Raw genomic sequence first — 67,955 nt, forward strand, 5'->3', positions numbered from 1 at the left:
AACCCTAACCCTCTTCCTACACTAAAACCCTAACACTTACTCTTACACTTTCTCTTCTTTACTCCTACTTTCTTTCTTCCTTCTTCTAACCCTTACTCTTACACCCTCTCCTACTTCTAAACCCTCCCTCTTCCTTACCTTTACTTACACTTACTACTCCTTTTACACTCATCTCTACTCTTTCTCTTTTACCTCTACTCTTCTCTTCTTTCTCTTCTTTTCTCTTACCCTACCCTCTTTCCATACACTAAAACCCTAAACCTTACTCTTACTTACACTCTCTTCTACTTTCACCTTAACCTCTTTTTTTCTTACTCTTTCTTAACTCCTTCTTCTTAACTCTTTTTCTCTATCTTTTTCTTATCTCTTTTCTTTTTTACTCTTAACACTTACCTTCTCCTACCTACCTCTTTTTAACTCCTTACTCTCTTCTTCACCTTACACTTACCTTCTTTTTCCTTCTTTACAACTCTAAAACCTCCTTCCTTCTTTTTTCTTTTCCTACTCTTTCCACTTACTTCTCTCTACTAACCTCTTTTCTAACACTAAAACCCTAACACTCTTCTTACTCTAAAACCCTAACCCTTTTCTCTACTACTACTACTTCTACCTCTACTCCCTTTTTCCCTTTTCTTTTCTTTTCCTCTACTCTTTCTATTCTTTCTTCTACTTTTCCTTCTATCCTTACTTCTCTTTCTACTACTACTTTTACTCTTACTTTCTTTTTCTTACTTTCTTCACACTCTACTTTACTTTTCTTCCCTCTCTTCTATTTTCACCTCCTTCTCTTCTACCCTTTTTTTCCCCAACCCTTAAACTCCTCTAACTCTTCTTTCTAACTTAACCCTACCCCTTACCCTTACACTCTTCTTCTTTAACTCTCTTACTCTCTTTCTCCCTCACCCCTACATTTTCTCCCTCTTTTTCACCTTCACTTCTACTCTCTTCTTCTTAATTCTTCTTCTTAACTCTCCTTCTCTTTCTACTTTTTTACTCCTAACACTTACTTCCTTCTACTTACTTTTTTTTCACCTCTTACTTTCTTCTTTAACCTACACTCACCTTCTCCTTCTTTTTCTAAAACTTTACTACAAAACTCTCTTTCTTCTTTTTTCCTTTTCTCACCTTTCTTTTCCTCAACCTTTACCTACTCTTCCTACACCAAAACCCTAACACTTTTCCTACACTAAAACCCTAACCCTTTTACAATCTAAACTCCTTCTCTACTACTACCTCTTCTACTACTTCTACTACTTCTTTTCTCTTTTACTTATTACCTCTACTTTCTTCTCCTTTTTCCTACTTTCTTAACTCTTAAACACTACTTTTTCTTTAACTTATTCTACTTCTTCCTTCTCTTTCTTCTACTCTTTTCTACCACTTACTACATCTTTCTCTTTTCTTCTACTTTTACTTAAAACCCCAACCCTCTTCCTACACTAAAACCCTTATACTTACTCTTACACTCTTCTTTATTCTTACATTAAAACCTTTACACTTTCTCTTCCTTATCCCTACTTTCTTCCTTCTTCTAATCTTTACTCTCTACTTCTCTCCTTAACTCTTCCTCTTACACTCTACCCTCTCTTACTCTTAAATTCTTCTTTCCTCCTACTTTCTCTCCCTCACCCTTACCTTTACTTCTACTTATTTCTACTTTCACCCTCTTCTCTACTCTCTCTTTCCTACCTCTACTCTTCTCTTACACTTAAACCTTACTCCTTACTTTTACTTACACTCTTACCTCTACCTCTTCTCTTTCCACACTCTCTCCTACTTTAACCCTAACCTCTCTTCTTACACTAAAACCCTAACCCTCTTTTTACTCTAAAACCCTAACCCTTACACTTATTCTCTCCTTCTTCCTTACTCTACTCTCTTCCTTACTTTACTCTTCTCTTTATTCTACTCTCTCCTACTTCTTCTTCTCTTATCTTTTTCTTCCCTCTACTCTTCTACTCACAATACCTATTCTCTAATCCTTACTACTTTTCTCTATCCTTTCTACTTTTCTTATCCTTTCTACTTCCCTTATCCTTTCCTTTCCTTACTCTACTACTCCTAATCTTCTCTACTTTTTAATAATCTTTCTTTAAACTACTACTCTTTCTTTTCCTATTCTCCTTCTTCTCTCTTTTTTAAAACTTTAAATTTTACTCTTCTAACTTTTCTCCAAACCCTATCTCTCTTCTCACACTAAAACCTAACTATTACTATTACTTTCTTCTCTACTTTCTCTCACTCTATTCCTTACCTTCTTCCTAACACATACACTTACTTTCTCACTTACCCTCTCTCTATCTTACTTATTCTCTTTCTACCTTTCTCTTCTCTCTCTAATTTTTTACTCCTAATACTTACTCTCTTCTTCTTATCTTTTCTACTCATCTTTTCCACTTACTTTTCTCTACTACTCTCTTTTCTAACACCTTAACTTTCTTCCTTCTCTCTTTACACCTATATTTACTCTTTACTCTATCTTTTACTCTACTAACTTAATTTTTTTTTACTTTTCTCTCTAAAATTACACTTTCTTCCTATACTAATATTCCCACCTTTATCCTTACACCTTCTTTCTCTTACTCTTACTTCTTCTCCTACACTTAACCCTACTCTTCTCTTTTATTCTTACTCTCTTTCTTACAACTTACTTTCTTTATTTTTTAAAACCTTCTACTTTTATCTCTCTTTTTAACCTTCTTCTCTCTTCTTTTCTTTTATTTACACTACTTTTACTTCTTACCCTACTAACTTTTCTTTTCTAAACTTATACTCTCTTTCTATACTAACACCTACCTATTATTCTTACTCTCTTCTTAACCTACTTTACTCTCTTATCTTTCTTTCTTAAACATTATTTTCTTCTTAACTAACCTCTTTTAACTTCTTTTCCTTTTCTTCTACTTCTTTCTTCTATCCTTACCTCTTACTTTCTTTACTCTATTCTTATTCTTTCTACTTTTCTAAATTTTCTTCTCAATCTCTCTCTTCTTTCTATCTCTTATCTCTTTCCCTAAACTCTTTATAAACTCTTTAAACATATACTCTCTACTTTTTACTTCTTTTTATACCTTTTCTCTTCTTTTCTCCTTATTTACTTCTTCCTCAACCTTTTTAAATTTCTAACAAACTACAACTTTCCTTTTTACTTTACTTTTTCCTTTCCTTCCTCTTTCTACACTTTTTCTCTTCAACCTTCTTTCTTTTCTCAACTTTTACTCTTTCTAATCTTTCTTTTCTTTTCACCTTCTATTTAACTACTCTTTTATTTCATACATCTTTTAATAAACTAACTTCTTCTTCTACTTTCTTCTCTTCTTTTTAATTCTTTCTTTTCATCTTTCTCTATTTTCTACTCTTTTTTCTTCATTTACTATCTTTACATCTTAATCACTTTAAATATCTTTTCTAATACTTTTACACTCTCTCTTTATTAAATACTACATTTAACTATCTTTTCTATCCTACTAACACTCTTTTAACAATTTTTTACCTTTTTCTACTTCTCTTCTTACTTTATCCTCTCTACTATTCTCTTCTCTTAACAATTCTTTCATTTCTCTTTTCTTTCCTTTTCTTCTTTTATACATCTCTTAACCCTATCTCTGCTACTTGCGCGCTGTTATACTGCTGCATGAACAACGCTACTCTAATTGCTACTACCATTGCGTTGCTGAAAAAAATTCGCCTTAAAACCGCTCTCTGTACCGCTTATCTATCTCTACAACTGCCTCTTCACTCTTGTGTAACACTTGACGGGCCTACCGCCCACCCACTTTCTCTTCTTCACCCTGCTTACCTGCTACTCTTCTCTATCCCGCTTCACGGTCTTAAACACCTCCCCTCCTTCACTCTTAACCGCATCGCTCCGGGGGCACATCCACGGGCCCCCCCGCCCAACCCTCTACCCCCCTCTCCCGTGATACCTTATCACGGGCCCACCGCCCACCCTTATTCTACTCTCTTCTCTCCTTCATCCTTTGCTCGTGATGCCTTATCACGGCCCCACCCACCTCCCCTCTTTCTCCTTTACCCTCTACCGCCCTGCCCAACTGCTTTGTGACACCTGACGGGCCCTCCGCCCGCCCCTCTCTCACGCACTACGGCATCTACGGGTTCAGGAATGCCTTTCTGGGCTGCGGCACCACAATCGGATTTGCTAAACTTCCCCTAACTACTGTTCTATCTTGTGACAATACTATGTAAACGCCCAAAACACCTTGCTCTACGTCATTTTTATCCCGTTCCATCTTTCTAATCTACCTAATACCCTGTTTAAATGCCCTTTCCCTCTACCATTTATTCTTATACCCGATTTACAAAGCAACCAACCCTGCCTAATCCAAATTCGCGCGATCAACGCGATTGACGCCCTCTTGCACGAACAACTTCTTGTACCTCTCCTATCCACCATCCTGCTGGCTCTTCTACCTATTGCGCATGTCTTTCTTAACTACTCTACTATCTATCTAAATTTACTTTGTCCTGACTCTCACTTTCTTCAATACGCACGGCTGCTTTCGGATAGGGACTCACTTGGTTTGGTCTGCTCTCTCCGGATTGTGGGCTCTTCCTGGATCGGGGCTCTTCTTAAATAATGGCTCTTACTACTTGGGGGCACTGATGTGGACTCCCTTGGCTTGCAGGGACCACTTTCGGGCCACTTTGGGGGACTACTTTCGGACCACTTAGGGTGGCGCACTACTTGGCGCGCTACTTAGGGAACCACGTAGGGAACTACTTGGAACCACTTGGATTGGGGACCTACTCGGGTTGGACGTGCCACTAGGTGGGCAACCACTTGGGTTGACGCACTACTTGTGGAACTACTCAGGGAACCACGCGGGTTTGTGCTGACTACGCGGCTTGATGCTGACCATGTGACTATGTGGATTGATGCTTACTGCGCGGGTTAATGCTTACTACGCAGGTTAATGCTGACTATGCGGGTTGGTGCTAACTACGTGGATTGGGGGATCCGCATGGGTTGGGGGCTCTACTTGGGTCGGGGGCTCTACTTGGGTTGGGGGCTCTACTTGGGTCGGGGGCTCTACTTAGGTTGGGGGATCCGCATGGGTTGGGGGCTCTACTTGGGTTGGGGGTTCTACTTGAGTTGGGGGATCCGCATGGGTTGGGGGCTCTACTTGGGTTGGGGGGCTCTACTTGGGTTGGCGGGTATTACTCGGGTTGGCGGGTATCACTCGGGTTGTGGGGACTACTTTGGTCGGTGGCCCTTCTCTGGGCGTTTCTTTCTACGTCTCTGAAGTGTCTGTGTTGCTATTTGGCTGTTTTGCACTTTCTGACTTGTGATCACCATGCAGTCGCAAGTCAGCCTACAGCACGTTTCTCCTGACTTCTCCTGACCTAAGGTTTCAGGTTACGGTTATATCAAACACATTCTTTCTAGTCTGCTAAATACGACTGCACATGCCCCTCCTCCCAAGCATATAGGAAACGACACATCTGGCTCGCGTCTCTCTGGCCCATCTTGATCTTTAATCCGAGCCACTTGTAAAGCCGGAGCTCATCGCTACCGTGCACAATCGCGGCGTCTTACATCTGCTGCTCCAGCCATGGCGTGCACATCAGTGGCTGGCAGGCAAGCAGCGCAGCTACTGCTCTCTGGAGCACTCCATCGTACTGGCAAGGCACATGCATCCCTTATGTCTTAAACGCACCCTGTATGCTTGTTTCCTCCCACTTGTTGCAGATGGCTTAGGGCGCCCAGCAGTAAAAACACCGCGCATACTTCTCCCACTTCACTTAGTGCATAGATTTCACCTTAGACTCCATTAATGTCATCTGCGCTCCGCTGGCCTTTGAACAGTCCTTCCAGTCGTGGCGCGCCGGGTCAGCCTGAGTGGCCATGCAGATGGCGCACGCATTGCTCCAGCGCTGGAAGTGCTGCTCTAGCCGCTCCAGGTCATATACTTTTTGTTCCGTCCTTCGCCATTGCCGGATCTTAACCCTCCGCTCTTTAACGACTATAGCTCGCTCTATACATCTGCGCTGCTCCTCTGCTGCCACCGCCGCGGTGTCGGCCTGCGTCTCCTCTGGCTCTTCCTGCTCTTCTTCGACGGCTTGTCGCTTGGTACCACCGGGGTGTCGCTCGCATAGATCACACTTCGACTCTCCCATCTCGCATTGCTGCCTGTTCTGTCTGCCGTCCATGTGCTTGTCTATCGCAATTCGCTGACAGGATTCGACTGTCATAAACTCCTTTGCAGGTCGCTCCAGCTTGTAGCCGAGCGCCTTCTCTACCCTCCCCTCTTTTGTTACATAGCACGCTCTTATAACAATAGACTCGCTGTTGAGCCCCGTTCGTCCCGCCCGGCCGCTCTCTTGCACATATTGGAGCAGCAGGGGACACATGGCAACGTGGATCACCACCCGGACGCCTGCAGCGTCGAGCCTAAGACCCAGCATGTTCGTGGCTGTACAAAGCTTCTCTATGCCCAGGGTGAAGCTTCGCACCATGCGTGCCTTTTCCTCGTCTGAGCCCATCTGACGGTAGTATGCAGAGCACTGCAGAAGCTTCGCAAGCCGTTTCGTCTCGTCCACAGTTGGACAATAGACGATGATCTGCGCCTTGGGTCCGTACCTACTCCTCTTCGCAGCCACAAGCTCAATAAGTACTTTTTCTAGCGTGCCATGTGTGTACTCTAGCACCTGGTACGCAATGTTCGTTTGCGTGGTGCGTTCATCGCGGCATATGGTTACGGTCTGGGCATCGAGCCCTGCGGTGTGCAAGAAGGCGGGCTGCAGCGTGGGCGGCAAGGTTGCAGTCAGGTAGACAACCTGTGTGCCCTTCTCCGTCATCTCCACCATCTTGAGGAGGTCTGGCCGCCAGTCCTGTGTCAACTCCAGCAGCACGTGGCACTCGTCTATCACGATACGATCTAGCTGATGGAGCATGCGCTTTTCGTCAATAAACCTGCCGAACGCCTTCGTGACTGCGCTCTTAGGCGTCACCAGCACAATACGAGCCCAGTACGGCGGTCTTCTTCCATCCCACTTCGCGCAGGGGATGCCGAGCTGGTCGCAGCGATCTTGCAGATCGTCTCGCAAGGCATTCAACGGAGCCACGACCACGGAGACGCCGCCTGGCGAGACGGACGCGGGCAGCATAAACAGCATACTCTTGCCAGTGCCGGTAGCCATAACAACTAGCACGCGCAGCCGTCGCTGCATCACAGCCTCGAGGCTTTCTTCTTGCTTGCCACGATACTCGGCGTCCGGCCGTCCAGCGAGTCGCCTGAACTCTGCCTTGAGGTCCACCATCGCGAGCGACGACCAGCGCTGGAGCGCCTGCTTCTCTTGCTGCGCTACCATCTCCGCGCGAACACTGGGGTGCATACGGCCGTCCTCCCAGGCAGATGCAAACTCCAGCACGCGATGCCAGTCCATGCTCACCCGCCAGAACTCCTCCCGCTCGGCCATGGTCTGAAAGGGAGACTCCATCATGGAGCGGCCGTAGTTGCCCTCCTCTGTTTTAAGGCTGTGGCCGGACTGCAACGCTTGCGCGTTGCTCTTCGCCGGCGCTTTGTTCCAGTAGAGCACTTCCAACCAGTCGCGTGCTTGTCCATCTCTTGCCAGCTCTCGGTGGATGGCTGGGTAGGCATGCCGCCAGGCGCGGGTGCTGAGAGCGGTGTTCATGTACTGAAAGGTCTGCTTGCGCAGGACACGGCGTATGCGATCGGTGCCCTAGTACCCGTCTAGGTTAGCGGATCGTGCCTTCTCACGGTCGGCTTCGCCGTACTCGTCTCCGTCGTCGCTCTCTTCGCTATCGCTCTCGTCGCCCCACTGCTCCTCCGGCTCTGGCTCCCAGATGAAAGCGGTAGGGCGGGCAACGCCATTGTGCAGCATCTGGAGATCATCTATGAACGGTCGACCGAGCCCAAGGAAGTACACCACCAGCTCACCCACCTCCCGGGGAACATAGCGGTGGATCGTCTTGACACGCTTGCTAAAGCTATACCCCTTGTGGTACGTAGTAGTGAAGGATACCAGGCCACCCTCTACAAACACCCCCCGATACCCCACCCCGTCTGCACTGTTCTCGCACTGTATCGAGGTAATCTCTGTCCCGCAACCAGGCCCGCCGCCAGACATGTGAACAAGCGTGAAGAGGCCTTCTTTAAACCAACGCACTCCTTTCATGTACCTAGCTACAGCGTCATCGCGCCATAGCGTCCGTTCCAGCCGTTGTGTGCTATCTATCCCACGAATGAATCTCTCCCTTAGCGGAGCCTCGTCCAACACCCGGTCTAGAAGCCAGTCTTGCCATCTATCTAGCTGGTTGTCAGGGTGCTTCAGAAAGCTCCAGCCCGTAGCCAGCTCGGCTGGCTGATCGACGAGTTTGTCCACAGACACCTCTGGAAGCGGGGTGGTCCTAGGTCGCACGCAACCCCTTTCGTCTAGATCCAAGAGTAGGACGTCCTTGAATAGCTGCAACCGCACCGTCTCGCAGAGTCCCTTCACCATCGACCGGAGATCGGCTAGCGAAAAGCTCTGCTTGTCAATGAGAAGCCGATCTCCATCCCACGACACGATACCGGGAGTATTACGTCGCTTTGCCTGTGTTCTAGCTAGCGTACGCAAGCGGAGCATTCGATTCATAGGACTGGGTGTGCCTTTGAAGTCGGACAGCGTCATAAACCGTTCAGACATGTCTTTAACTAGCTTATACGCAGTAGGTGCTGTACAAGGGTCTTTCTGAAGCGCTTTATCTCGCTGGCAGCGGGCATAATGCACTACGAGCGCTTTCGAGGTAGTGATCAAAGCAGACAGCGTTGGCGAGAACTCGTGCGCCGGAACCCACCCACCGCCATGGTGATCAGGCTTGAGGCCGAGGACAGCCACTCCGCTCAGCAGTGCGCTCTCGTGCTCGTCGCCAGTCAGGCTGTGGTTGAGCAAGGCGATCCAAAAGCGCAGGCATCGCTCTTCCAGTTTCTCTTTCTTCGCAGCGTCGTCTGAGCGGGCTATTTGCTGGAGTGACACCAAGAGGGCGTCTTGCGTGCTGGTAAGTTTGTATAGCGGCCGCTCGACCTGGTCATATGTGCGCCACAGGTAGCAGAGGATGCTCACCAGCTTCTGGCTGTACTTCTTGATCGTACCGACTCAATGCCTAGCGTAGAAGGGCCGCTCGTTCGATTCTGCGCCCGCCTCACGTCGCTCAATAATCTCCAGTGCGAGTCTGCCGACAACCTCAGCTCGGCTGCTATCGAACGCTTTTCGTATCAGCCGCTCTATAGCTTTGCAAACATCGCGTAAGCCCGTGTCGTCAAACGCCACTTCTTCCTTCCCACGCGCGTCTACCTCCCCACCAGCTAGCTGTTTAGCGCGCAGAAGTGCCGCCCTTGGGATACCTTGTAGGTGCGGGACCCATTCTGTGAGCTCTAGCCACGGATCAGCCTGCGAACGGATGCCCTCTTTAATCTTATCCTGCGCTGCTGCTGCCTCACGCTCTTCTCGCTGATGCTGGCGATCTGCCTTCACTCTCTGGGAGATGTCTGCTAGAGTCGCAGCTCCAACGCTCGTCTCGACTGCAACATACGCCGGCCAGCCAACAGCTCTGAACAAGCGCTGGCAGGATTGGCTGTCTCGCCATACTTGGTTGCGCGAGTGCTTGCTCTTTTGCCTCATATCTCCCCCTCGCTTTTGTTCGTTCACCCAGCCATGCTCATCCTTGCAATGTTTCTGCATGCCCTGCAGCGAGATGCAGGTATACCAACAACGCTCCGACAAGCATACCAGCCCGTCTTCTCGGCTTTTCAGACCAAAGACGGGCTCCTTAGCCGGCCTTGGTACACGCACGTCTCCTGGACTCCACGCAAGGTTTGGTAGCGCGCGTACAGCTGCCGCCAGGCTCTTGCGCGTAGCGACTGTGACCTTGGGATGGCGCTCTTTGAGGTGCGTAACGATCTGCGCTGGTGGAATAGCGGTGGCACATAGTTTACAAACTACGACTCGAAGTTCAGGCCAGTGTTCAAACAGCTGCGCAAATAGTTCCATGGTGTAAGGAGCAGAAGGGACACAAGTGGGCGCTATGCAACACGTCCGTTAGCCTAGTGTTTGCTATCCCCTAGCATATTAATCGACAGACTGTGTATCAATCTTGCTTTTGGTTTAATTGCGCTCCCAGCTCCGCTAACGCTGGTTGGTGAGGGCGTCGTGGTACATCCGTGCGCGGCCTGACTTTCAGTGCCGCGGTGTGACCGCGTCAGAACCTCAACAACACCCAACCCCCTTTCCGCACAACCTTCGTCCGAACTTCCGCTCGCAACCTTATTCGCAGTACACAAGTCGATAATGCACTGGTTGGCAGCATTAGACAGCGCCGCAGAGCGGTTTGATAGCGGTCGTCGGAGCTTTCCTCTGGCCAGCGAAGCTGACTTCGTTCGCAACTACGCGTACGAGCCGCCGAATGAGGACTACGAGAAGCTCTTCTTCTGCCGAGCGACCATCTCACGCTCGCAGCGTGATCCAGGTGCTCGTCCGCACAGCGCAGGATGGCTGATCCCCACCCGTGACGATGCCAGCGTCTGCAAGCCCGTCTTCATTGCCCACTCCGTCTTGTCAGCGATCTGGCTTCTGCGCGAGACGCTCGCCGACGACGTCCTGCCTGACAATATCTGGGATCGTCTGGTCTGCGCGGCCGAGTCGCTTGCGGAGGACGGGATGGAAGAGCCGCCGTCTGCGCAGAAGCCCTTTGCTTCCCCTTCACAACAGGCCTCCGCTCCACCCCCGCAACAAAAGAAGCGGCCACACCTATCTGCGCCGGCCCCTACACCAAAGCGCGCTCGAACAACCACCGATAAGACACATCCAGCCAGCCCTCAGCTGTCACAGCCTAGCGAACCAGATAAGCAGCTGAAAGACTCCCCTCTGCACATCACTACCATCTCCAACAACAACCGCCGTGCGGAGCAAAAACGCAGCAGGACACTCGCCACTTCGCGTGCGAAGAAGCGGCTTGCCCTTGGTCTGGTAGCACCTGGCGACAAGGCTCCTCTTCCAGAGCAGGCTGCCTACACCTCTATTGTGCAAAAGGACAAGTCTGTCGTCGCCTGGATCATCAAGCAGCCAGTCTCTGATGACACGGACTTCTACAGCTCCACCCAAACTCCCTACCTCACGGCCTGCACCCTTCTAGAGAAAGCGCGCGTGCTTGGAAACCAGTCCTCTCGGTACCACGCTGCCCAGTTCCTGCAGGCTTGGCGAGAACGTGGCTCACCCTTCAGAGGTGGCGGCGAGCTCGCTGGCAGCCAGAGCAGGACCGGTGCGGGAGCTAAGCGCTTGCAGCTGCTAAGTGTGCGCAACAATGCTGACAGGGATTTCTGCTTTGCCTGGAACATGTGCACACGTTACGAAGCAGAGCTAGCAGCTGTCCATATCAAGTCTCAATAGGCGTCAGCTCTCCTAGGTCAAGCATACTCCAACAAGATAGCGCAGATCTGGCATAACGACTTTGTATCTAGCAACGACAGGACGCGAAATCGATACAGAAAGGGACAGATCCGCACAGAGGCAGTTGCAGCGCTAGTAGAGTTAGTTAGTCCCAACGCCACTAAGAAGGACAAGCAGGTGTTTAGACGACGGTTAGGCCAAGCCATGCGCTGGTACTCCATTAGTCAGGAGCTAGGCTGGGGCATTCTGACCCTGATACCACACGACGAGATTGCGAATCGCTGGATAGAACGCACCCTCCGTGTAGGCCAGCTGCATGTCTAGATTGAGCTACTTAAGAAGGAGTGTCTAGACATTTGTGCAGCTAGCAAGGCACTTAAGAACTGGTTAGGGCCAGAGGGAATTGCTGGCGGGCCCATCAACGAGAAGAAAACGCTGAGCATTGAGGCGGAGGCGCCAGCAACCATCTACGAGGTGGAAGAGATTCAAGACAGCGAAGACAACGAAACTGACAACAGCGTTGACGACAGCACCAGAGAGCAAAGTCATGCTTCGCCAAAGAGTCCTACGCCAGCTCCGCGGTTGCGTCAGCTAACTTTGCTTGAATTGTTCCATCCTGTAGAGTAGATGTTACCTGCGCTTAACTCTGAACATTGTGCTACATACCTTATTGATACTGCCCTACAACATCGCGAACATTAATATTGAAACATCTACTATATTCCACTCACGTACCGTATGCTCGATTCTTCTAGAAATTCAACATACAATTGGGACGCACTTTGTACACGTTCCGCAATCGTTGCAGCAATATTTGACTTCAGGAACAGCGAACAAATTCACGCTGAAAAAGCGAACAAATACAGTCGAGTGTCTGTGCTCACGCTAAAATTTACATAGGCAAAGCGAACAAATACACTGTCTTTGTTCGTATAATCACTGGGAGTACTTTTCTTTCTTTCTTTTTATCCTACTTTTTTTATCCTACTTTTTTTATTCTACCTTTTCTTTACCCCTTAACTTTTCTTTACTACTTTCCTTTCTATACACCTTAACTTCCTCCTACACAACTATTTCTTTCTAACTTTACTCCTTCTTCTTCTTCTTCTTCTTTCTTTATCCTAAAATCTTCACTTACTTTACACTTTACTTCTTTCTTTTTTCTCTTTTAAACTCTACATCTTTCCCTACACTAAAACCTTAACTATTACTTTTACTTTCTTATCTACCTTTTCTCTTACCTTTATTTTTTACCCTCTTATCTTTTCTTTTTTCTTTTTACTCTTTCCTCTCTCATCTTCTTCCTCTTCTCTTTTCCTTCTTTCCTTCTTACTCTCTTCTACCTTTTTTCTTTTTTTCCTTGAATCCTTTCTCAACACTTTAAACACTTATTTCCTATCTCTTACCTCTTTTAACACCTCTTACTACTTTCTACCCCTCTATTATTTCTCTAATCTTCTTTAAAACTCTTACTTCCTCTTTTTTCCTCTTTAAATTTTTCTTTCTCTTACTACTTCTATTTTTACTCTTCTCTCTTCTAAACTCTAACCTCTTTTCTCTTATTCTTTTTCTATTTCCCCTTCTCCTTTACTTTTCTTAACTTTCTTACTTTTCTACCTTTATTTTAACCTAACTACTTTACTACCTTCTCTACTTCTCTTTTCTCCAACATTTTAACTCTCTCTCTTCTCCTTTAACTTCTTCTACCTACTAAACTATTTCTATATTTCACTTTCTTCTTCCTTCTTTTTATCTCTCTTCTTACACTACCTACTTCTTTTCTCTTAAACCCCTTCTATTCTTTCTATATTAACACCCTAACTCTCTTCTAACTCTAAAACCCTAACCCTCTTCTTACTCTAAAACCCTAACCCTTACACTTATCCTCTTCTTCTCCCTCACCCTACTCTTTTCCATACTCTACTTTTTTCTTCACCTTACTCTTCTCTTTATCCTACTCTCTCCTACTTCTTCTTCTCTTACCTTTTTCTTCTCTTACCTTTTTCTTCCCTTACCTTTTTCTTCCCTTACCTTTTTCTTCCCTCTACTCTTCTACTCTTAACACCTATTCTCTAATCCTTACTACTTTCCTCTATCCTTTCTACTTACCTTATCCTTTTCTTTCTCTATTCTACTACTCTTAACCCTTCTCTATTCTTTAACAATTTTTCTATAAACTATTACTCTTTCTTTTACTATTTACCTTTGTCTCTCTTTTCTAATACTTTAAATTTTACTCTTCTACTTTTTTTTTAAACTCTTACTCTCTTCTCACATTAAAACCCTAACTAATACCATTACTTTCTTATCTCTTAATTTTCTTTTATACTATTTTTTTATTATTTCTATCTTCTCCTACTTATAAACAACTTTTAACTCTATTCCTTTGTACTTAACTACTACTATGCTTTTTTTCTTCTTTGTTTTCTTTTTCCTTACTACTATTACTACGCCACTGTCTTTTTCTCTCTCTTCTGTTCCGCTCCGCGGTCTCAACCACCTCCCTCCCTCACTCTCAACCGCTCCGCTCTGGGGGCATATCCACGGGCCCCCCGCCCACCCCTCTTTCTCCCTCACCCTCTTTCTCCCTCACCCTCTTTCTCCCTCACCCTCTTTCTCCCTCACCCTCTTTCTCCCTCAATCTCCTCGACCACCCTCTTCTCCTCAACCACCCTCTTCTCCTCAACTCCTATCTCCTTTCTCCTTCTTTTACTTTCAACTCGACACTTACTTTTTCCTATTATCAACTTTCCCTTCCCTCCTTACTGCTCTCTTGTGACACCTGACGGGCCCACCACCCACCCCTCTCTTGCGCGTCACGGCCTTTTTGGTTTGCGGGCGCGTCTCTCTAACGCTCAATATGCCCTGTGCACTCTCGGACGGGTTTCTGTCATACCCTCTACCAGTTGCCGGCCTGCAAATGCGGGTAACCCTAACCCTAACCTCAACCTGTGTCTAGTCCCAAACCTAACTTTACTTATCTAACGTCTTTGTTACGCTTACTCTCTTGTAACGCCTTACAGGCCCCCCATCGGTTCTTCTCCCCTAAACGCTGTCTCGATCATTCCCACAGTTTGATGCTGTGCTCTTCTGCTTTTGACAACTGATCTGCTTGCTCTGTTGACCTTCTTGCGGGTTACGGGGCCTTTTACGGGCTGTTTGCTGTTGTCTCTTACTAGTCACAGGTCCTGCTCCTTAACTGCCCGCTTTCCCTCCCTCTCCACCCTTTCGCCTTTCTCCAACGGTCTTCACCACGCTTCCGTTGACGCTTGCTGCACTCTCGGACGGGTATCTGCTACACCCCTCTTACGCGTCACTAACGCACCGGTTACAGGGGCCGCTTCACGGGTTGCGGACCTCTCTACGGGCTCGGGGGCACCTCTACGGGTGGTACGCCTTACTATCAGCCTCTTCTTCTTCTGTGCTATTGCCGACCACTGCGCTCGGCGTCCTTGTAACACATTATCACGGCTTACCTCTCTACCGCTTTGCTATGTTAACCTCTCGATGATACCTCATCACGGCTGTGTCGCCTACCTCTTCTCCTTTCTCAACCGCTGCGCTTATTGTGCATTCCCACGGACCCTCTGCCTACCCCTCTTCTCTCTCTTACGCTTATATTACGGGTCTCTTTACAGGTTGCGGCTGTTCTCTACCTGTTGCGTGTCTTTCTACGGGCCTCTGTTCCTTTGTCTGCTTGCCCCAAATACCGGTAACCCTAACCATACTCTGACTTGCGTACCAGCCTGAACCTAACTCTAATATTTTATTTTATTTCTGCCTCAACGTTAACCTGCTTACTGCTATCTTACAGCTAAATGTCTGTTCTGTCTTCCCCTCCGCACGTTTGCACTGTTTGTGTTACTGTTTATTGATTTTAACTTCCTTGATTTTTGCGTGATGCTCTTGCATGCGAGTCAGCCGAGCATCTCCGAAAATGCGCAACCTTAATTCAGCCTCAACGCTAACCCGATTCTATCTCTGCTACCTGCGCGCTGTTATACTGCTGCATGAACAACACTTCTCTAATTGCTACTACTATTACGTTGCTAAAAAAAAATCTGCTATTAACCCGCTCTCTGTACCGCTTATCTATCTTTATAACTGCCCCTTCACTCTTGTGTAACACTTAACAAGCCTACCGCCCACTCACTTTCTCTTCTTCACCCTGCTCCTCCTTCACTCTCAATCGCTCCGCTCCGGGGGCACATCCACGGGCCCCACGCCCACCCCTCTACTCCCCCTCTCCCGTAATATCTTATTACGGCCCCACCCACCTCCCCTCTTTCTCCTTCACCCTCTACTGCCCCGCTCGACTGCTTTGTGACACCTGACGGGCCCACCGCCCACCCTTCTCTTACGCACTACAACATCTACAGGTTCAGGAATGCCTTTCTGGCTGCGGCACCACAATCGGTTTTGCTAAACTTCCCCTAACTACTGCTCTATCTTGTGACAACACTCTCTAAACCCCTAAAACACCTTTTTACATGTTGTCCCCATCCCAATCAATCTGCCTGAACCCCCTAATGACCTTTTCAAATGCCTCCTCTTCTCTGTATCTTTCTTTTCCTAAATTCTTGTTATCTTGATCCTGCGCTTTCTTTTTAATACAAACGGGTGCTTTAGGTCAGGGACTCACTTGGTTTCGGGTGCTCTGCCTGGATCATGGGCTCTTCTTGGATTGCGTGCTCTTTCTGGGCTGTTGGCTTTTCTTAAATAATTGGCTCTTACTAATTTGGGGTCACTAATGTGGACTTCCTTGATTGGGCAGGGGACCACTTTTGGACCACTTGGGTTGGTGGTCTACTTTCGGACCACCTGGGGTGGATACCACTTTTGGACCACTTAGGGTGGCGCACTACTTCGCGCACTACTTAGGGAACCACTTGGGGTGGCGTATTGCTTAGCGCACTAATTGTGGCCCACTTGGGGAACCACTTGGGGAACCACTTGGGATACCGCTTGGGCTTAGGGGGGCCACCACAATCAGATGATATAATTGGATTCCCTAAACTCTCCTACACTACTCTTCTATCTTACAACAATACGCTGCAAACGCCCAAAATACCTAACATATCTTGTTGCTTTTAATTCCGCCCTACCGCTTCTTCTTCCTAAACCACTTAACAATCCGCTTGAATGCCTCCCCCTGCTCTTCCTGCTCCTGCCATTGTACTCCCTCCTCCACCATCTGCTCTTGCGCCCATTCCGTGAAACTATCTGACCACCTGGCCCAAATCGACGCAATCGACGCGATTAACACGCCACGGTACTGACAACTTCCGCCAACTTTCCTTATCTATCTGCTATCTGCTCAGCTCTTATACCTTTTGCATATTGCCTGCAGGATACTACACTTAAAACAACATAAAAACCTCTCCCACTGAATGGAACTTGCAATGATTGTTACTCCTTTGCGAATCTCCTCTGCGTCTGTTACTGTGCAATCCGCCATCCTATAACCTTCACACCCTTCTCCCCACGCCCTACATCGCTGGCATCCCTCCTTCCACTCGTCCAACACCTCTTCTAATCCTTAGATCTCTGCCAAACCCTCAGTCTGTAACTCCATCTCTCTTTGCGCCGCCAACCTTCGTGCTCTTCCCTCCTGATCGAACGCTAGCCTTTCTTCCTCACCCCCAATCCCTCCTGCCTCTTGCCCGTCGTCTTTGTCTTCTCTCCTGTTTTCGTCTTCTCTTGCACGCTCTGCCTCTCTCCCGGTCTTACACCCAACACACCTGCTACATTTCTCTTCGTTGACTTCGCAACCTACTCTGTCTATTCTCCCATCTATCTCCCTATCTAACACGACTCTCATACATCTGTTGGTTGTGATAAACTCCCGCATCTCTTCATCTACCCCACCCCAACTTCCTTCTTGCATGCTGCCATCTTGACGGTACCTCTCCCCTCTTACGATAATCGCTTCACTCTTCTGCCTATCTTGTCCTGCTCGCCCGCTTTCTTGCGCATAATCCCGCAACTTTCTAACAATCCTAATGTGGATTACTACTTAGATGGTGGGCGCATCTACCCCTAAACCTAACGCATTAGTTGCTGTGAAAACTTGCTGTTGTCCCTCTGTCAACTGGCGCACCAACTCTGCCTTCTTGCCTCTGCTCCCTACCTGCTGGTGGTAACAAACACAACCCAGCAACCTAGCCAATCGAACCGTCTTAGCCACTGTGTCGCAGTACATAATGATCTGGCCGGGCATCAGGTACTGCTGCTTCTTCTCCTCCACTAACTGTACCAACACCTCGTCTTCGTCTTCCTCCTTCTGATTGTACCGCTGTATCTGGTACTTGACGTTCTTCTGGGTCGTCGGACCCTGGAACCACTGGCATTGCTCCTTGGCTGGCAACCCTATTAATGCAATAAACTCGCCCTTGTCTCTCGGCTGCATAGTTGCTGTCAAGTACACCAGCTGTGTCTCTGCCTTTACTAAGTCCTGCAACGCTAACATCTACGTCCTCTATCTGCTTGTCGAATCTAACACAACGTGACATTTATTAACAACAATTCAGTCTAACTGCCCTATGGCTCGTTGCCGGTTAATGAAACCCCCAAAACTCTCGCTGACCGCCGATTCGGGCGTGACCAACACTACTGACGCCCATTCCTGCGGTTTCTGACTGTCCCACTCTACACACTCGATTCCGGCTTAAACGCACCTGTCTTTCAAGTTGCCGCACAACAAAACTAGTGGCACAACAACAACTGTAACGCTGGTGGAACACAACGCTGGCAACATGAACGCTATGCTCTTGCCTGCTCCTGTGCCCATGACTACGACGATTGGACTCTTCTAGTGCATAATGGCTTTAATGGCCGGCCGTTGCACGCTCCTGAACCTGGCCCCCTTCCGCACCAAATCTTCTAACTGACACTAGATGTCTACCGTACGCATCTTCCTCCAACGCCGAAATTCTTCCTTAATTGCCTCTTTCCTGACCTCCGCCGCTTGCGTTCCTTTCTTAGGCTGCTTCTCCAACGCCGACTTAAATAACAAAAACCGATGCCATTCCATGCTCACTCGCCGCAATGCCACTTACTAGGCCTCGGTACTGAACGGCGACTTGGTGATGGGTCTCCCGTAAACTGTGCCGCCAATCTTGGAGCTATGCCCTGTCTGTATGTCAAACGCCTCGTCCTCTTCGTCCTTATCTTCATCACCCTCTACAACCGCCTTAATTACTGCTTTGTTGTTAATGTATCTTTGATATATCGCCTTGGTGCTGTGTCTCTATAACATAATGTTCAATTTTACGCCTAACCACTGTATCGATACGCGCTAGATTGCCTGCCGAACCTGGTTGGTATCCCATTGCTCGGGTCCACGCAACGACGGTCCCTCCTCTTCTTTGTCGTCTTCGTCCGCGCCCTGTCGCCAACCATCCCTCCTACCCTCACCCTCGTCGCTCTCCTGTGCTCTTTTTCCACGTTGCGGCCGTGCCTACGGCTCCTCCTTCCTTGGCTCCCATATGAATGGGCTGGCTTCCTTAGCTGCCCCTCTCCCAACAGCACCCTCTAGCTTCCTCCAAAACGGCATAACCATCCACAAATAATAAAACAACAATTTGCCTACCTTACGCGGTAAATAACGGTAGATGATCTTGGCCTTTGTGCTGGCCCTAATGCCTTTGTGGTACATGGTTACATACACTATCAACTCGTCCTTAATAAACACACTACAGCTCTCGCCATTCAGACTGTTCATGTGCTGGACCGTCACTACTTCCGTTCCGCGTGCTGGCTGCCCCCTGGTTATGTGCACTAAGACTAACAAATGCTCTTAGAACGCTTGTATGGCCTTCTCGTATTTTCTTACCGCCTGCGCTCTCTACACTACCCCGCGTCCTTCAGGTACAGATGGATCGGTAGCTTAAACGTCTACAAATGCCTCTTGTAACCTCTTCTTGTGGATCACGCGATGAGCCAACCAATTCTTCCTGTCAACGCCTCCGAACGTGTTGCGCTTGTCCTGGAAAAAATTCCACCCAACCTTCATCTCGGCTGGGTTGTCAACGATGCTGTCCCAATTAATGGCTGGCAACGGCGTGGCCCCTTCCGCTAACCGACCATCCTCGTTGATGTCTAGCAACATTAACTGCTTTTGTAATTCGAACTGTGTCGTCTCTACCAACCTGTAGATTATTAACTGCAAACCAGGCATTATAAACCGAATGTGGCCGTACAACAATGTGTCCCTAACCTACTTAATTACGCCGTCCACGTTGGTGTTAAACCGAATCTTCATGCCATACGTCCTCAATTGCAACAGCTAATCCATCAGGCTGGGTGTGCCGCCGTAGCTAGTCAGCGTCATGAAACGATTGGCGCTCTCCTGAACCAAATCAAAATGGCTTACAGCCAACTCTTCGGCGTCCTGCTGGGCGAATCCCTCCTTCTCTATCAGCTCGGCCACGTGGTCTTAACGCGTCTTCACCGCCATGTACAACACCAACATCCTTACAACAGTAACAATAGCGGAAATTATGGGCGTGTATGCTAACGCGTCCTTCCACCCACAATCGCTGTCTATCCCCATGACTGCTGTAGCGCTGACGAACGCACTCTTGTACTTGTTGTCCTTTAAATAATGGTCCAACAACAACAGCAAAAGCCCTAACACATAACCCTCTAACAATGCCTCCTCCTCTTCGTCCATTTCCTCTTCACTCTCTGAGTTGTTGTCTCCGCCTTCGATCGGTTAGCGCTCGCTTTCGGCTTCAGCTTCCGCTTCTTCCTCGTCCTCACCTACGACTTGCTTGATCTTCCACAGCCACAAGATCTGGCTCGCTGTCAATCGATACGGCGGCCTCTGTCCCTAAACTTCCTTTAATTTACCCTCCCTGTTCTCTCCCTTACCCCTATTCTCTCCCTCACCCCTATCCTCTTCCTCATTCGCCTCTGTTTCCTGTGCTTCAACAGTCTCTAACTCATAGGTCCGCCAAATGTAACAGATGAAGGACAACCACCAACCAGCATACTTGGTCATTGTTTTGCCTGTCTGGTGTGCATTGAACGGCTTCTTGTTGGTCTCGCTTCCTATCTCGCGGCGGTTGACATAGTTTATTGCTGGGAAACCAACAATGCTTGGACGTAACGCCTGCTGGGCCTTCCAAATTACTATCTTTACTGCCTAACAAACTTTGCTTAACGCCTTCTTGTTCCTCTTGGGTTTTTAGGTTAACTCTAGCAACCATTCGCAGTCTAAGCTGCCCAAATGACGGGCCTAACCAGTCCGGTTCAGCCATGCGTGTGTGACATGCCGGTTGTGGTCTAGGTCGATCCAGGCGTTGGCGTTCTTGTTGACCTTGTCTAGCACGGCGGTGGTCTCTTGGAACACTGCCTCCAACTGCCGCTGGATGATCACGCTTTCCCCTCCTGTGTCCTCTCTGTCCTGGCGTCTGACTTTAAACAAACGCCCTAACTGTCCTGTGTGCGTAAACTTTTAGTAATATACGCCCTCTACCCACATATAGTTAGTCTCTCTGTGCAACCCTTTAGACGTCCGCCCTCTCTTCTGTAGGTTCGTCCAGCTGTGTTTGTTATGGCAATGTAGCTGCATGTCTTGCATAGTCTGGCGGATGTAGCCGCATACTGTTGTATCGTTCTCCTTTGCTTCGCACTTGAAACTGTCTTGCCATATCCTTAAATGGGGAATAGGATCAGATCCTGGCTCTGGATACACGACTTCGTCCTCGTTTTCTGCCAAGTCGTTTATTGCCTACACAGCCTGGGCAATGTCTGTTCGTGTGCTTACGGTTACATACGCATGCTTGCTGTTCAAGTAGGTAGCTACATGGGCCTTAACGACGCCTATGCCGCATTCTTTGTAAACAACAATGCAGCAGCTGGGGATATGCACGAATATGGTGTTGAATTGATCTATTGTGCTTTGCGGTTGCAAGTGCATCTTCTGATTTCCAGTTGGGCTCTATTTACTATCTAAACTTGTGTCTTCCCCTCTCCTTACTAACCTCTTTAATTTTATATCCCTCTGTTGTATCACCGTTCTATATTTAGCCGATATCCCTATGTTCTTTAATTGGATGGGTGGATGCTATGTAGTCTGCGCAATGACGATCAAACCTCTGCACGGTTCTGCCTCACCAAAACTACGCGGACAACGTTGCACAGTGTTTCTGTGCGAGTGCAACTTAAAACACTATATCTGAATTTCTAAAATCTTACCTAAAAAAGATTATTACTGTTCACCCTCTTGAAGTTAGGTGGCTGGTTGGTGTGGTGTGGTGTGGTGATGCGCTGGGCGCGGACCGACTTTCGGCGGCATTTTGTACGAAAGTTCAGCGGCTACCACCCTTGACTGTTCTACTACTACACCGGCTACTACCCTATACATTGATTAATTACCTCTTACATTAGTTATCTACCTTCTTAGTTAGTTACCTACCTCCTGAATTAGTTACCTGCCTTCTAAATTATTACCTACCTTATAGGTTGGTCAACTACGTTATGCAAGGCTGCTGAGCAGTTTGACAGGGGCGCGCGCAGCTTTCCTTTCGCGAGCGAGCTTAGTATTGTAGACAAATATGGGTACAATCTGCCAAATAAAGACTACGCGAAGCTCTTCTCCTGCCAGGCAACGGTTCCAAGCTCGAAGCGCCGCAGCAGCCACCACAGACCTCACAGCGCAGGCTGGCTGGTCCTAACTGAGGACACTGACAGCGTGTGCAAGCCGGTCTTCGTTGCCTACTCTCTCCTTTCCGCTATCTGGTTGCTGCACGAATCGCTGCCAGAGGGGGCTCTGTCTGACGAGGCCTGGAATCGCCTCGTCTGCGCAGCCCAGTCGCTTGCAGAAGGCACAGGGGAAGCACCGCCATCCGCGCAAAAGCCGTCTGCCTCTTCTGCTGATTGCAGAAAGCGGCCAACCCCTTCTTTGTGCGTGTTGTCGCCAAAGCGCGCACGCACGGAACCCGCAGAGACGCCTCTAAGCAGCCCTTAGCGGTCAGAGCACGGTGAACAATTTGCACAGCGCACCACCAGCATTACTAACAACAACTGCTGCGCTGAGCAAGCACGCACAAGGAAACTAGACGATGCACGCCGCAAGAACCAGCTCAGTCTTGGCTTAAGAGAGCCGGGCAGTGAGGCGTCTTCTGCAGAGCGCGCGGCGTATGCTTCCATCTCGCGACAAGACAAGGCTCTTGTCGCGTGGATCATTAAACAGCCTGTCGCAGAGCACGCCGACTTCTACAGCACTGCCCAGGCGCCCTATGCCAAGGCTTGCGAGCTTCTAGAGAAGGCGCGCGTGCTAGGCAACCCATCTTCTCGCCACCACGCTGCCCAGTTCCTGCAGACCTGGCGGGAGCGCGGTTCGCCCTTTAGTGGTGGAGTCGCTGTGCAGCACAACGTGCTTCGCTACTCGCAGCGAGGGCGCGATGTGCCCCCAGTGCAGTCTGCCTACCCCAGGACCACAGACGGAGAGTTCTGCCTGGCTTAGGACAGGTGCAGGCGCTACGCGGGCGTGCTGGCTGCTGTGAACATTGAGTACAGGTGGGCTGAGGCGCTGCTAGGCAAGGCGTACGCCGACAAGATCCTTCAGATCCAGGAGGGCGACCAAGCTAGCAGCAGCAGCAGATCGCGCAGCCGCAACGGCAAGGGGCAGGTCCGCACTGAGGCCATCGCAGCCCTGCTGGCGCTCGTTAACCCACACCCTACCCCCAAGGATAGGGAGGCCTTCCGCAAACGCCTGACAGTAGCCACGCGCTGGTACAGGGTCGCTGAGGGATTAGGCTGGGGCACGCTCATGCTCATGCCGTACGACAAGATTGCAAGCTCCTGGATCGAGTCCACAGTCCGCGCCTGGGGCCTAGATGCCTGGATTGAGCTGGTGAAGAAGATTCGCCCAGACGTCTGCGCTGCGAGCAAGGCGCTTAAGAACTGGCTAGGGCTAGAAGGCATTGCTGGGTGTCCTATCGGCGAAAAAGAGATGCTAGGCATTAAGGCAGACGCGCCGACAGCGAGCTGTGCAATTAAGGAGATTCTTGACAGCGAAGATGACGACAACAGCGTTGTTGAGCTGTCACAGGCACACGCAAGCCCAGTGAGCTCTATCGCAGATACGCCGCTGCGCCAGATGACGCTGCTAGAGTTGTTCTACCCTGTAGACGAAGTATAATGTTCCTCCAGCGTAGGGTACCTACCGTGCAGACATGTAGTGTTAGTAGGCTTCTTGTAATTAAAAATTGTTGCTGCAGGTATTACATTTTTATAGTAGTGTTGCGTGTTGCAGGTATTCTGGTTTCACGTTAGTTCGGTGCAATAACAGTCAAACCTCTGCCTCACCAAAACTACGCAAACAACGTTGCACAGTGTTTCTACGTAAACGCAACATAGCACCCTAAATCTGAGTATGTTAATTAAATCCGCAGGCACAGTTTAGGCTCTGGCAGCTTTGTGCGTCAAGTTGCCGCTCACTGTAACCTTAACTGATTTCTTTAAGGTTTTGAAATCAGTAATGCCCCTGTTGTTCAGAACGCTTGGACCTCTAGGAAATCCGCAAGACCATTACTGTTCACCTTCTTGTAGTTAGGGGCACATCCACGGGCCCCCCGCCCACCCCTCTACTCCCCTCTCCCATGATACCTTATCACGGGCCCACCGCCTACCCCTCTTTCTCCCTCACCCTCTTTCTCCTCAACCACCCTCTTCTCCTTAACTCCCATCTCCTTTCTCCTTCTTTTACTTTTAACTCGACACTTACTTTTTCCTATTATTAACTTTCCCTTCCCTCCTCACTGCTCTCTTGTGACACCTGACGGGCCCACCACCCACCCCTCTCTTGCGCGTCACGGCCTTTTTAGTTTGCGGGCGCGTCTCTCTAACGCACAATATGCCCTGTGCACTCTTAGGCGGGTTTCCGTCATACCCCCTACCAGTTGCCGGCCTGCAAATGCGGGTAACCCTAACCCTAACCTCAACCTGTGTCTGGTCCTAAACCCAACTTCACTTATCTAACGTCTTTGTTACGCTTACTCTCTTGTAACGCCTTACAGGCCCCTCTTTGGTTCTTCTCCCCTAAACGCTGTCTCAATCGTTTCTACAGTTTAATGCTGTGCTCTTCTGCTTTTAACAACGGATCTGCTTACTCTGTTAACCTTCTTGCTGGTTACCCGGCCTTTTACGGGCTGTTTGCTGTTGTCTCTTACTGGTCACAGGTCATGCTCCTCGACTGCCCGCCTTCCCTCCCTCTCCACCCTTTCGCCTTTCTCCAACAGTCTCGACCACGCTTCTGTTAACACTTGCTGCACTCTCAGACGGGTATCTGCTACACCCCTGTTACGCGTCACTAACGCACCAGTTACGGGGGCCTCTTCACGGGTTACGGACCTCTCTACGGGCTCGGGGGCACCTCTACAGGTTGTACGCCTTACTGTCAGCCTCTTCTTGTTCTGTGCTATTGTTAACTACTTCGCTCGGCGTCCTTGTAATACATTATCACGGCTTACCTCTCTACTGCTTTGCTATGTTAACCTCTCGATGATACCTCATCACAGCTTCGTTGCCTACCTCTTCTCTTTTCTTAACTACTGCGCTTCTTGTGCCTCCCCACAGGCCTTCCGCCCCCCCCTTCTACTTCACTGCTGCGCTCGGCTTCTTTGTGACACCTTACGGGCCCACCGCCCACCCTCTTCTCCCTTCTTCTCAGCGACCCTCTCTTAAAACACCCACGGGCCCACCGCCCACCCCTTCTTCTACCCTCTTCTCTCCCTTATCCCTTGCTCGTGATACCTTATCACGGCCCCACCCACCTCCCCTCTTTCTCCTTCACCCTCTACCGCCCCGCCCGACTGCTTTGTGACACCTGACGGGCCCACCGCCCACCCTTCTCTTACGCACTACAACATCTACAGGATTAGGAATGCCTTTCTAGCTGCGGCACTACAATCAGGTTTGCTAAACTTCCCCTAACTACTGTTCTATCTTGTGACAATACTCTCTAAACGCCCAAAAACCTTTTTAAATGCCTCCTCCTCTCTATATCTTACTTTTCCCTAATTTTCGTTGTCTTGATCCTGCGCTTTCTTTTTAATACAAACGGCTGCTTTAGGTTAGGGACTTACTTACTTTTGGGTGCTCTTCCTGGTTTACAGGCTCTTTCTGGGCTGTGCGCTGTTCTTAAATGATTGGCTCTTACTACTTGGGGGCACTAATGTGGACTCCCTTAGCTTGCAGGGACCACTTTCGGGCCACTTAGGGGGACTACTTTCGGGCCACTTAGGGGAACTACTTAGGAACCACTTAGATTGGGGGACCTACTCAGGTTGGACGTGCCACTTAGGTAGGGCAACTACTTAGGTTAACGCACTACTTGTGGAACTACTTAGGGAACCACTTGTGGACCTACTTAGGCTAGGGGACTACTAGGCAACCACTTGGGTTGGCGGACCACTTTGGGAACCACTTGGGATACTACGCGGGTTGATGCTTACTACGCGGGTTGATGCTTACTACGCAGGTTAATGCTTACTACGCGGGTTAATGCTGACTATGCGGGTTGGTGCTGACTACGTGGGTTGGGGGATCCGCATGGGTTGGGGGCTCTACTTAGGTTGGGGGGGCTCTACATAGGTTGGGGGATCCGCATAGGTTGGGGGCTCTACTTAGGTTGGGGGGCTTTACTTGGGTTGGGGGCTTTACTTAGGTTGGGGGATCCGCATAGGTTGGGGGGAACTACTCAGGTTGGTGGCTGTCTCTTGCGGGCGTCTGTGTTCTTCTACATGCTGTTGCTTGCTTAACCAAACCACGTATAACCCTAACCCTATCCTGACATACGTCCCAGCCCCCACCGCAGCTCTAACACCTCTACTTGTCTCTGCTGCCCTCTTTACTTATGCTCTCTGCGCTTGTGTGCGCTTCTGCTCCTTTGTCTGTCTTATTAATAATCTGCTTGCCGTAAACGCCGGTAACTCTACCTTAATTTGCGTCCAGACTGGAACTTAACCCTAATGCTAACTTGCGTCCGGGCCCGACCGCAACTCTACTACCCTGACTTCCGTCCCAGCCTGAACCTAACTCGGCTGCACCGCTTCTATGAATCGTAAGCGGAAATTCTTTTATTTGCTACTACTGCATCTACTGCGTCTACTCAGCTAACAACCGCGTAATCTAACAAAATTCCTTAACTAAATTGTTGCTCTCCACGTTGTCTAGCGGCTGCTTCTTCCCTAAATATTCGATTAACATCCTACCCGGTCCTGCATCGTCCACCCCAAGCTCCGCTAATTAGACCTGCTATTAGGCATTTGCCTCTGTGTAACCAAATACTATGCCTATTAACCCTGCGCTTAATACCCCAGTGTACTGACAAGTTCTGTCCTCTACTTGTTAATATCGCCCCTCCCCGTTCGGTTCCCAGCTATTGCAAATCTCCTGCGGCACGCCACCGCACGGGAAACAGCCTGAAAACATGTTGAACCGAACTTGATCATCCATCCTCTGTACCATCTCTTTTGCTTTTTTACTTTCTGCCCTCTAACACTGCTGTATGTTGTGTCCGCTCTGCGCGTTGCCTGCTCCCTTGCATATCCTGCATCGATTCGCCTACTACGCTAACTGCCTGCGCACCCACTCTATATCGGCAAACTCTTGCTGTCGATGCTCCGTCAACGTCTGCCACAGCCCCCGACGCGCCTGCTCCTGCTGCCGAAACACCTGCTGCACCTCTTCTCGCTCGGCTTTAACAACGTCTATCTCGTCCCAATCGTTGTTCTCTGGCTCGCTCTCTTCTTCTGTTTCTTCCTCTACTACCTCCTCCAGCTGCCCGTCTATCCCTCGACACACGTCGCACATCTCCTTGTTGTCCTCCTCTCTACACCCTGCTTGATCCTTCCTCCCATCCAAATACCCGTCCAACACTTCCCTCCTGCAGCCAACTGCCCTGCTCTCGCCACCTTCCACATACTCCCTCACCATCTGCTGCTCAGCTTCTGTCCTGTTGTTATTAGTGCGTTGTTTCCTATCCTAAACAATTAAAACCGCCTCGCTTTGCAACCCGTCCTGGCCTGCCCTGCCGCTCTCTTGTGCGTAATCTAACATAGTGAACGGCTAATTAATGTGAATAATGCACTGTACATCCGGTATGTCCACGCCTATCCCTAACGCGCTCGTTGCTACAATCACGCGCTGCTTACCTGCCATGAAGTCTGCTAACATGGCTGGCTTGCCTATAGCATCCGCGTGATACGCGTAACAATCTAATTGCTCTGCTATCGCCTTTACCTTCAGCTTTAAGTTGCTGTACACAATAAGCTTACCTGTCCTGTACTTCTACATCTTCTGCCGCACCATCTTAACAACCATCAACTCAACGTCCTTCTTCTTCGCAGACTGGCTGATCTGGATGGTCTGATACGCCACGTTTGTCCTAGTAGTTAGTTGTCTAAACATCTTGACCTGCTTCTGCTTGTAATGCATTCGTCAATACAGCTCGTCTTCTTCTGTCAGCAGCAACGTTGCTGTTAACAGCACCATCTGCGTCTCAGCTGCTGCCAGCCTGCCGAGCTGTTGCATCTGCTTGCGGAACGTGTAGCAACGGTTCAACACAATGTGACACTCGTTAATCACGATGCGGTCCAGCTGCCGCGTCGCTCGCAGCCGGTTCAAAAACGTCGCGAACGCTTCTCCTACTGCCGACTCAGGCGTTACAAACACAATGGCTGCTGCGTCAGGCAGGCAGCGACTCTGCCACTCGGCACACGATATCCCCAGCTCCTTGCATCGCCACATCATGTTACTACGCAGCAAAACCAACGGCACAACGACGACCGTTGTTCTGCCTTGCTCTGCCCACGCTGGCAACATAAACAGCATGCTCTTGCCTGCGCCAGTCGGCATTACGGCCACGACGGGGCTCTTGCCAGCAATGATCGCCTTAATCGCCTCCTTCTGCACGCCTCTGAATTTGGCTTTCTTGCCCTTTATTTGCTTAAGTTGCGCTGCCGGGTCTATCTTCCTCAGCCGCTCCAGCCGCTCTATCCTCGCCTCGTCGGCCTCGCTCTTGAACGGCGCCTTCTTCTGCTTCTTAACGTCTGCCACTGCGTCTACGGCAGACTAGAAACCTAAAAACCGGTGCCAATTGGTGCTTAAGTTGCAGAACAGCTGCCGCCTGTCTGCTGTAACGCCTGCTATCTCTATAATCCCGCGCGTGTATACCATGCCGGCTACGTACGCGCTGTGGCTGGCCTGCTTGTCCTGGATGTTGGCGAGCATATTCTCCTCATTCCACTCCTCGTTCTCCTCTCCCTCCTCTGCTCGAAATGCCGACGATGGCCGCAAAAACCTCCGGCTGATGCTGATGGCAATCTCACGGTATGCTGCAATCGTCAACTCTTGCTTTAAACCTACTCTGCTTTCACGCTTCAGTATTTCACAAAATTGGTCGCTTGTCCACTTCTGTCTGCTGGGGTCCGCTGGCCACATGTGTGATGATATTGCCTCTTTCTCCTACACCATCGCCTCTAACTGCTGCTGAAACGGCAACACTAACCACATGTAATACACCACCAGCTCGCCTACCTCGCGCGGCAAGTACCAGTAAATAATCTTAACATTGCTGCTTACAGCATACCCCTTGTAGTACCACGTAATAAACGCAACTATGCCGTCCTTAATAAAAATGTTTCAGTGGCCCCCCTTGATGGTGTTGCTGTGTTGAACGCTGCCTAACTCTGGCTACCTTGCGGGTTGCCCTTCTGCCATGTGCACTAACGCGGCCAGCTTCTCTTAAAACGCAATTACTTGATCCATGTACCGCTCCACCTCTTTCTAGTCGATGCCTGAACAGGTTCCTGGCTTAATGAACCTTTCCCTGACGCTGTTGTCCTGGCCTACCTGCTCAAACAACCACTTTTCCCTATCTACAGGCATGCGCGTGCAGTGGTCCTGCAAAAAGTTCCACCCTGGCCGCTTATTAGTCGGGTTGTCGCGCAGCTGCTCCCATGGGATTAGGGGCACTTGACCTGCTGTCTGCTCGCCGCAAAACAGCAACTCCTCCACTAGCAGCTGCTTGGCCTCAGCCTGCATACTGTGCACTATGCCGCAGAACTAGGCTATAGTGAAGTGCAAGTTCTTATACAGCAGCTTATCCTTCCCTATCCACTTAATATGGCTGCGCGACGTAGTGTTATAGTGCACCTTCAGCCCGTACGTGCGTAAGTCAAGCATCTACTACATTAGGCTGTGGCTCCCTCGCACTATAAACCTGTCCATCATCTGCTGCACAAACTCTAAGCAGCCTTTAGGTTAACGCTGACTAGGGGGGCTACTGCCGCTGTCGCTCCCCCCGTACGCGCTATTGTTGTCGAACGCCTGCTCTTTAAACAGCTCAGACAGCTCTAGTGCGTGCTGCACAACCATGAAACAGGTGATTTTAATTACGGACAACAAGATTAGCAGGTACAGCTCAGGGCCCTTCCAGCCATCTTCCTTAACGCCGAGCACGGCTAACGCGCACACCATCGCGCAATCGTACTCCTTGCAGCAGATAGTCTGTTTGAGCAACGCAATGCAAAAGTCCAAGCACGCTTTTTTAATCGGCCTCAGCTTTGCGTGCTTGGGCTCATTGTTGCGTTCGGACGGGTCCTGCTCGTCGTCAAGCTTATCGATCATTATCTCGTCCTCCTCTTCCTCCCCGTCCTCGTCCTGGTCCTCGTCCGCTATCTCCATCTCTGCCCCGCCTACGTCTCTCTCTGCCTGCTCGATCAACGCCTCCCACGCCTCGCGCTGCTGCTGCGTGAAGCAGTACTTGGGGCTCTTCCAGCAGTGCTCCCTCTGCGTCTGTGCAAAAAACATCAGTATCTGCTTCTATAGACGTGACTGCTCTTTAATCAACTTCTTGTCCATATACGCCTGCAGCAGCGTGTACCTAGTCTAATGCTTCTCTATACAAATGGCTTCCATATGCACAAATATGCCTGTCTGCTTAATAACAGACGTCTGGCTTACGCAGGCCAGTCCATCCATTGCGCTCTAAATCGCAGCCTTAACAGGCTCCTTATCTTTCTCTGGGTCTATGTTAGGCTCCTTAATGCTTGCTAGCAATTTGGTACGATCTAGTTTGTTCAAGTACAGCAGCCACCCAGTCCGCTCCAGCCATAGGGCTGCCTCGTCCTTCTCCCTGTCTTCGATCGTTGTCTTCGTCTGGTTCTTGACGTTGGCCCACGTCTTGGCCATCTCCTCGCCTACACGCGCCCACGCTGCCTCGCCCTTAATAGGGACAGGCTGCGGACCGCTGTCTAGGGTGTGACGCACCTCGAAGTACTGTAATCTGTGCCGGCTGCCAAAAAGTCGCTGGCAGTGTACGCGCTTGCAGCCATCTTCGAGCTGGGCCTGTAACGCCTTTGCCTGGGTTCGGCTGGGGCGTCTGCATTTCTTTCTAGCTGACCACCCATGTGTCGTACGCTAATGTTCTTTCAGCATCTTTAGGCTGCAGAACACTAGTTAGCATGTCTCTGGTTTGAGTTAACACAGCAGCCCGTTGTCGAATACGGGCAGCTGGGGGATCGCCTGCACGCTGTTGCTGGGTATCTCTAACTCCGTAGGGTACTGTAGCAAGCCTGCCCACTGACGTACAGCTTCCCCAACCGCCTTAACGCTTTTAAGTGACTTCTTGTGCTGTTTGTGCAAGTGGCTCTTGATCTGATCTGGCTATACTGCGTATCGGCACGCTCTGCACACTGCGACCTGGTACTCAGCCAAGTGCTTAAAATACGGATTCTTGACTTCTTCTGCCGACATGTTAGTGGCTTGGTTCTTGCTTGATCCAACGCTGCAGTCGCTGTTCTTATCGCTGGGTTATGTTGAGTTTCGCACCCCAGCTTGTGCGCCCGCTTATGTTGTACAGGCTGATCTCCGTTCAGTCTGTTACCCTAGTCAGGGGCTTAACCCAACAAATCTCTTTCTTCTTCTGCTGTATCTCCTACATTAATAAACAAACAGTTATGTCACCATCTAATCTACCCTAGATCTCCGCGTTGGAAGATGCCGCCGAGCAATTCGATGGTGGGCCCCGGAGCTTCCCGCTAGCCAGCGAGTCGAGCTTTGCCTACAGGCTCGCATACAACCCGCCAAACCTAGACTACTAAAAGCTGTTTTAGAGCAAGGCAACTGTCTTAGACTCGCAGCGTGATGCTCTATTCCGCCCGCACAGCGCAGGCTGGCTGATTCCGGCCGAGACAAGTGTCTGCAAGCCTGTCTTTGTTGCCCACTCTGTGCTGTCAGCGATATGGCTGTTAAAGGAGACGCTTGCTAAGGACGCGCTGCCTGCTGATGCTTGGGCCCGGCTGGTCTCTGCAGCGCAGGATCTTGCTAGCAGCCCGAGCGACAGCTTCTAGAAGGAACCCCCTTTAGCGCAGCAGCCCCGCGATTCCCTACTACCGTCGACAAAGCGCGCTGCTGCATCCAGCTCAGCGCGGCCGTCCAAGCGCCTCCGACGAGCCAGCGAGTCTCCCAGTCCTGCGACGCCGCTGGAAGCAGAGGACGAAGCGGAGGAACCTGAGCAGCTTGCGCCGCCCAGTGAATCTGAGGCGGCTGAGGACCCTAAACAGCCTGTCCGTGGACAGGTTGGACACGAGGAACCGCCCCAGATCACGAGCGTCTCTAACAAAAACTGTCGTGCTAAGCGGGAGCGCGCCAGGAAGCTGGAGCTTATGCGAGCGCAGAAGAAACAGGACCTTAGGTTGGTGCTGCCGCCTAAGTCGGCATCCCGCAGGGAACACGGTGCCTATGCCTCCATCTTGCGGCGGGATGAGCTGTTCATCTCTTGGATCCTCAAGCAGCTGGTTGACGACAACGACCTGTACAGCAGTACCGCAACGCCTTACCTGACAGCTTCTGGCATGCTTAAAAAGGCCAACTCCATCGGCAACACTACCTCCCAGGCCTCTGCGGCTGCATTTCTGCGGAGCTGGCGCATACAAGGCTTACCCTTTGCGCAGGAGTCTGTGGAGGATCGCCCGCCTGCTTCCTCGCGCACCCGCTGGTCGCTGTCGCAGAAGAATAGCTCCTCGACTGTGCCAAAGAGCGCGCTCGCCTCCGCCTGGAGCCTGTGCGATCGCTACGAGCAGGAGTTAGATATTATCTATATTAAGTACCGCTAGGCTATAGCTTTCCTCAGCAAGGCGTACACTAAGAGGATAGACCAGATTAAGGAGCAAGACGTTGCCCGCAGCAGCGATGCTAAGAACCGAGGCAGCAGGGGCAAAGTCAGCTCTGAGGCCATAGACGCCCTGCTGCTGTCCGCTACTGCCATGTCGGGGCGTCAGCAGCGTCAGCGATTCAAGAAGCAGCTGCACCAAGCGCTCCGCTGGTACGAAGCAGCCAAGCAGCTGGGCTGGGGCATGCTCTGCCTGATGCTGCACGACATTATCTCTAACTTGTGGGTAGAGAACAATCTCCGCGTCCCCTTCTGGCATATCTGGCTTAAGTTGGTTATAGAGGTGAATCTGGAGGCCTATAAAGCAAGCATGGCCTTAGACGCCTGGCTAGGCTCAGAAGGCATCTCTGGCGGATCCATCAGCGAGAAGGCAACGCTGTCGATCGAGGCAGACACGCCGACACCGGCGACGCAAGTAGAGGAGATTAAAGACAGCGAGATGGAAGATGGCGAAGACACCAAGAACGGCGACAACAACGGCGCTGAGGATGCGCCGTCTCAAGGACCCGCTAAGAGCCCTGCGCCCGCCCGTCCGATGCGCCAGCTTACCTTAATTAAGCTGTGTAAGCCTTTTTAAGGCAAATAGCATACTACAATTTTTTATTCTGTGCTATGCAGTAAGTGTGTTACTTTCTTATGTTAGTGTTTATAGAGTTGTTCTGTTGTAGTAATGCGGCGGGGCCTGGTCCTCCGCGCACTAGCCTAACCCTGACCAACCCCAACTACAAGCACCAACCCTAACACTACCAACCAAGTAGACAATGATGCTGGGGGTTGCATAGATAACAGAGTTGAGTGCTGCGAGACTAGTGTCTACGTTTTAGCTCGAACGGACTTAAAAATGGAATTCCAATGTACAACTGAATAGTATTCCAGCGTACGTTGTGACTGAAAATACGCTAGTGTCCTGTAGCTGTTGTCACTAACAAAACCAAAGCTATAACTCCAGTGAAGGTACACTGCAACTACCCATTTGGGATAGGGTTTTTATATTCCCCTCTAACCTAGAGTTACTAAATTAGCGCTTCTGTAGTCCTTTATTAGTTGTCTTGCCCTTAGCTAGAGTCTTCTTAGGTAGCTGTTAGCTATACTAACCTAGTCTCTAGTTAATAATATTAGCTTATTCCTCTACCTTTAGGATTATGTCTCTTTAATTATAGAGGATAAGGAATAAGTCCTTTTATATACTAGAGAGCAGTGCAGTAATATATTTTAGAACTTAAAGCTCTAGCGTATATAAGTTGCCTAGTTTCTCCTATAGTAGACGTATAAAGTCTAATAGATCTATAGGGGACTAAGAATTCTGCTGCTTATATTACTTTAAGCATTTATATACTACTTACTTATATTTAGCTAGCGTTCCTAGAGCATCTAGTATAATTCTTTTTAGCTCTTACTACGTTAGTTTCTAGGTTAGCTAACTACAGTAGTTAGTTGTGCAGTAGGCCTGCTACAACGTCTTTAGGTTCTCTAAGAGGTACCTTACGCTAAAGTTAATCTTTTATTCCTCTGTAAGGAAATTCACTAGAGATTAGAGGAAGTATCCCTTATAATCTCTCTTCTAATAGTTGTATTTAGCATAGTTGCGCTTTATATACTTCTATAGGGGTTTAGGTTATAGAAGATTTATAGATAGGGAAGATTATAGTTTCTCTACCCCTTCTAGTACTTTTTAGAAAGATAGGATTATTGCTAGATCTTCTTTATTGTATTTGCGTCTAAGTTTACAAAGAAAGGAAAGTTCCTCTTAGTCTTTTGTCTCTTACAACTATTTGCGTAAGTTTTCTAACTCCTGTTATTAATTACCTACTTCTAGGCTATTCTAGCCTTCTCTGGCTAAAGCTGCCCTACAGATACGAATTCTAGGGTAAGGTGTACTACCTAGAGGACCTACAGATCCTCTTAAGGCACTATAGACACTTAGTGTCTATTAAGGTATCTCCTTATCTGCAGAAGGAGGTGTTACCTTACGCTCTACCAGCTCTTGTACAGGTAGGTTATCTTAGTCCCTCTCTAAAGACAGTAAGCCTAGATAATTTAGTTTAAGACTTATAGTAGCTTAAGTCTATCTTTAATTATAATATAAGAGTAATTAGAATGTAAAAAGTGTATAAAGCAATTATAAGGGAGGATAGAGTTAAAGAGGATAGTAGGTGTATTAAGGTACGTAGTGTGTAGTAACAAGACTAATTACTAGAGTATTAGCAAAAACCTCTAACACCTTTATATAGTCTGGGCTGGCTAGCCCTATAGTAGCTCGCTAAGACAGGCAGAGGTACCCCTAGGCCCAGCGCCTAACACTAGCTATTACAGTCTAGTAGTCTAGGTTAAACTTTACACTCTATAATAGATACATCTAAACAAACGTATAAGAAACAATAACAGTAGAAAGGAAGCTTCTAAATAGCCACGCTCTGCCTACCTCAATCCTAATAGGCGAATTTTATACCTATCACCCTTAGTAGGACCCTACTATAACTACTATAACACTAAAAGCTAGTAGTTTTATTACCTAGATAGAAGAGTAAAACCTAGAGCTACTAAACAACCCTAGCACAGGCACCTTCTACCAGCTAAACATAAGCAGGGAAAGTGTTCTAGACCTTACCTTTGCTACACACAGGCTTATAAGCTAGATAGAAGACTAGCAAACCCTAGTAGGTATAGGCTTAGACCACCTAGGCATCCTGTTTATAATTACAACGCCTAGAAAACAGCTTCTAAACAACCCTACTCCTTAGTTCAACACTAAGAAGGCAGACTAGGACCTATTTTAGAAGGAGCTAGTAAAGGAATTAGCAAAAAGCCCTGCTCTTAATACTACATGCCCTAGACACTCTACTAGCACACCCCTACTTCTTATCTAAGGAGAGGACAGAGAGCTAGAGAAGCAGCTTAAAGCAATAGGGAAGGAGCTTACTATATTAATAACAAATACAGCTAAAACTATAATCCTACAAAGCTCTACTAGTGCAAGAAGTAAACTGTGGTAGAACCTAGACCTAAAAATACTTAGGACAAACATGCTTAACAAACAACGCCACCTACAGAGAGAACTAGTAACTAGCCCTACAAACACCTATATATGGAAAAGAGACTACCTAATTACTAGAAACTGTTAAGGGCTAGCCTTAGGGTGGGATGCAATAAGGGTTAATATGGTATTGTATCTCTTAAGGAGGTAACACGTTGCGTGTTCTTCTAATATGTCTGTAGGGCACGTAACCATCCCATCTTGCTTAAGGCTTAGACAAGGTCTAAGCCTATAACATACCTCCTTTCCCTATCTCTTCCTAGCTAAGTGTATTTTGCTAGGTCCTTTCTGCGTTTTGCGTGGACTGGCAGGCGCTAGTGGCAGGTAAAACCTAGAGCTAGTTGTGGTTGCGTAAGGGCCCGCCTCTTAGTAGGTTAGCTGTTAGTCTAGTCTGTAGTTTACCTGGGGTAGTCCCTACGCGCACCTAGGTTGTTTTTATTTTACCTAGCGCACCTTCCCTTGTTGGACGCTGTACTACTCCCTGCTCTTACCTAACCTGCCTATGTTATACCTACCTGTCTTTCTGTACCTACCTGTCTAGTTTAAACAATATATCTGTTATTGCGCCTAGCTCTAGTTACTAGGCTACTAGTTATAGGGCTAGTAGTCCCCCTAGTAGAGGCAGTTATAGCCTGCTATATCCCCTTCTATCTGCCTATAACATTCCCCTAGTATTTTATAACAGTTATCTAGATTTTTAATTGTAGAAACTAACTGTGTCTATAGAGAGCCTGCTGTTGCTGCATTAGTAACTATAAGGTTAAGGGTAACTCTAAGGACAAGGACTTGGTCCCTGTCCCTGCCCGCGCCGTCCCCTACCACCCCTGCCGCCAGCTTACTATCCTTACTAGCTGGCCTAGTAAGTGTCTTACGTCTGTTATAGGCCTGCTACTGGCTAATTCTATCTACAGCTAACTGCCTCTCTAGTGCTAGCAAGACCTGCTGTACCTGCGCTAAGCGCTGCCGCGTTTGTTATTAAGACAACAGTCTTTTTACTACTAATACAGAGCTCTACTACACCTAGCGCAACTTTAAGAGGTACATCTAGGTATATAGCTTTATCTTAGGTCTATGTCTATAGCTAATAGTTGTTAAGGCGTCTGTGCAGGGTAGCAACGTCCACGTTAATATGCCTAGAACCTAGGGCGTTAATAGTAACAAGGCTAACTAGGGCAGGTAGCCTACCTTTGTCTGTAAGTGTCCTGCCTGCTGCTGTAAGGGGCGTTTTACTAATCTGCTGTGTACTGTTTAGGTGCCTACTATAAGCTCTACTAAGCCTACAAGTCTACCCTTAACCTAGCCTATGCTAACCCCTTGCTGGCTAAGCAGCTAACCTCTTCTTATGTTGCCTGTTCCCCCCCTAAGCCTAGTGCGCAGATCGCGCTGCCTACTACGCCTTTGTCCAGCTGTTGGAGTATTAACTAGTTTAATACCTACTTTTAACAGTTTACGTCTACTGTAGGGATAGCTATTAAGACGTAGACTAAGCGCATAAACCAGTTTAAGGAGGTCTAGGCCTGTACTACTGTAAGTCTTCTGCCTATATTAAGAGTGTAGCTAATCTGCCCTAAAGGAGGCTGTTAACTAGGTTAAGCGCTTGCTTACTACGCCCTGCTGCTGCCTAGAGTACACGTTGTTATCCTGCCTGTCCTGCTACCTGCGCTCTACCTCCCCTGCTAAGCACTACCCTTCCCCCTGCTAGATCTGCTTACCCCCCTGCTAAGTCTGCTCGCCCCTCTGCTGCTACTGCTTGCCCTCCCTATTAGAGCCGCGCACCCTACGTTGTGGCACTGCAGTGCCTACCTCTTGCTCCTCAGCCTAGTTGCAACAGGCCTGCAGCATCTCTGTTAGTAACAAGGAGGAGGACAAGGAAGAGGACAACTATAAGCAGGACTGCCGCTGCTGTATAGCGCGCAATTAGGCCCTAGACACAGCTGCCTCTGCCTGCTGTTCCCTGTCTAACAAGACTATCTTTTAAGAACTAAGTTCCTGCGTTAGCAGCTAGTAGAGTGTAAGAAGTGGTGTTGTACTGTTGCTGTGGGGGTCCTAAGCTCTCCTGCGCTAGGCACTAGGCCTAGCGCAGCATCTCCTAATAGGACCCCTTAAGGGTTATTATAAAATAATAAAAGTTCTTCCTACCTTAACCTACCTCTTATGTTCTATGTGTGCTGCTGTAAAGGCCTTCTAGGCTATTGTATCCTATAATGCGTCTAGAGGCTCCTACGTTAGCTTTGTGTATCCTTTCTATTTAACTAGGACCTGTAACTTGTTCTGTCCTTAGGCCTTCTTCTTTTTTAGGATTACCTCCACCTCCTATTTGGCTAGGGTTGGATTGTCCTCCTCTAGGACAACTAGTGGGCCTAGTCTACTTTTCTGCAGGCGCTGTGTTAGTAGCAGGTTAGAAGCTATACGTTCTAGTAGGTCTACGTGCACTGTCTTATAGAGGTTGCCTAGCAAATCTAGGGTAATAGTTAAAGGGGTGGGAACTGCAACTACTGTGTACTGGGCTTATAACTAATTAAGCTTCTAGCTTAGCCTGTTAGTTTTTACGTTGTAGAGGGAAAACTATACCCTATCTCCTACGTAGTACCACTCTGCAGGCCTATAGCTATAGTCTGTTATGTCCTAGGTGCGTTGTTATACCTATACTATAGCTACCTAGGTAAGCTCTATACCCCGCTAGAGGTAGTCTAGGAAGTAGACTGCCTGTCCCTGTAGTGTGTTCTAGCTAATAGTTAGGAGCACTATTGTCTGCAGGAGGTCCACATTATAGCTGTAGAGGAGCAGGTTAGAACTAACCCTAGTAACTAAAGAATTGCAATTGTTAAGAGCTAGTTAGCAGGCTAGAAGGTAGTTAGGCTAGTTATCCTGTTTAAAGGTAACTATAACCTATAGGACTGCCTACACCTCTTAGTTGGCCTACTCTGTCCCTCTGTCTATCTAGGGGTAATAGGCTGTAGAGAGCAGCTAGTCTACCCCTACAAGGCTACATAGCGTTGTCTAAAAATGTCCTAGCTATTCTAAGCCGCAATCTAAGATATAGAGCTAGGAAAGCCTTAGAACTACTACTACGTGTTGTAGAAGACCTTAGCGCAATATTCTATAGTTATAGAAGTTATTGCCTTAAGCTGCACATACTTAGAGAGGTAATCTGTAATAACTAGGAGATAGCGCAGTGCATCCTTATTAGCCTAAGAAAGGTTAACTATAAAGTCTATTAAAATCTAGAACTAAAAACAGTTAGTAATAGGCAATAGCTAGAGTAAGCCCTACTATTAGTGCTGTAACATATATACGCTGTAACAGTAGCAGTTACAGATATAACGCTAAACGTCCTATAACATCCCCTCCTAGTAGAAGTTACGTCTAACGATGTGGAATGTGGCGTTAGCACCTAGATAGCCTGTTAGGTTAGATTTGTATGCCCTCTAGATTATTGTAGTTATAAGTGGCTTCTAACGCAGAACCTACGTAACCCTACGCTACAGCAGCGTGCTGTAAGCACTAAGCGCGCAATCTGCAATTTGCTAAGTAGTCTTAGCCTTAGGAGGGAACTAGTAGGCCTTATTATAGATAGTGGACAGGCGTGCTATATGCCCTGCGTCCTGCTAGACACCTTTATCCTATAGTAATTGCATATGCGCGTTAATAAAAAGTAGGGGCATACTAGGGCCTAGTGTACTAATTATTAACACTAAAACTAGGGTTATTATCCTATAGACCCCCCCTAACCTCCTATTATAGTCCTTTTCCTAGCAGCTTAGCGCATCTAGTTAGGCTGCTAGGCGTCCTAGGCAGAAGCAAAGGTAGAAACGGAACTTTAACAGCTCCTCCGCCTATTAGTGCTGCCTCTTACTTACCCTGCGCGCTGTAGTAAAGTACTAGAGGTTCTTATAGTTGGTTAGGATAGTAAACAGCCTGGCAACAGACCCTAATTTAGCTACCTAGACCCCTAGGCACTTTATAACAGCAGTTAACTCCTTATTATAGATAGTGTAGTTCTATTATTCTATTATAAGTGTAGCAGAGTAATACGCTACTAGGCAAAGCACCTTCCTATGCTATTAAGAAAGGTAGCTGCCTAGCGCCTTGCTAGAGCAGTCTATCTCTAATAGTGTTTCTTACTTAGGGTCCTACTAGGCTAGGACTAGTTCTGTTATAAATGTGTTCTTTAGCTAGTAGAACGCCGCGTCCTCCTCCTGCCCCTACCTAAATAGGATATCCTTCCCTGTAAGTTAATTAAGTAGGGATGTAATATTAGAGAAGGCTGGGATAAAGTCCTAGTAGAAGTTAGCAAACCCTAGGAAACTGCAAACCCTGCGCAAAGACTGTAGAGCTTCCTAATTACAGATGGCCTTAACCTTCTTAGGATTAGAACAAATGTCCTTTCTAGCCTCTATAATATATCCTAGGTAGTGTACTTCCTTAGTTGCAAATACGCACTTCTTAGGATCTAAATGCAGCCCTGCGTTGCGTAGGAGCGTAAGGACTCTGCTGACCTTCCCTAAGTAGTCTGTCCTAGACCTACTACTGTAAACAAGGACATTATCTAGGTATACAGTAGCATAGTCGCCTAATGTCTCCTAAAGCGCGCTGTTAATGTAGCGCTAGAAGGACGCTAGTGCTCTAGCTAGGCTAAACAGACAGACTAGCTACTTAAAGAGCCTAAAACAGGTACAGAACGCGGTGAGGTGCTTGTCTCCTTCTGCAACACAAATCTGGTAAAATGCTAAACAGACATTAACCTTAGAGAACTAGCAGGCACCCCCTAGTGTACGTAACGTCTCCTTAATAAGAGGAAGCAGGTACTAGTTAGCAATTATAATGCTATTAAGTGCGTAATAGTCCACGCACATACGCTACCTGCTAGAGGACTTCTTAACTAGCAGGACTAGGGCCCCTGCTAGGGAAGAAGAGGTGTAGATCTACCCCTTGTCTATAAGTGCTAACACTTGTTTCTGTAGCTTAATTAGCTGGTCCCTTAGCATGTTGTACAGAGGGCCCTAGGGTAGAGGCTTCTCCTTCCTAGACTAGTCGCGTTGTAGTTATATGTGGTGATCTATCTAGCCCCTATGTAGAGGAAGGCTAGAGGCTTTGCTCTTATTAAATAGGTCCTAAAACTAGACTAACTTAGGGGGAAGAGGGTCTACCTCCTCCACCGTCCCTTGCGCTCCCGGGGATTAAACTAAGAGGATTTTAGTAATGTTGTAGAGGCTTGTAGAGACTAACTAGTCCCTAGGTAAGCGCTTCTAGAGCCTATTAGCTAGGGTCTTGTTAAACTTAGTTGCTAACAGGAGGGCTACGTAAACGTTTAATGTACGCTGTAAGGACTTATAGACTATAAGGTTCCCTACCTTTTGTATCCTTAGTGTGCCCTTTTCTGCGTCTAACACCACGCCCTCTTGTTAGAGCCAGGGCTTCCCTAAAATAACATCCTGGCTTAGACCTGGCTACAGCCTGCAAGCGCCACCTGTCTAAGTTATACCTAAATAGGACTAAACAGGAGATTATAGACTTCCTACTAGTGCCTACTACTTACGCTAAGCGTTGTGGCAGCACTTTAATAAAGTCTCCTCCTAAGCGCGCAGTAAAGTTATTGCTTACTGCGCTAAAGCATTTACACTCTAAGTCTACTAGCGTGTTAGCCTAAATTACCCTATTAATAAATAATAGATTGTAGAATAGGGGCTTGTCTATAGAGTCTGTAATGGCTCCCCTAGTAGCCTGCAACGCCCCTGTACTAGTAGTCTCCCCTACTAATATACTTCTACAGCGCTTCTAACTTAGACTTATGTTAGAAGTAGCTAGTTTCCCCTATACAAACTAGCCTCTTTCTTACCTAAGATTATTACTGCCTACACTGTAGTTACTACTGTGTTAGCGCAATCCTAGTAAATGTGTCCCCCTTTGCCGCAACAGGTACATAGGTTGGCCTCCTAGCGTTACTAAAATACCTTATTAGGAACCTACGTAGCCTGGTTAGAAGCAGACTACTTCTAACCCCTATGCTTAGCACTGCTGCTAGTGCGCACTGCAGACATAACTGTTATCTTAACATTACTGTCCTTGTTGCGCTTAGGCAGCGCCTAGGTAGGTCTGTAGGGCAGCTGGTTTTCTATAGCTATAGTTTTAACGTCTATAGTAATAGACTTATACTCTATAACAGCTGCGTTATAATCTATATAAGTTACTCCTTAGTTTATTACTATATTGGGGATGTTTGCGTTTAGGGCCTAGCGGAGCTTTAATAGGCGCTGTTTACTGTCCTAGTAAAGGCTGCTACTTTGCACTAGTAGCTGCTTAAACCAGATAAAAAAGTCTAAGAACAACTTGCTAGGACCCTAATAGACGCTTTCTAGTTTTGCCTAGGCCTGTTCCTAGCTATAGTTGTTGCTGTAGCAGAATTCTAGGTATGCTAGGAAGTCCTCTAGGCTCTACACACCTTAGGTACCCCTAATCTTATAAAACAGAGCTATATCTTATTGCACAGATATGTTAAGCTAGGACTATATAAAGGCAAACATGTCCTGTAGCCTACTAATAAAGAACGCGTCTGCCTGCAGCTTATATTCTATTATAACCTGCTACACCTTAAATAAGGATTTGTCCCTAGTAAAGGCCTTACCTATAGGGAGAGGTTTTCTATAGGCTGCAGACGCCTATATAGGGGCATGTAGGCCTAGGGCAGACGCTGAAAACAGCGCTTTATAAGGTGGGTTAGGGGCTAGGGTAGACGTTAATAGGTACAGCGTTGCGCCTAAGGAGGACAATAGAACTGTAGACGCAGGTCTAGTATAGGCGTTAGCTATTTGTGCTAGGGACTCTATAAACGCGCGTATATTAGAGTTATTGCGCTTAAGCAATGCTATACGCTTGTTAGCAGCTAATAAGGCTTACTGCAAGTTTATTATAAACTGCATCGTCTAGGCTATAAATTCCTAGAGGGTTAATGGGACAGATTTGTCTAAGGGGTTATTCTAGGAGCTGGCTAACATAGTACAAGTGCTAGCTGTTCTCCTAGAAGAAGAGATATAAATGTTAAGGACTAGCCTTAGGGTAGGATGCAATAAGGGTTAATATAGTATTATATCTCTTAAGGAGGTAACATGTTACGTGTCCTTCTAATATGTCTGTGGCGCACGTAACCATCCTGTCTCGCTTAAGGCTTAGACAAGGTCTAAGCCCATAACAGAAACAGCTACCTATAAACAGCAAAAGCAGCAGAACACAACTACTAGAATTAATTCCTAGAAAAGGAGGACATAAAATTAATCTTTAAAGAAATGTCTTATAATAAGTCTGTTAGTAACTAAAGCATACCTGTTATAAAAGGCCCTAGGGGAATAGAGACCTCCTTTTAAGGCAAATACTTAGCACTAAGATATACCCTCTTCCCTAGCTTACCTACCCCGCAACTTATAGAGTGGAGCACCTACTAGGAAGGCAGCTAGAAATAGCCACCTCTTACTAAAGAAGAGCTAGAACACGCCTGCTTTTCACAAATCTAAAGTAGCTCCCTAAGACCAGATATAATAAACTAGAAGATTATTACTACAGTATATAAAGTTAAAATAGATATATCCTTCTATATGTTCTCTATACTATTTAACTATAGATACTACCCTTAAATCTAGAAAAGAGTAACAGGAATTATCCTAAACAAGCTAAACAAACTAGACTACTAAGCCCCTAGAGCCTACAGGGTAATTGCTCTTCTAAGCTGCCTAGGTAAAGTAGCAGAAAGACTAGTAGCTAAACGGCTTAGCATACTAGCAGAAACAACTACTCTACTCTACCCTTTACAACTAGGTAGATGAGTACAAAAACTAGCTATAGACGCTTCTATACTGCTACTAAACTAATTATAAGAATAGAGGAAACTAAAGCGCATAATAACTACAGTGTTCCTAGACATTAAGGGAGCCTTTAACCACGTCTATCTAGGCTAACTATTTACTATCCTGCAACAACTAAAGCTACCGTGCAGCCTAATAGCCTAGATCTAATTATTCCTCTCTAGACGCTAACTTAAACTATCCTTTAACAGAGAAACAGAAGAATTTAGTAATATAAACGCTAGAATCCTATAAGGAAGCCCTATTTTACCTATTCTGTTCCTAATATATTTTAGACCTCTATTCTAGTTAATTACAAACTACTCGCTATTCTACCTAGACAACCTGGCTATTACAGTATACAGTATTATCTACTAGCCTAAAGAAAAACATCTACCTACTAGAAAGAGATATAGCTAGCCTATTTGCAAAAGGATCTAGCTGTGTAATTTAGTTAAATGCGCTAAAATCTAAACTTATCTACTTTACTATAAGCTAAAAAGCAGAAACTTATACTCTTATACTGCCAGACATGTTTATAATAACTCTAAAAAAGACTATTAAATAGCTAGGAATCTACTTTAACAATAGGCTCTCCTTTAAGGAGCATGCTGCCACAAGGATTAGTAAAGTAAGAAACGCCTTCTATAGAATATGCAGACTAGCAAACAGTAACAAAGGCCTTACACCTACTGCCCTCTAACAAATATACCTAGCCTGTGTTACTAGCATAGCAGACTATAGATGCTTAGTCTTCTAGAAGTAACAAGCTAGAATAGTAAAACAACTACAAGGACTACAGAACCTAGCACTTAGGAAAATCTTAGGCAACTTCTAGACCTTACCTATATTACCCTAAGAGGTAGAGGCAGCACTAGCCCCTCCTACTATAAGGCTAAACTCTGCGATAAGAACGCACGCCTTTAGAGCTAGGAAGCTACTAAAGAACTACCCTATTTACACTGCTATAACACAGCTAAAGTCCACCCTACAAAACATAGACCTAGACTCTAGCGCAGAGCAAAGAGAGGTTAAATGTACTAGGCTAAGAATAGAACCCCCTACACAGCTTATGCAAATTACACAGTCTATAGAAAAGCCTATACCTAGCACAAGAAAAGAAAAACTAAAGGACTTCTACTTCTGCCCCTAGAACAAGGCTATAGCATACTAAACTGAAATCTTAAGAACACTAAAAGAAGAAGAAGTAAAAGCACACAAAACACAGATGCTATAGAAAGTATAAAGTAAAGTACTAGCTATCTACACAGACGCTTCTTCTGTAGAAGAAGGCCTGGGTATAGGAGTAGGAATCACAGTCCTAGACTACAAACAACAGCCTAAGGAATACATGCTACAAACTATAATATTAGCAAAGGCTAAATTATATACAACAGAGGACTAGAAGGCATAATAAGAGGCTTTAAAATTGCAGCTACTATAGCTACTACAGGACAGGACGTCCAAGACTTTAAAGACAACCAGGTGGCTATCCTAAGACAAAAAAGTCCTCCAAACAAGCCTAGACAGGCGTGACAAATACGCTGCATAAAGGCAGCTAAAACTATTAAAGATAAAGGAGCCACAATTAGCCTTAAATGGGCCCCTGGCCACCAGGACATTGCAGGAAACAAGAAAGCAGACTCTCTAGCAAAAGAAGCAATAAAAAAGAGGCCTACCTCTACTGTAACAAGCATTGCTATAACTAGAATTTAAGTTAAAGCTATTACAACAGACGAATAGGAACACATACTAGACACCTACACAGCTAAAGTAATCCTAAGGAAAATAGACGCCTAGACAGTAAAATACTGCCTAGGACTAATAAAAAGGATAAGACTATCAAAAAACACTAAGAGAGAGGCGGCAAGCGCCTACTACTAACTAAAAATAGGATATAGATACAAAAAGCATACCTACATAATATATAGAAGGTAGATAACAACAGATGTATCTGCAGCTACACACAGACAATACAACACCTTCTACTTAGCTGTAGAGAATACAGACATATAAGGAAAACGATGCAAGACAGCCTATAAGGACAAAGGCTCTTAATGCAACTACTACTACACACAACCTAAGGAATTCTAGCTACTCTTGCTTTTATTTCAGACCTAAGAGTAGGCTCCCGCAATTAGTACCTACAGTAAACAACAGAAACCTAAAAACCTCTGTCTACTCCCTAGAGCATAGGCTCTCACTACAGGACTTTAAACAAACATTTACTATCCCCTTTACAAACACACTCCTTAAATTCCTAGAGTAGCTTAACTGCTCTCGTCTTATATAATCTTAGCCTTACACAGAACGTTAAACTTATTAATTAATTAATCTATCTACCTCCTAAGGCTAGAAGCTGTAATAACTACCCGTTCCAAATTTGGCCAGATGTTCTAGAGCTAATTTAAGGCTGCTGAACACGCTCTTCTCTATGATCTTAGATCTAGTACTAAATTTTTCATTGCATTAGATCCCTAGACTGTAAGGAATTACCTTAGCATTCTAGCTATTAGAAGGTTACTATATAAACAAGAGCTAGAAATTACAAGAAGTCCTTTTGGACGTTATTCCTATGCGCAGAAAACATACAGGATCCTCTATAGCACAGTAAGTTCTTTAACCTTATTAGGAAACTAAAACTATAAAATAAATGCTCGCTATTACTTGCAATAATGCTAGTAGTAACAGTGCATTATTACAGACCTTAAAGAGGTTGCTACAGCAGAACAACATTACTTAGGATAGCAGAGAGAACACTGTTCCTTATCTTATATATATAATCAACCTTGTTATATAAGACATTATTTACTATCTCTAACTTAAGGTATTACTATAACTAGAGCATGCACAAAGACTGCAGCAACGCTATATTAGGGGTATTAAAAACAGCATATCTGTTCTAAACTCTCTCTAGAAGGTAAAAATAATTATTACAATATTTTATTATTGATTGATTGATTGATTGATTTATTAATAAGGTTAACGCTCTGTGTAAGTCTAAGACTCTATAAGACGAGAGCAGTTAAGCTACTCTGGTAATTTAAGGAGCGTGGTTTTAAAAGGTAGTAAATATAGGTTCAGAGTCCTGTAGTGAGAGCCTATGCTCTAGGGGGTTAACAGCATTTTTTAGGTGTCTGTTGTTTGTTGTAGGTACCACTTGCAGGTGCCTATTCTAGTGTCTGAAATAAAAGCTAGAGTAGCTAGAATTCCCTAGGTTGTGTGGAGTAGTAGGTTTATTAAGAGTCGTTGTCCTTGTAGGTTGTCCTGTATTGTTTTTCTTACTTGTTTGTATTCTTTACAGCTAAGTAGGAGGTGTTGAGTTGTTTGTATGTAGCTGCAGATACATCTGTTGCTATCTACCTTCTATAGGTTGTAGAGGTATGCTTTATTATATCCATGTCCTAGTTTTAGTTGGTAGTAGGCACTTGCTATCTCTTGTTTGGTATTTTTAGGTTGTTTGTTTAGTTGTATATATTGTAGATTATAAAGTTTAACCTAGACTGCTGGACTGTAATAGCTAGAAAGTCTAGGTTAGGGTTTATATCTGCTGTTAGGGTAATTTGTACTGGTGTTGAACGTAGGACATAGGCTAGAACGCATGGCCTTATGCTATAGTCCTGTAGTAGGGGTAGGATTTGTGTAAAGGAGGGGTGGTTTACAGAGCGTGTGTCTAAGTAGTCTAAAGGTTATTGTTAAGTAGGGATAAGCTATAGTTCTTGTACTAAGACAAGGTCTATAGCAAGTTCTACTGCAAGTTATAAGGCGCTCTCTGTAGCTTATACGCTCTTGTTTAGATTTACTCATAGAATCCTTAGGTTGTCTAGCATTCTAGGTGTGTTTATGCGTTTATTATAGCCTTAAAGGCTACATATTAAATGCTATCTACTATATGTGCTTCTTTATAGTTTATACACTTAGATATAGTATATACGCAGGCTTTGCTAGTAGTACTACACGTATTACACTTATGTAGTGTTGTAGGGTGTTTATCTACGCATATCTTACATATAGTGCTATTAAGGCACCTGTTCTCTGTATGTCTAAATCGCTGACATTTTTAGCATTGTGTAGTAGGAGGTGTAGGAATAAACTTCTCTATTCTTATACTAGCTCCTAGTAGGTATAGTCTATTGCGTATAGCTTGTTGTGCTTCTTTTTCTGTTGCAAACGCTACACAGACAGATCCTAGTTGTTGCTTCTGTCTCCTTTTATAGCTTATTAGCCAGAATAGGTTTCCTACTATTATTAGGCCTTTGTTAAAGGTAGTTATCTCTAACTTAAGCACCTCTAGGTCCTAGTTTGTTTCTAGAGACGTGGGGATATTGTGTAGGATTACTTTGTGCTATAGTTCTATTAGAAGGGCTTCCTTATAGGTAGTAACTAATTGCTAGATTACTTAGTTTTTAAGCAGGTATTTTGCAGTAAAGGAGGGCGTTGTAGTAAGAACAATGTTGTTTCTTCTACTTAGGCTAGCAGAAGCAACTATAGGGAGGCTTACTCCTTTATCTATAAAGGCCTTATTAAAAGTATTACGCATCTCTAGGGGGGCAAAAGAGGGTAGTTCTTGCTCTAGTGTAAGAACTAGTTAGCGTGCACTTAGAGAGTTCTTTATAATAGTAGGTTCCTTCTTCTTTATAACTGTTTGCTAGTCTGTGTTCTTAGGGAGGTTAGCTGAAGCTGAAGATGCGTATGAAGTAGGCTAAGTAGAAGGTTAAACAGTAGGAGTCTTAGTAGCTAGGGTAGGTTTCTAAAGGAGTTTTGCTCTTGTTTTAATGAATTTAGACACTGTTTTAAGGTTAGATAGTTAGAAGGCTAGGATAGAGAGGCCTTATTTGTTTATCCTGTTGTTTTCTGTGTAGTCTTAAAAGATTTCTAGAAGGTCTAGGAGGTTTAATTTTTCCTTGTTTAAGGTAGCTAGGGAAGAAGCCTAGATAACTATTGTCCTAGCAATAGATAGAGCTTCTTTTACTTTTTTAGCAATAGGGGCTTAGTTTATAGGCCTAGTGGCTATGTTAAATTAGAAAGGGGGAAGCCTAGGTGCTGTTGGAGTAGCAGGTCTACTAGCTGGTTGTTTAGAGGGAGCAGAGGGTAGAGGTAACGTTGTAGTTCTGTTAAATATACTAGGTTAGTGTATTCCTAGAGTAGATTATAGGTTTAGTGTAGACGATAAGGGTATAGATATAGGTCTTAGGATTAGTATAGGCTAGTACATCTCTCCTAGATAGGTTAGGGAGCTAGGGGGGCTTATTTCCATTGTCCCTGTGTTTGGAGATTGGTCTCTAACTCTCTATTAGGTGGTGGTTCCAGTTCTATGGTCCTGGGTCCTGGGTCCTGGTCCTAGGTGGGGTTTTCCTTCTCTTTTTTAAAATGAAATAACTAAGAAACGACTAGAAGAGAGCTTGTTTTTGCACAGAAAGAGGTACCTAGTCTCTATCTGCTTTTCAGAGCTGAAAAACAAGGAAAAGGCAGTCTTAGCTTTACTATTCTTGCCTTTGTTATATTCTTACTAGCCTAACTAGTAGACCTCTAGGAGTAGAAAGAAGAGGTTAAAAGCAGAAAGCTAAGGAAAGGCTTGTTGCTATCTAGTAGGGGTAGGATTTGTTAGTTGTTGTGTTTGTTAAGGTAAGATTTTAGGAGATAAGATAAGATAAGATTGTTGTTATAGGGGAGGTCTGTGCTCTGCAAATCTAAAAATTTTTGCAACAGATTAGGTTAGATAACTAGGCAGCGTGCAGCAGCTAGACGCCTAAAGGCTCTAGGAAGCTTAGGATAGTATATCCTCGCTGGGTTAAGATAGATTCTAATGTTTTTCCGGTGTGTAGGGCCCTATGTCGAAATATTGCTTTGTTGTGTGTGCTGTTAACATTATTTTATTACATACTAAGTGTAACATAGATCTACGCTATCTATATTATAATAGATCTATTATTATAACAATTTAAGAGGTTTCTTACATTATAAAAAAATAGTCTAGTAAATTATTAACTATTAGTTTATAAGAGGTTAGGACTAGGTAGAACTCTACCTATAGTATGTATAAGCGCGCACTAAAGCTTTAGGTCTATATTAACAAATAGTTAGAGTAATAAATTACACTTAAGGTACTAAGCTGTAGAGAAGGTGCTTCTAAATATAACAAGGTAGCAGAAGCTAATTTTAAAAATCATAAAAAACTTCGACTAGCAGCAATTAAGTGGCAGCACCTGCGGGCTGTTACAATAATGCTACAGTAATTTAAGAAGGTATCTAGTGGCCTTAGCGAGACTTTAAAACCTCTTATTTAGCACATCTAGCTAATGTATAACTAGCTATTTAATTTCTTAGATTAGAAACCTAATTAGCGTAGCAACAACCTAGGTTGCGCTAGTAACTTAGAATAGCTAGAAGTTGTAAAAGCAGCTGTGTAAAAGGGTTGTGTTAAGCTGTCTAAGTACTATTTAAGAACAGAGGACAGTTGCGGGTTCTTGTTTAACTGTGCAATAAATTTAGATCTAAGCTAGAAGCTTACTGTGTATAAGGTAATGTTATTATAGCAGTTTATTACATACTATTACTAACTACGTTATAAGAATAATATCTAGGAAGTTTAAGATAAGGACATGTACTAAGAGTAATTCTTCTAATTCCTAACTTATTATTTTAAAATAATTTAGGTTGCCCTACACAAGTACTTCACAACCCTGTTTAACAGTTAGTAGAAGATAATTTGTTCTAAAAACCTGCAACATTAGTCTAGCAACCCAATAGGAGCTTCTTATCCTGTAGTTAGACTTTAATCCTGTCTAATAATAACAAGTAGGTGGCTTACACCTGCTAAGAAGGAAAGGCCTATCTTAGTACCCCTTGCATACAACAGGGAGATAGATTTAATCTACTAGACTAGTAGAAGGTTAATGCTACAACTTATCTATAACTTGCTTGTGTAGCAAAAGATATACCTACAGTACTAATAACAGAAGTTAGAGTTAAATAGGTGTTTAACACAGCTAGGGATGTAATTAGGGACTGACAGTACAGGTTATCTGCTACTACAATACGCTAGATTATAATTCTAAAGGACGCTCTTACTTTAGCACAGATACAAGAAGGGGAGGAGGCAGCTTTAGATAAGCTAGATAATCTCTTTAAGCTACTAGCTTGTCCTAGTCTAGAAACAGGGGTTATAGAAGAAGAGCAACACAGTAGTAGTACTAAAGAAACTAGTCTATTAACTCTAACATAGCGAGAACGGCGGCTGCAAAAGAGAGCAAGGCTACTACAGTATTAAGATACATAGTTCTGTAATAAATAGCTGTTATAAATAGAAAATAATAAAAGATTCTGTCTTTTATTTAAATCTTTTATAATTAAGTTCTGTATGCATATAGCGTTTCTAAGTAGCATACTATTAAGCATGTTATCTGTAGTATTATAGAAGATTAGGTAACTCTAAATCACCCTACCCTACCCCTACCTAACTTCTACCTAACCCCTACCTAAACCTACCCTACCTAAAGTCCGTGCAGACCGTACCCTACCCCTACCCCACGCTAGAGGTACCCCTACCCTACCTCTACCTAACGTCCGTGCAGACCGTACCCAACCCCTATCCAACCCCAGGGTACCCCCTACCCTTTTGCTAGCGTACCTAGCACTATTTAACACCTATAAACATAGCTTACAGTTTTATCTAGATTACTAATCACTCCTTTAGTCTGCTAACACTACTACAGCAATTATCTGTCTAGTTAATCTACACTGCTTTAACTTTGTAACAAGAGTTAATAAATAAAAAAATATCTCTATCTAATAAAAAGAAGCATAGATTACTTAACGCGGCTTAGAAAACTAAAAGATCTTTTTAAAAAGCGGCGCATAATGTCTTAGACCTTTAACTAAGCCAACTAAACCAGGCTAGAAATAAACGACCGTGTTTAACTATCTCTCTAGACGTCCAGGCAGCCTTAAGATTAAATAGAAAAGGAAGACTGTTATACACAGATAAACTCTCTTAAGGGTTTTATGTTGCTAAGAACCAGCTACATAGCATTTAAGACAAAAACATGTTAACAAAGTAGTTAACTACTCTGTGTGTTTTAGCTAGTCTACTATATTAAAAACTATTGTAATAACAAATAGTATGTCCCTCTGTAAAAGTCTTATTTCAAGACATCTTTGGGTTTAGAATTAGTAATAAACAAAAAAGTATTATTATTATAGTAAGGCGCGTGATACAGGGTATGTCCATTGTAAGCACAAGCATAATATAAGGCAGACTTTATAAGCATAAATGTAGTAATCTAGTAAACTAATAGATTTAAAAGAAGAGTAAACAAAATTGCAGACAGCAAGCTACAAGAGGGTAGAGAGAGACGCCTATTTATAGTAGTAAGGCCTGTACTCTCTATAAGTAAAAGTAAAAGTAAAGAAAGGTTCTACTAAGGTTAATGGAACCTGCTAGTAGGTTGTGACAAATACTAGTAGGTCACCATTTACCTTAGCAGAAGTCCTAACATACAAGTGTACTTAATGTTAGGATCCCTTTCGGGAGGGTGGCACGTTATTGGGCACTTAAAGATAGAGAGTGTAATTGCAGGTTATAGATAGACGAATCGCTCCTAAGTAATTAGAGCGATCTGGCCAGGTTATATAGATACGCCACCCCTACTCTATTTACTAGGCCTTTAGTCTTTAGTCTTAGTGCAGAGCACCTAGGGACTAGGGGCCTAACAATATCCCCTTCTAGGATTGTTTGTCCTAAGCAATTGGTATTGTGGTTACCTAAACCTAGGTTAGTAATAATAGGCCACTGTGGGCCACAAGGCGTCCTAGGCACTAGGGAGGGGTTATCTAGTGACAGAGGGGATCTTCTTAAACCTGCTAGTGGTTGCGTTTACCCCTATCTTTACCTTTACTCTTACCTCTACCTTTACCTTAAATTTTTGCAGGTACCTAGAGAATAAGTAGGTCCCTATGCTACTAGCTTCCTGCCTAGGTATACCTAATGTTACTACCTATTTTAGACTATTACTTCTACACTCTACTCTACTTTTTATTAAGTTAGTGCTTTTCTTTAGTAAGGGCGGAATTTCCTTTACTAAACTAGGATAGCCTCTTATAGGTTATTATAGGTCGTTATAACTCTATAGGCAGCTAACTAGATCCTCTAGGCTCTAACAACTTTACAAGCACAATCTTTAATACTAAGCCTGCTACCTTACCTACCTACTATAGATCTAAATGTAGTTAGCAACAATTTTGCTTATAATAGGGTCTAGTTGTTTTAGGCGTGCGTTTAGTACGTCTGTAGCTTTGCTACAGGCCAGTATAAGCATTGCAGCTAGGTTAGTTACGTTTATGTCTAGGTTACGCCTGCTAATACTGCTATGTACTCTGCCTAGATTATAGAGATAGAATTAGACAAGTCTAACTAGGTTATGCGCTGTTTCTAGTGCTTTTCTGCTAACTAGGAGTGCATTGCAGTATATATCCTCCTTCTAGGTGTTTATTACCTATTATAGGTTATACTAACTCTTAGCAGCTTTACCCTAAGAATAACACAGAGCTACCTAAGATTTAAAATATTCTCTAGAAGTTAGAGTTTAGCATCGAGGATTCTGACTAGGACATGGTTGATAGTAAGCACTAGTAGCGCCTACTAACTGTGTTAGAGAAGAAGTTAGCTAAATTTAAGCTTATAGAGCTCTATTAGCCTATTTCTAAGGATTATAGCTAGTAAGTTGTCTTTTTAAGTAGTTTTAGTCTATTATAGGTTATTTTAACGTGTTTAGTAGCACGTACATTCCTTACGCTTCTTACCTCTACCTATACAGTAGCGCTATTGCAGAGGATAAGGACCCTTACTCTAATTTCCGCCCAGACTAGCGCTAGCGCACTGAAGTTAGTTTTAGCCTATGCTAAGGCTAGTAAGCGCAGTCTTAAGGTTGCTGTAGCTAACAGGGTTGCTAAGGAGACTAATTCCTTTTGTAAGTAGGTATGTATACTAATTCTGTTCCTAAATAGGCTATACTAACTTATTATAGGTTAAGGTTTGTAATTATGTTGCTAACCCTGTTTCTAATTATAAGAAAAAAGGCAAGTCTATAGTTACAGAGATAGCTGTTCTAGAGGTAGAGAAGGATTCTGCCACTGGCTTAAAGAAGGGTGCTGTGACAAAGAAGATTAAGGCGCTCTAGAAGAAGCTAGACTGCTATAACAGCACTTAAAGGTGGTAAGAACATGTTATAATAGGCCCTAATAGGCCATTATAGCTTACATAACAACATAACCCTAAATAATTTCTATAGTTAGATTTCCCTTAGAAATCCTAGATATACCTAAGCCTTAGGCTTAATTTAATAAAGTACTTACTTTTATATATTATGTTTACTTCCTGTAATATAATAAATTTTATGCCCTTAGGTTAAGCTGTTTGTAATTTGTAATAGGCTCTTATAGTCTATAATAGGCAATAATAGATCCTAAGAGATGCTTATAAGCTTAGCTAAGTTAATCCTAGAGTATAATGCTGTTAAACACCCTAAAAACCCTATAGGAAAACTAGTAAAGGTATGTTGTCTCCTTAGGATACTCTTATTACCTTTTCTCCTTCCCCTTCTTCTTTAGGGGTCGACCTTAACCCCTATAGGTCTTTACTTTTAGATTCCTTTTAGAATAATGCCCTTAGATTTCTAAAATTGTTAGAGGACGTTACTAGAAATATTTTAACTAGGCTCCTAGGAGTTCTCTTCTTCTCTATAGCTGGTCTATCTAACTAGGTATTCCTACTAATTTTGTTCTTCTTTGCGCCTATCTAGTATAGTGTCCACTTTGTAGACATTATTACTATGTTTACGCAGCGTGTCTACAATTAGGACCTCTAGGTGTAGAATAAGGCCCTATAGATTATAAGGCTCTAGTAATAACGTATAGAAGACTAGATGTACGCTCTGTAAGCCTAGAAGGTTAACTTTAAATGCTGTTAGACTATACTGGTCTACTATGCAACCTAGACCTAGGTACTTCTAGTTAAGCTTTTTCTTAGGCCTTATTAACCTAATGTGCTAATTTAATACTATTACTTAATTACCTATTTTAAACGTATATGCTAAGCGTTTCTTATCTGCGTATAATTTCTAGTATTTATTTATAGCAATGATTTTCTTCTTACATTCTTATTACAAAGTAATAACCTTACTGGCTATTTATACCTCTAGAGGTAATTCCCTAACGCTATAAGGCATACTAGGCTAGTTAGGACTAATAGGATCTATACTGTAGTATACTCTAAACAGCGTAGTGCCTATAGTTGTATATATGCTATTATTGTATATAAACTCTACAACTAATATCTATAGGCTCTAATTGTCTTATTGTAGGTAATAATAGCACTGTAGGTACTGTTTAAGTGTCTAATTCTGTCTTTTAGTCTGCCTATCTGTCTATAGATAATAAGCAGAAGTTAATACCCTTCTTAAGTTTAAGTAGTGTTAGAAAGTGTTCTAGTGTTTAGCCGCTATAAGTGGGCCGCTATCTAAGATTATCCTCTTTAGGACACTATATAGGCGTATTACTTCTCTTATCTAGGATTAAGCTAGGTCTGTGCTGTCCTAATTAGCTCTAGCTAGGATGTAGTAAGCTATTTTAGTAAGTCTACAGACTATAACTAAGATAGCGTTGTATACCTGGTAGCTTAAGCGACTTAGAGGTAATTCTGTAATAAAATCTATAGTAACCTCTTCCTAGGCTGCGTTTAGAGGAGATAAGGGTGCTAGGAGACTGTATAGCTTGTAACGCGCTAGCGTTAGCTTCTTACACACTAGGTAGTCCTTACAGTAGTCTCTTACATCTTTTCTTATTCCTTTCTACTTGTAGTAGCGTTGCAGCTTTTCTATTGTCTTCTTGCCTCTAAAATGTCCTCTAAGTGGATTGTTATAGCATTCTTAGAGCGCCTTAGACTTTTCCTTAGGAGTAGTTAAGTGCTTTAACCCCTTATTGCCTATAACAGGCTGTTCTGGCCTATCCTAGTCTGTTTTGCTATTATATCCCTTAGAGGTTGCCTCTAAGTCTAGTTTAACTATAGACTCTTCCTTATAGTTATATAGGTCCCTAGTTATAGTACTTTCCTTTACTTAGAAATTCTAGAGGGCTTTAACAACTTCTAATTGTTCTTTAGACCTTTAGGATGCCTGTGTTGTAACAGCTAACACTAGGAAATTGTTCTTTCCTTAAGAGGCAAGTAAGTCTTAAAGAGGCTAAACAAAGGCTTTGTTATACTTTAACAAAGGTTTCTCTGTCTCTGCTCTATAGTCTAGTTGCCTTAAAGGTCTATCTACAGGATTAGTAGTCCCTAGTTAATATATAAGGATAAAATTAAACTAAGTTAGGGCTAGATAGGATTAAACCTAGTAATAGTTAAGGGTTTTATTCTCTATAAACTACTTTAGGTTCTTATAGTCTGTAAGGACCTTAAAGTGTATACCTTTAAGGTAGTAGCGCTAGTATTCTAGGCTCTTAATAATGGCTAGCAGTTCTTTATTATAAGTATTGTAATTGTATTCCGCTTAGATTAACTTACAAGAAAAGAAACTAATTAGCCTCTATTAACCTGTTCTAATATCTTCTAGTATATATTAACTTAGTATGCCTAAGATTACGCCACCTAACGCGTCTACCTCTACTCTTATATTCCTATAAGGATTAAAGAAGGAGAGTATAGGTACTTAGTTAAAAGCGTCTTTAAGTTTCTAGAAAGCAGATCTGCCTTTTTCGCTGATGTTAATTTTCTGGCTTTCCTCTCTCCTTATTGCCAGACCTCCCCTAGCGGATCCTAGGGTTTTATAGGTTATCTCGGTTAATAGTAAAGCTAATTTAGAGAACCTGTAGATAAATTGTCAATAGTAGTTTATAAAGCTAATAAATACTTAAATATCCTAGACTGTTTGTAGTTGTGGCCACTCCTAGATCGTTTTCACCTGTTCTAGGTTAATACTAACTCCTTTAGGGCTAATTACGTATCTAAGATACTCTATGCGTTAAGTGTACTACTTATACTTGCTAAGTTTAATATATAGCTTAGACTTGCGCAGTCTCTGTAGTACATACTTTACATACTGTATATAGGTTTCTTTTGTCTCTAAGTAGATTAGGATATTATCTAAATAGACAATGTAATATATGTTAACTAGTCCTATAAGAGCATAGTTAATATATGCTTAAAACTAGGCAGGGGTATTAGTTAGGCTAAAAGGCATAACTATATACTTATAGTGTCCGTATCTAGTACAGAAAGTAGTCTTCTACTTATCTCTTTCTGCAATACAAATCCTATAGTAGGCCTCTCTTACATTAAGCTTAGTAAAATACCTTACTTAAGAAAGCCTCTCTAGTAACTCTGTAATTAGAGGTAGTAGGTGTTAGTTCTTAACTGTAACCTTGTTAAGGCCCTAATAGTTAACGCAAAGTCTTAGGCTGCTGTCTTTCTTCTTTACAAAGAGTATAGGTGCCCCTACTAGAGACTTTAAGTAACATATCTATCCTCTTGCTATATACTCCTAAAGATAGTTTTAAAGTATCTCTAGTTCTGTTATAGAGAGATTGTATAATAGCTAGTAAGGTAGAACACTATTAGGTGTTAGAGTTATAGACAGGTTGTGGTAGCTATACTCTAGAAGAGTTTTAGAGTCCTCTTCTAAGCCTATATCTGTAAACTCTGTATATTCTAGAGGTAAATAACTTATAGTGTTATCTTCTAGTCCTCTATAGCCTACAAAGTTAATAAGGCACGCGTAGACGTCTGTATTAGGTTCTCTTATACTGCTCTTAAACTGCTTAGCGTCTTCTATAGCTACTTTAGTAAACAGGACAACCTTATTGTCTTTGTTCTTCTAAAAGAGTATGCGTCTAGTAGCATAGCTAATCCTTAGATTAACTATATTAATCTAGGGTAGACCTAAGTACACTAAGTATCTTTAGAGGTCTGTTACTATAAGTAGTACTTAATAGGTCTCTTTATGCCTACGTAAATTAGTAATACTTATATCTACTGTTGTGGTACTATACACTGTTAATTTACCCCTATCTACGCCTTTAGCTAGCAGCTTAGGTAAGGGGTCTACTTAGAGATCCTGTTCCTTTGCTAGAGTAGCTAAAATTAAGTTTAGCTAGGAACCTCTATTAATTATAGCTTCTATAGGCTTAGAGGATTAAACTATACACTATATAGTTAACAACTAAGAGGGATAAAGGTAAAGGGTTTCCCTTAATTTCCCTAAGTCCCTTATTTCCTAGTTTAACGTAATGTAGGCAGAAAGGTATAGAATTAGTCTTTCTGCCCTTTCCCATTTCCTAAATTAGTGTTTAAGCCTTCCTTAGATTCCACTAAGGTGTCCTTCTAGTTAGCTGTGTTACCCTTGTCCTTTAGAGGGCTTTAGCACTTAGCTGCAGTATAACTAAACTTCCTGCAGTTATAACAGGTCTAACCCTTACTCTTATTTTAGGTGCTAGTAGTTCTATGTACAGACTGCCTGTTATAGCCTCTATTAGCCTATTTTTTTTTCTTTAGAGGTTTTTCTAATTCCCCTGCCTCTTCTCTCTTGTTGCTAGCCTTTTGTAGCCACCTCTTTGCAGGAGTAGCCTTTAATTCTTTGTCTAGGTTCTTTCTGCAGTAGATAACGTTTGCATGTTCTTCTACTATTAGAAGGTTACTACGTCTATTAACAGAGAGTAGAAATAGATCTCTCTAAATGTCTTTACGTAGAGACAAGATATAGTCTATTACTTAGAGTTCTAGAGTTTAAGCTAAGCCTAGTTCTTCCTATAAGGGTTAAAGGGCATCTAGCAAATCTATAGGTAACTAATTTAGCTTCTGTTAGATTCTCTTAAGAGTCTTATAGGCTTGTGATTTTTGTTCTAACAGCGTTCCTAGGGTATTTAACATAACAGCTTTCAGTATTTCCTAGGCAGGTAGCTAGGATAGAGAACTAGTCTGTTCTGTTGTGCAATGGGATTTCTATAGAGTCTTAAGTAGCTTAGAAAGGTACATTGTCCTAAAATCCACCTTCTAGCTCTCCTTTATAAAGTTAATTAGTAAGCGTAGGAAATACAATTTACAGTTGCGTTCCTAGCAGTTATATTCTGCTCTTAACTTCTTATTATATCTTTATAGTAGATTTAGCTTTAGAAGGTTACCTAATAGGCCTAAGGATGTTATTGTAAGGGTCCTAAGTAGAGTTAAGGTTAGAGGGAGTACTAATGTGTCTCCTAACTTATATTTAGCCCTTAATTAACAGAGTTAATTAATCTTACTTTGCCTCTAGGTTTTTTTAACTAATCGCAGAGGTCTGCTAGTTCTTAGTCTGTTAGAGAGCGTAGTGTAGCGTTCTGGACTATTATAGGTGTTTGTAGCCTAGGAGGAGTTAGTAACTGTCCTCCTAGTCTCTGCTTATTTACTCTACCTTTAGCTAGACTAGAGTTCTCTACAACGTCTCCTTTAGCAGAGGGAGGTTGGCTTTAGATACAAGCGGTAGCAGAGTCTTCCTTAATAATAAATCTAGAGGGCACTGGTGTACCTAAAGGTTAACTGCTTTTAGACTAGGTTACTTATTAGCTCTATTGTCTAGTCTGCATTTTAACAACGTATTTTAGGGAGCAATTTAAATGTTAGGATCCCTTTTAGGAGGGGTGGCACGTTATTAGGCACTTAAAGATAGAGAGTAAAATTGTAGGTTATAGATAGACAAATCGCTCCTAAGTAATTAGAGCAATCTAGCCAGGTTATATAGATACGCCACCCCTGCTCCATTTACCAGGCCTTCGGTCTTTAGTCTTGGTGCGGAGCACCTGGGGACTAGGGGCCTGACACTTAAATGCCTAGGAATTTTAATTCCAGCTAAAGACACCCCTATCGCCAAAATCAAATAGTACAGCTTGAAGAGGCCGTTCTATTCTAATGCGAGGGTACTGGTAGGACTATAACGTCTATGCCTTTAGTGTAATCCTTAACTTGTGCTGATATCTGGTGGCTTAGGTGGTTGTAAACAGTCATTAAAACCACTCTGTCCTTGTAGAGAAAAGAGACAGAGACTCCTCCAGTCTCGTGTACAAGTCCTCCAAATAAACGGGTGAAAACAAATTCAAAATTATTACCACGCCTAAATAGTTTAGTAAGGGTGGGTTAACATGAATATAACTCTTACTTGTTAATGCTATCAAGGCTAGAAGCTTGATCTTCTAGACTGTTCTCTCCAGCCCTGTTTAATTTTAGCGACGCCCTTGTCTAAGGATCTAATATAGTACTTTAATTGGAGATCAGTAGTAACTAGATTAATTAAACCCTTTCCTTGATCAGCAGTAGGTGCGGCCAAGCTTAGGGCAACTGCAAGGGCAGCAAGGACATGGACTAGCTGGAAACGCATAGCTAAGATAGTAGAGAGTTTAACAGTAGACAGTGAAGTAGAGTAGAATTAATCTAAAGTGTTTATAGTAGAGATGTAGTAGGTGGTAATCTATAGTGTAGGCTTACAAGTTACTTATATAGAATCTCTATTTTCTAATAGATTATTAATCTTAGCTAGCTATTTATATCGGTAGAATTTTTCACCCAGGACACTAACGTAATAGCGTTACAGCTGTGTCTAATAAGATTCTACTGTAGTATCCGGCAAAGCCGTAAAAGTACTAAAGGTGGCTCTAGTATAACTAGGATACTATCTAAGTTATCCGAAATGGCCCTATTAAACTGGTAGATAACCGGCCTTGCCGAACCAGGTTGTGGTTAACTTCAGTTAACGTAGCGGCTAGCCACCAACATAGAAAAATAGCCATCTAAATAGTTAATAATTATTTATACACTCTTATTGTATTTTTTACATATTTAGCATAAAATCTTACATAGTTATGTTATACTAAAATGCCCCTATTTATGTATATAATACAATGTAGGCCATCCTTAAGTATTAAAGATAAATTCTAGGTAGTAATTAATGCCTGTAATAGGTACACAAAGTACTTAGTAATTAATTTAATTTACAAATAAATCACTGCTAAGCACCTCTGTTAAGCGTACCTACCTACACTATAATTGCCGAATACTATAGTAAGCACTAAGCTACTACAGTAAGCACTAAGCTACTATAGTAAGCACTAAGCTACTATGGTAAGCGCTAAGCTACTACAATAAGCACTAAGCTACTACAGTAAGCACTAAGCTACTACAGTAAGTACTAAGCTACTACAGTAAGCACTAAGCTACTACAGTAAGCGCTAAGCTACTACAATAAGCACTAAGCTACTACAGTAAGCACTAAGCTACTACAGTAAGCACTAAGCTACTACAGTAAGCACTAAGCTACTACAGTAAGCGCTAAGCTACTATAGTAAGCACTTAACTTCTACAGTAAGCACTAAGCTACTACAGTAAGCGCTAAGCTACTATAGTAAGCACTAAGCTACTACAGTAAGTACTAAACTTCTATAGTAAGTACTAAACTTCTACAGTAAGCACTAAGCTACTATAGTAAGCACTAAGCTACTACAGTAAGCACTTAGCTACTATAGTAAGCACAAAGCTACTACAGTAAGCACTAAGCTACTACAGTAAGCACTAAACTTCTATAGTAAGCACTAAGCTACTACAGTAAGCACTAAGCTACTATAGTAAGCACTTAGCTACTATAGTAAGCACTAATGTAAAGAGTATACAAGCCGATTACAAGGGAGGATAGGGTTAAAGAGGATAGTAGGTGTATGAAGGTACGTAGTATGTAGTAACAAGACTAATTACTAGTGTATTAGCAAAAACCTCTAACACCTCTATATAGTCCCAGCTGACTAGCCCTATAGTAGCTCGCTAAGACTAGCAGAGGTACCTCTACTATGGTCTCCGGTAAAAGTAGAGTCCTATGGCCAGTGCAGACAGGGATTCGACAAGGGTTTCTAGAAGCCTCTACCGAAATTAAGAACATGTCCCACACCAATAAGCAGGCTACCTTTGTCTTAGTAAGATAGAAATCGTCTATACATATCTGTAATTAACAGTTCCGTATACTAGCCTACGCACTAGCTATAGGACTCTACTTTTGCCAGAGACCATAGTAGGCCCAGCGCCTAACAAATCCGGAGGAGCATTTCAAATGGCTCCTCCCCTCTAGTCAACGCACGGAGCACGGTTAGGGGCATTCGGCCAGGAATTTGTTAGAATCTTAACACCAACAGTAACAAGTACTATGGTATTAGGCATAAGTAGTGTAGGTGGGTCCGGCATAACTAGGGGTTATCTAGAATTACCCTATTAACTAAACTACCCTAAATCCACCCTATTTCTGTATATAATACAATGTAAACCTGTCTCTGCCTGCATCTACGTGTTATCTTTAATTATGCCTACATGGTCTTAGCTATCTGCTAAGCTATCTACCCCTCATCACCACCGGTACCTATTACGAGATGAGCGTCTCTCGGTACAGACCCTCTGTTAGGCCAGCCACACCTTCAGGTTTATTGCTAACCTCCTTAACATTATAGAGAGACAAGTTAGCTATGCTCTTGCTAGTAAACAGGTTACACTAAGAAGGCGATCTAGTCGCCTACGAACTCTTACAGAGGCCTAGGTAGATAACCCTAAGGCCTACGTCTAATCCTTACAACGCATGCGTTAGATAAGCTACCACTGTGCCGGTGCACACGGTGACTGCCTTAGTAAGAACCAGGATGCTTAGCTCGTGTACGTAATCTGGCCGGCAGAAAGGTATAAGAAGCCTTAACAGTAGCTGCCAAGGCACAACACAGATGACAACAACTAGAAACACTTACTTATAGAATTCATTTACCGTACTACCTATCTCTCTAACCCTTAACAATAATAATAATCTTAATAAGTATTCTTCCTAATGTGCCTGCTAATAAGATGCTTTAATACTTATACTAGAACAAAATAGTAACCTAACTAGGGGGCACGGTATAGCAGGTAACATCGAAATTCTGCTACTCTAAAGGCTAGGGTATAGTTTAGGAATTATCCTGTTAATTCTAGACTAGGACGTTATTATCTAAATATCTGCCACTCTAAAGGCTGGGGCACGGGCTAGGAATTATCCTGTTAATTCTGGACCAGGACGTTACTATCAGAACTATTATTTAGAAAACCAGAAAACAAGCTTAAAACAAGGCGGGCATCTAGTTAATCTAGAAAAGCCTTAGCTAAGGGACTATCTTAGTCTAATTTCTAATGCTTATTATATATATTATCCGCACAGTTCTGGTTAGCCCTATTCCTTAGTGCTAGGGGAACATAAAAGACAGGTACTAAGCTGCTTTCACAGACAGAGCAATTAAGATCAATTTAATTACAAGAAACTATTATCTACTTAGAATAACAGACTACTAAGGATTAATGTACACTACTATTGTCAGATAATATGCTTAATGTGTGAAGATAATAATAAAGGTGATTGATTAATAATTATCTATCTTAATGGCTCATTTTATGTGTGTGTGCCGCTAGCCCCTAAGTTAACTAAGGTTAACCCTAAACCCCTAACTTCGTTTGGTAAGGTTAGTTATCTGACACACACCCTTAGATTTAAGGCCCTAATTAAAGCTGGACATGACTGGCTCTTATTGAACCTCTAGGTTAGAGAGCTTTTAGTTAAGTAATTCTATCTAGGTGTTAGCTGGCTTTCTTTGTTTAGTATGTTTCTCTAGTCCTAGCTGCCTTAGAAAGGTTAACTACTTACTTGCAGGCAGAGCCTTTGTAAGTCTGTTAGCTAACATCTTAGTAGATAGGACATAGGTTACTATTATAGTACCTTTGTTTACCTCTTAATACAGCTAGTAGTTATAAATATCTATATATCGTAGTTTAGTTTAGAGTTTTAAGACTTCCTTATTAATTAATTAGATAGTCTAGGTATTATTATATTAAATAGTAACTGTTAATTATAAGAGGTGCATGCTAAGTTCTAACAATAGTTATAAGATAAAGATAGCTTCCTTAGCCACCTGTGCTAGGGTAAGTAGCTCTACTTTAGTTGTTAATGTAGTAACTATGTCTTGTTTATTAGCTCTCTAGGTAATAAGTCTTCTGTATAGTTTAATAGTATATCCTTAAAAGCTCTTCCTATTAAGAGTATTATTAGCAAATAATGCATTACTAGCAACTACTAGGTGCTTGTTGCCTCTAAAGGTAAGGGACAGGTCTTGTGTTCCTTGTAGGTACAATAGTACTTAATCTGCTGCGTTATAGTGCTGCTGTCTAGGGTTAGTTAGAAACTGTGCCAGCCTAGATGTGGCAAAGGCAATGTTAGGCCTAGTAGTAACTGCAGTAAAGAGGAGAGATCTAATCTTTCTCTAGTATTTGTTAATTTCTAATGCTACAGCTTCACCTTTATTTAGTAGAAGCTTAATACTTAATATTAGTGTGTTGTGTTGTATGTCTGTCTTATCTGCTGGGAGACAATCTTATTAATGTATAACGCCTGTAAGAGGAGGATCCTTAGGTTGTCTTAATCTTAGGTTATCTCTACTCCTAGGAACTATTACAGATTATTTCCTTCTGTAACAGAGTATTTGTTAGTAATATAGCTAAGGGCCTTGTCTACCCTATATCTTCTAGTTAGGTAATAAGCTATAATAATATTGTCTATATAGAAGAAGATAGTAACTCTATTCTTAAGTAAGTAGTAGGGTTTATAGGGAATAACTACAAATCTATAGCTTATTAGAGTAGATATAAATTCCTTTTGCTAGATAAGTAGAGAGACTCTTAGTCTATATAGTGCCTTGTGTAGCTGTAGGACTATACCTAGTTTCTAATACCTACGTAGCATCCTTATATAGACCTCTCTGTTAATTAATATATAATTAAAGGCGTTTACAACATTAAACTACTTAAGTTCTAGGTTATATGCTGCTAAAATTGCTATAAGTATTCTAAAGGACCTGCTAGCTAGTATTACTGCGTAGGTATCTTTAGAAGTAATATTTTGTTACTAGTTACCTTAGACTACTAGTTGCGCCTTATATTTAAGTAGGTAGTAGTTCTTATTAAGCTTGTACGTGTATACCTATATACAGTTAAGTATCTAGTATCCTACTACCCTAGTCTTTATTAGGGGTACTTTAGACTATAACTTTATGTTCTATTAGCTACTAAGGTGCTCTTGCTTAGCTTCCTTAAACTATCAGTAAAGCAGGTGGTCCCCTAGGTTTAATTGTGCAGTTAGCTCTAGTAGGAGTTAGCTTTAATAAGGCTTAAGCCCTTTTATTAGTATTTGTTTTAACCTAGCCTTATTAATATTGTTGCCTTAGTATGTGCCTATGTATCTGCCTTCTATGCTAGCTATAAATGCAGCTTTCTACAGGATAGTTTGTAAAGTTCCTTAAGATTGCGCTACCGTTAATTCTGACTAATTAGCAGTTAACTAGTGCTACCTACTAACTCCTAATTAGCTGTTACCTCTTACTAATTAAGATAGCAATAACATATTTATTAACAGCGCAACTAGTGCAGAGTTAGAGGAGGAGTTAGATATATATGTCTAGCTTTCTGTCTATTATTATATCCTAGTTAATCTTCTATAGTATTTAAGTATGTAATAGTGTTGTCCTTATAGAATAACTAGATTTTAGCCTTATTTTAGAGTAGGGCAGAGCTCTACTCTTCTTGTCTATGTTGCTATCTCTTTAAGAGTGCTGTGCATAAGGTTGTCTATTAGGTCCTAAGTCTGGCTGCTAAAGACAGTATCCTTATTAAAGATTACGTCTCTTATACTAATAACCTTTACTAAGGTTAGAATCTATATCTAATATATGTTTAAGGATTAGTATCCTACTAGGTATCCTACCTATACTCTTAGGTCTAGTTACTAGAGTTATAATTTTCCTTAAAGGGTGTTACTTATAAGAGTAAAGGCTTTACATTAATAAAATTTTAGATATGCCTAGTTTAGTTTCCTACTTTATATATTTAGGCTAGCTAGTTAAGCTGTATAGGTAAAGAACACATTATAGGGTGTTTTCTAGTTATTTAATAACCTTAGTTTTTAGTTGTGTAGGTATACTACTGCCCTTATAATCTTTAGCTATATTTCCTATAGTAGGTTTACGTCTAATCTTATAGTGCGTACCTTATCTTTTATTACACCCCTAAGTATTTAGCACCTATGTTCTGTGTTTAGGTGTCTAGTGCAGAAGGCTTAAGCCTAATTAATTATGCTGCGCACTATCTTAATACTTCTAGTTTTATTATAGTAATTTTACTATACACTTAATTACCTTAACCTAGATCTTATATTGTTTTAACAGGAATTGTGTAAGAGTGTCTAGGAAGTAGATAATTGTCTTTCCTAGTTAATTATCTTTAAAATAGAAGTCCTAGAGGAAGCTAGATTGCCTATTAATAGTAAGTAATTAGCTCTTTTCTTTAGTAAAGCTTCCTTCTTTATATAAGTGGAAGTTAATTGTTTACGTCCTAAGTCTTTTTTCGCTTTTTATAGTATTTAACTAATTTGCCTCTTAGTCTTAGCTTATCTGCAAGCATTACATTAGACTGTAGGAATATCCCTAACTCTTACCCCTAAGAATGTTATATAAGGTGTTTAATAGTAGCTGCTCTAGGGTGCCCTATTTGCTTATGCTATAGTAGAGCAGTAGTAGTCTTAGGTATTTAGCCTTGTGTTAATTGTATTACAAATACTACCTATAGCTGTTCCTAAGTACCTATTATCTATATTGTTTATCTAAGGATGTAATAGCTGTATTGTCTACTTATCGAAGCTAAGTTAGATCTCCTTTTATGTCCTACCAGATGCCCTATTAACGTAGTTGTTAGAAAGAGCTAAGGCTGCAAAGTATTCTAGACACTATACTACGTTGTGTAATTTAAGAGTAGTTAGTTGGCTTATATTTAATAGATAGAGAAGACCAAGCTATATCCCTATATCTATACCTAGGAGCTTCCTGCCTATATAGGTAGTTATTTAATGTAGGTAGAGTAAAGTCTTGTATTTAGTCCTTATTGTTTGTATATAGATTAATAATCCTAAGTTAAGGATAAAGAGTTTCTAACAGGGTAGCTTAGTAGCTCTATATTGTATAATTCTTTAACTAGACTTATATTAATTATTAATATCTTCTGTTCCTGTAGTTATCATAGAGGTGGCTCTAGTGTTTAGGATGTCTTAATAGCTAGTGTCTTAGTGTAAGCTTGTTTTGCAGATCTAAACTAATCTTAAAGGTTAGCATTTTATTCTATCCTAAATTATACTATCCTAGCAATTCTATTACGTAGGGTAAAACTATTCTAGTGCTTTATCTTTATAGACGTGTAGCAATCTTCTAGTCTATAGCGTTGTCTATAAGCAGGGCATTCTGCTCTCTAGCTGCTGCTGTATCCCCTCTTAGGTACTGCTTAGATATAGTTATTTAACTAATGTTCTGTTTTTACAAGGTCTTCTCTATCTCCTCTGTGTAGTAGGAGTAGATAATGCGTCTTTAACAACATAAGAGGCGTCCCTATTAGTGTCTAGGGTAGATTTACTAACTAGTAGTAAAAGTTAAGTTGTCCCTGCAGCAAAGGCGCCCTTTACTGTCTCCCCTAGAGTAGTACTTACTTATATGCTCTTGGAAGCGTTTTATTATTTCTTTATAAGTTATGTTTTGTTCATATCTGCTATAGTCCTAGAATGTTATTACCTAGGTTAGCACTATTTTTATTACTAAATCTAAGAAGTCTTAGACAGTGTCTTATATATTGTATATTTTAGCAACACCCTCTATTTTAGCGTTAGTTGCAGCATAATTATACTTAAGGAGCTAGGTATCCTAGCTCCTAGGTTATCTCATTAGTTTAAGGGCTGCTAGGTATTAGTAGCGTGCGCGTAATGGTTTTTTTTTCAGCATTAATACTAACTATATGTTTAAGGCTAATAAGCTATATTTAAATTAATTTACCTAGTTAGCAGCAGTTCTTTATAAGGATAGGTAATACTAAGCTTTAGATAAATATTACTACCTTGTCTAGGTTAGTTTGTTTCTTGCAGTAGTCTCTATCTGCTATCTTGTAGGATTTAAGGCAGCTCTTCTAATAGTTATTATCTTCCTTCTATGCCTTTAGGCTGTTAGCTAATAGTTAAGATAGGATTTCTAGAAGCTAAGGGTTTCCTTGTTTAGTATTGCTAAGAGCTAGCCTCCTCTTATAGTTAGTAATGTCTAGGGCGTTAGGTACTTGTAGCTTAGTCCTTAGAGGGATAGTCTGGTTTAGGTCTATCTTCTCCTATACGTCTAGAGAGGCGCAGCAGGTCTGTAGTTAATATAACTAAGGTGTGTAGGTTATATAATATATAAGAATTATTATTAAAATACGCCTAGTTAATAGCAATATATTAAAAGGGTATTCTAGTAGTGTTAGTAAGACTCTTATTGTTAGATAGTATGCTTAATGTGCAAAGATAATAATAAAGGTGATTAATTAATAATTATCTGTCTTAATGGCTCATTTTATGTGCGGGTG

The 67,955-nt window shown here is 43.6% G+C and overlaps 10 protein-coding genes across 10 annotated transcripts, besides 85 other annotated features; 4 read left to right on the forward strand and 6 right to left on the reverse strand.

Moving 5' to 3' along the window:
* Positions 1-12: part of a telomeric repeat that runs on past the window's edge.
* A 2-nt stretch (positions 13-14) lies between these two features.
* Positions 15-4,983: a dispersed repeat.
* Positions 1,847-1,893: a tandem repeat.
* Positions 3,598-3,601: a direct repeat.
* Positions 3,602-3,796: a long terminal repeat.
* Positions 3,602-15,575: a mobile genetic element.
* Positions 4,959-5,039: a dispersed repeat.
* Positions 5,173-12,350: a mobile genetic element.
* On the reverse strand, positions 5,764-7,656 carry EKO05_0006137 (uncharacterized protein; the record flags this gene model as incomplete). The annotated part of the gene is made up of 1 exon (XM_038947613.1): positions 5,764-7,656. One exon carries the CDS (start codon positions 7,654-7,656, stop codon positions 5,764-5,766), a length of 1,893 nt encoding a protein of 630 aa, XP_038792294.1.
* EKO05_0006138 (uncharacterized protein) lies at positions 7,705-10,014 on the reverse strand (the record flags this gene model as incomplete). The annotated part of the gene is made up of 2 exons (XM_038944577.1): positions 7,705-9,119; positions 9,171-10,014. The coding sequence occupies 2 exons, from the start codon at positions 10,012-10,014 to the stop codon at positions 7,705-7,707; spliced, it is 2,259 nt and encodes a 752-aa protein (XP_038792295.1).
* EKO05_0006139 (uncharacterized protein) lies at positions 10,312-11,409 on the forward strand (the record flags this gene model as incomplete). The annotated part of the gene is made up of 1 exon (XM_038947614.1): positions 10,312-11,409. The coding sequence occupies one exon, from the start codon at positions 10,312-10,314 to the stop codon at positions 11,407-11,409; it is 1,098 nt and encodes a 365-aa protein (XP_038792296.1).
* Positions 12,484-12,526: a tandem repeat.
* Positions 12,527-12,579: a tandem repeat.
* Positions 12,634-15,039: a mobile genetic element.
* Positions 15,045-15,190: a mobile genetic element.
* Positions 15,382-15,483: a dispersed repeat.
* Positions 15,385-15,575: a long terminal repeat.
* Positions 15,484-15,924: a mobile genetic element.
* Positions 15,576-15,579: a direct repeat.
* Positions 15,647-15,650: a direct repeat.
* Positions 15,651-15,902: a long terminal repeat.
* Positions 15,651-25,409: a mobile genetic element.
* Positions 15,925-15,980: a dispersed repeat.
* Positions 15,935-16,370: a mobile genetic element.
* Positions 16,224-16,393: a dispersed repeat.
* Positions 16,391-16,482: a mobile genetic element.
* Positions 16,408-16,750: a dispersed repeat.
* Positions 17,079-18,445: a mobile genetic element.
* Positions 18,429-18,511: a mobile genetic element.
* Positions 18,923-19,216: a mobile genetic element.
* Positions 19,352-19,712: a mobile genetic element.
* Positions 20,138-20,181: a tandem repeat.
* Positions 20,264-20,317: a tandem repeat.
* Positions 21,881-23,550: a mobile genetic element.
* On the forward strand, positions 22,821-23,560 carry EKO05_0006140 (uncharacterized protein; the record flags this gene model as incomplete). The annotated part of the gene is made up of 2 exons (XM_059636742.1): positions 22,821-22,831; positions 22,894-23,560. The coding sequence occupies 2 exons, from the start codon at positions 22,821-22,823 to the stop codon at positions 23,558-23,560; spliced, it is 678 nt and encodes a 225-aa protein (XP_059492725.1).
* Positions 23,002-23,047: a tandem repeat.
* Positions 23,973-25,852: a mobile genetic element.
* Positions 24,492-24,680, forward strand: EKO05_0006141 (uncharacterized protein; the record flags this gene model as incomplete). The annotated part of the gene is made up of 1 exon (XM_059636743.1): positions 24,492-24,680. The coding sequence occupies one exon, from the start codon at positions 24,492-24,494 to the stop codon at positions 24,678-24,680; it is 189 nt and encodes a 62-aa protein (XP_059492726.1).
* Positions 25,158-25,409: a long terminal repeat.
* Positions 25,410-25,413: a direct repeat.
* Positions 25,853-25,972: a dispersed repeat.
* Positions 25,973-26,112: 140 nt separating this feature from the next.
* Positions 26,113-33,336: a mobile genetic element.
* EKO05_0006142 (uncharacterized protein) lies at positions 29,686-30,234 on the reverse strand (the record flags this gene model as incomplete). The annotated part of the gene is made up of 1 exon (XM_038947616.1): positions 29,686-30,234. The coding sequence occupies one exon, from the start codon at positions 30,232-30,234 to the stop codon at positions 29,686-29,688; it is 549 nt and encodes a 182-aa protein (XP_038792301.1).
* Positions 30,055-30,097: a tandem repeat.
* EKO05_0006143 (uncharacterized protein) lies at positions 30,412-30,615 on the reverse strand (the record flags this gene model as incomplete). Its single annotated transcript, XM_038944582.2, has 1 exon — positions 30,412-30,615. One exon carries the CDS (start codon positions 30,613-30,615, stop codon positions 30,412-30,414), a length of 204 nt encoding a protein of 67 aa, XP_038792302.2.
* On the forward strand, positions 32,091-33,173 carry EKO05_0006144 (uncharacterized protein; the record flags this gene model as incomplete). The annotated part of the gene is made up of 2 exons (XM_059636744.1): positions 32,091-32,530; positions 32,558-33,173. The coding sequence occupies 2 exons, from the start codon at positions 32,091-32,093 to the stop codon at positions 33,171-33,173; spliced, it is 1,056 nt and encodes a 351-aa protein (XP_059492727.1).
* Positions 33,292-33,345: a tandem repeat.
* A 230-nt stretch (positions 33,346-33,575) lies between these two features.
* Positions 33,576-34,898: a mobile genetic element.
* Positions 34,897-35,717: a mobile genetic element.
* Positions 35,676-42,821: a mobile genetic element.
* Positions 35,708-35,711: a direct repeat.
* Positions 35,712-35,867: a long terminal repeat.
* Positions 35,712-42,821: a mobile genetic element.
* Positions 42,661-42,821: a long terminal repeat.
* Positions 42,822-42,825: a direct repeat.
* Positions 42,822-45,805: a mobile genetic element.
* Positions 43,317-43,441: a mobile genetic element.
* Positions 44,791-44,842: a tandem repeat.
* Positions 45,806-45,933: 128 nt separating the features above from the next.
* Positions 45,934-46,414: a dispersed repeat.
* Positions 46,408-46,443: a tandem repeat.
* Positions 46,423-49,322: a mobile genetic element.
* Positions 49,087-49,122: a tandem repeat.
* An 8-nt stretch (positions 49,323-49,330) lies between the features above and the next one.
* Positions 49,331-50,185: a dispersed repeat.
* Positions 50,186-50,636: 451 nt separating this feature from the next.
* Positions 50,637-50,776: a dispersed repeat.
* A 129-nt stretch (positions 50,777-50,905) lies between these two features.
* Positions 50,906-51,002: a dispersed repeat.
* Positions 51,003-51,708: 706 nt separating this feature from the next.
* Positions 51,709-51,975: a mobile genetic element.
* Positions 51,973-51,976: a direct repeat.
* Positions 51,977-52,179: a long terminal repeat.
* Positions 51,977-59,308: a mobile genetic element.
* Positions 51,988-59,306: a mobile genetic element.
* Positions 52,341-52,384: a tandem repeat.
* Positions 59,101-59,308: a long terminal repeat.
* Positions 59,309-59,312: a direct repeat.
* An 81-nt stretch (positions 59,313-59,393) lies between these two features.
* On the reverse strand, positions 59,394-59,862 carry EKO05_0006145 (uncharacterized protein; the record flags this gene model as incomplete). The annotated part of the gene is made up of 3 exons (XM_059636745.1): positions 59,394-59,598; positions 59,644-59,697; positions 59,744-59,862. 3 exons carry the CDS (start codon positions 59,860-59,862, stop codon positions 59,394-59,396), a joined length of 378 nt encoding a protein of 125 aa, XP_059492728.1.
* Positions 59,863-59,867: 5 nt separating this feature from the next.
* Positions 59,868-59,904: a tandem repeat.
* Positions 59,905-60,093: 189 nt separating this feature from the next.
* Positions 60,094-60,184: a dispersed repeat.
* A 6-nt stretch (positions 60,185-60,190) lies between these two features.
* Positions 60,191-60,338: a dispersed repeat.
* Positions 60,339-60,346: 8 nt separating this feature from the next.
* Positions 60,347-60,543: a dispersed repeat.
* Positions 60,399-60,545: a mobile genetic element.
* Positions 60,546-60,895: 350 nt separating this feature from the next.
* Positions 60,896-60,904: an inverted repeat.
* Positions 60,896-60,964: a mobile genetic element.
* Positions 60,956-60,964: an inverted repeat.
* Positions 60,965-61,133: 169 nt separating this feature from the next.
* Positions 61,134-61,319: a mobile genetic element.
* EKO05_0006146 (uncharacterized protein) lies at positions 61,237-61,410 on the reverse strand (the record flags this gene model as incomplete). The annotated part of the gene is made up of 1 exon (XM_059636746.1): positions 61,237-61,410. One exon carries the CDS (start codon positions 61,408-61,410, stop codon positions 61,237-61,239), a length of 174 nt encoding a protein of 57 aa, XP_059492729.1.
* Positions 61,320-61,359: a dispersed repeat.
* A 91-nt stretch (positions 61,411-61,501) lies between the features above and the next one.
* Positions 61,502-61,540: a dispersed repeat.
* Positions 61,541-61,562: 22 nt separating this feature from the next.
* Positions 61,563-61,633: a mobile genetic element.
* A 34-nt stretch (positions 61,634-61,667) lies between these two features.
* Positions 61,668-61,816: a dispersed repeat.
* Positions 61,817-61,836: 20 nt separating this feature from the next.
* Positions 61,837-62,114: a mobile genetic element.
* Position 62,115: 1 nt separating this feature from the next.
* Positions 62,116-62,375: a mobile genetic element.
* Positions 62,299-62,322: a tandem repeat.
* Position 62,376: 1 nt separating the features above from the next.
* Positions 62,377-62,851: a dispersed repeat.
* Positions 62,846-67,955: part of a mobile genetic element that runs on past the window's edge.
* Positions 64,851-64,914: a tandem repeat.
* Positions 66,687-66,728: a tandem repeat.

The sequence above is a fragment of the Ascochyta rabiei genome, chromosome 10, assembly GCF_004011695.2.
Source record: "Ascochyta rabiei chromosome 10, complete sequence".
In the NCBI taxonomy this organism is placed as follows: Eukaryota; Fungi; Ascomycota; class Dothideomycetes; order Pleosporales; family Didymellaceae; genus Ascochyta; species Ascochyta rabiei.